Source organism: Theropithecus gelada, chromosome 13 (assembly GCF_003255815.1).
Source record: "Theropithecus gelada isolate Dixy chromosome 13, Tgel_1.0, whole genome shotgun sequence".
Taxonomy (NCBI): domain Eukaryota; kingdom Metazoa; phylum Chordata; class Mammalia; order Primates; family Cercopithecidae; genus Theropithecus; species Theropithecus gelada.
In genome coordinates, this window is record NC_037681.1 from 50,462,790 (window position 1) to 50,534,697 (window position 71,908).

The following is a 71,908-nucleotide window of genomic DNA, read 5'->3' on the forward strand; positions in this document are numbered from 1 at the left end:
ATTGAATATTAATTTGGTGATGGTTAGACAGTGCTTTCATGGGATGGCACCTCTGAGAAAACGATGCTGCCCTGGAGAATGAGTTAATGTTCCTGTAGGCTTGAGGAGGCAATATTGAGGCTTCTCAGAACCTGGACGGGTGCTCAGCTTCCCCTTTGAATCAAAGTATAAACCTACATGTAATACATAGAAGCAAGGTAACCAGTCACCTGAAAAAATAGAATGGCTCCTGAAACAGAGAAGCTAGTACTATCATTTGTTTTATTCCATAGCATATCTAAGAAAAGAATATAAATTGAAAAGGGAATATTCAGAAATAGGAACATAGAAAGGAGAGCCAGAGAGGTAAACTCATTCAACCAATGTTCATTAAGCACCTCTTATATGCTTGGCTGACTGCTAGATGCTAAAGTTACAGTCATGAGGATGAAAGTCAGGACCCCTTCCTTGAAGGGCCTTACAGCCAGAAAGGAAGACGGATAATCATTAAACTACACTTCGTTTAAAGCTGCCTGCCTCCTTACATATTTTAAGTTCAAACTAAAGGTCTCTCTGTACGTAGTGAACTGTAACCTAACTAGATGTGTCAATAGACTGTAACCTGCTCTTGTACCAATCACAGAGTTTTGGCCAATCACAGGTGGCCAACTGTTCAAACTGTATTCAAATAAGGCAAACGCTGAGCTGCAACTGATCCAGTTATTTCCGCACCTCACTTCCGTTTTCTGGACGTCACTTTTCTTTTTCTGTCCATAAATGGATCCAACTATGTGGTAGCCCCGGAGTGGTTCTGAGCCTATTCTGGTTCTGGGGACTGCCAAATTCTCGAATCATTATTTTCTAAACTAAACTCTGTTAAAGTTAATTTGCCTACAGTTTGCCTTTAACATAATTAAGCCAGCGACCATCATGAAGCAGGATGTGGACCATAATAGAGAAGCACAAGGAGCCCTGGGAGCCAGAAAGTGATGGGAGTTACCCAGGACAGGGCAGGGTGGGCTCGGGGGTGAGGTACAGAGTCTCAGTTCTGCAAGGTGAATACATCCACATCTGCTGTACAGATTGCTCCTACAGTCAACAACACTATATTCTACACTTAAAATTTTGTCAAGAGGGTAGACCTCTTGTTAAGTGTTCTTACCAAAATGAAAATAAATAAAACTGTAAGTATAAATATAAAAAGAAGAAGAGTATTCTAAGCAGAGAGACCAGTGTGTACTAACTTTCTGAGACTGAACACAACAGGGCCAGCAAATGGCCAGACAGGGAATTCAGCAAGACCAGAGCACAGACTGAGGGCAGAGAGACCACAGGGAAGAAAGGTGGAGATCTTGTGTGGCTTTGAAGTCTGCATTAACAAGTTTGGGTTTTGGAGTAACATAGTCAGACTTATTTATTTTATATTTTATTTTATTTATTTTATTATTCATTTTTGAGTTGGGGTCTTGCTCTGTCACCCAGGCTGGACTGCAGTGGCACAATCATAGCTTACTGCAACCTTGAACTCTTAGGCTCACATAATCCTCCTGCCTCAGCCTCCTGAGTAGCTGGGACCACAGGTGCCCACCACCCTACCTGGCTAATTTTTTTAAATATATATAGAGACAGGGTCTTGCTATGCTGCCCAGGCTGGTCTCAAATTTCTGTGCTCAAGCAATCCTCCCACCTCGGCCTCCAAAATTGTTAGGATTATAGGCATCAGTTGCCATCCCCAGCCCAGATTTACTTTTTAGAAAACAGTTCTCTGGCTGCAGAGACATTCTTATGCCTTTGCGTCCTCATAGCTTAGCTTCCACTTATGAGTGAGAACATGTGATGTTTGGTTTTCCATTCCTGAGTTACTTCACCTAAAATAATGGTCTCTAATTCCATCCAGGTTGCTGTGAGTGCTATTATTTCATTCCTTCTTATGGCTGAGTAGTATTCCATGGTGTGTGTGTGTGTATATATATTATATGTGTGTGTGTGTGTGTGTATATATATATATACCACAATTTCCTTATCCATCTGTTGATTGATGGGCATTTGAGCTGGTTCCATATTTTTGCAATTGTGAATTGTGCTGCTATAAGCATGCATGTTTTTTGTATAATGAGTTATTTTCCTCTGGGTAGATACCCAGTAGCGGGATTGCTGGATCAAAGAGTAGTTCTACCTTTAGTTGTTTAAGGAATCTCCACACTGTTTTCCATAGTGGTTGTACTAGTTTACATTTCTGCCAGCAGTGTAAAAGTGTTCCCTTTTCACCACATCCCTGCCAACATCTTTTTTTTTTTTTTTTTTTTTTTTTTTTATTATGGCCATTCTTGAGGGAGTAATGTGGTATTGCATTGCGGTTTTGATTTGCATTTCCCTGATCACTAGTGATGTTGAGCATTTTTCATAAGTTTGTTGGCCATTTGTGTATCTTCTTTTGAGAATTGTCTATTCATGTCCTTAGCCCACTTTTTGATGAGATTGTTTATTTTTTTCTTGCTAATTTGTTTGAGTTCCTTGTAGGTTCTGGTTATTAGTTCTTTGTCAGATATATAGATTGCAAAGATTTCCTCCCACTCCGTGGGTTGTCTGTTTACTCTGCTGATTGTTTCTGTGCAGAAGCTTTTTAGTTCAATTAGGCACCATCTATTTATCTTTGTTTTTGTTGCATTTGCTTTGGGGTTCTTGATCATAAAGTCTTTTCCTAAGCCAGTGCCTAGAAGGGTTTTTCCAATGTTATCTCCTAGAATTTTTATGGTTTCAGGTCTTAGATTTAAGTCTTTGATCCATCTTGAGTTGATTTTTGTATAAGGTGAGAGATGAGGATCCAGCTTCATTCTTTTACATGTGGTTGGCCAATTATTTCAGCACCATTTGTTGAATAGGGTGTCCTTTCCCCACTTTATGTTTTTGTTTGCTTTGTTAAAGATCAGTTGGCTGTAAGTATTTGGCTTTATTTCTGGGTTCTCTATTCTGTTCAATTGGTCTATGTGTCTATTTTTATACCAGCACCAAGCTGTTTTGATGACTATGGCCTTATAGTATACTTTGAAATCAGGTAATGTGATGCCTCCAGATTTGTTATTTTTGCTTAGTCTTGCTTTGGCTATGTGGGCTCTCTTTTGGTTCCATGTGAATTTTAGGATTGTTTTTTCTAGTTCTGTGAAGAGTGATGGTGGTATTCTGGTGGGAATTCCATTGAATCTGTAGATTGCTTTTGGCAGTATGGTCATCCCTCATGAATGGTTTGGTGCCATTCTTGCCTGGTAAGTGAGTTCTAGAGTTCCAGCTCAGATGAGACTGGATTCATTTCCTGGAGAGTGGGTTGTTATAAAGCCAGGATGTCCCTCGGGCTGCCTCTTCTTCACACTGTTTCCCCTTTGATCCTCTCCACCATATTATGATGCAGAACGTGGCCCTCATCAGAAGTTGAGCAGATGCCAGCACCATGCTTCTCATACTTACCAGCCTGCAGGACCATGAGCTAAATAAACCTCTTTTCTTTATAAATTACCCAGCCTCAGGTATCCTGTTATAGCAGCACTACACAGACTAAGACATCAGGTTTCTGTCTTGAGTGGGTAGGTAGGCAGTGGTGCCAGGTGCCAAACTGGGGAACCCAGGAGGAAAAGCAGGTTTGGGAGCAACTCAGGAGAGGGGAGTGAGCCCATTCAAGCACTGCCCTGAGGAGGAGGTCCCAGTTTAGGCAGGAACAAAATCTAATCTGCCAGGGTTAAAATTATGGTTGTCTTAGTCACCTCAAGTTGCCATAACAAATTACCAGAGCCTGCAGGGGGACTTAGACTCATGGTTCTACAGGCTGAAAGTCCAGGATCAGGGTGTCAGCATAGCTAGGCTCTGCTGAGGGCCCCCTTCCTGGCTTGTAAATTTCCACCTTCCTGCTATGTTCTCATGTGCTGGGGAAGAAAGGAGGTCTTCCTATTTTTATAAGATCACAGTCCTATAGGATTAGGACTCCACACTTAGGGCCTTATCTAATCTTAATGACCTCTTCATGACCCTATCTCCAGACACATTCACACTGGGAGCGGGGGCTTCAACATGTGAAGTGGGGTGGGTAAAGGTACACCACTCGGCCCTTAACACTGGTGGAATGGTTGGGCTGAGCTGTCCCCCAAGATAGAACACAGCCTAATGTCATCAAGTGTTCAGATGAGGTAGCTGGCTCTCTGTGTCTGGAGTCCACACTCTTCAAGCCACCTTCTGATCATCTTGCTCCCTGTGGTTGTTAAGGAAAGAATGCACTGATCTTGCCAACATGATTGCTAGCTATACTTGGAGTACATTTAGTGTTGTGGCTTAATTGGTGTGGGTCAGAATGGTCAAGTCTGAAGAACTCTGACCCACAGAAAGGCCAGTCTTTTACTGTGGCTTGAAGAGTATGGACTCCAGACACAAAGCCAGCTACTTCATCTGAATACTTAATGACATTAGGCTGTGTTCTATCCTGGGGGACAAACCATTTCACCACTGTTAAGGGCCGAATTGTGTACAAACTTGAGAGCCAGATTCTGGACCTTGGTGAACTCACTATAATACATTACCACTTACAAGGTTCCTAATGGCCAGCCAGTCTGTTCCGGGGAACTTTCCTCCACACTAACAGTTTCCATCTTGCCTGGCTCATTTAGAAGCGACAACAGCTTCACTTATGTAGGCAAAGTAATAAAAGGAAAAGAGAAAGGACTTTGGAGCAGACCATTGCATTCGCGTGAATGGAGACCCACTGGAATTGTGTAGTACACAACCCGCACTGCTGCACAGAGGCCTTGCTTGTAGTTAATAGTGGAAGGTCCAAAGGCCAGCACCTCTACAAACCCAACTCTACATAGGGGCCTTGGGCAACTCACTAACTTCTCTATTAGGTGGAAAAAAAGTATCTACCTTGGACGACTAGATTGAGTGCAACATGATGTGTTGAGTTTTTAAACAAGTACCTGGCATTTGGTGGGCAATCAAAAATGATGGTTATTTTTATTTTTAGTGGTGAAGAAAAAAAGGGATAATTAAAAGGCGTGAAAGAGGCATTGTACCTTTTGCATCAATGTATGACTTCCACTGTTGCCAACTAATATTAGGATGAAATGGTTAGTCAGAACCAACTCCCTAAACCCTGCAGGGCTGTGGGAGGAAAGGAAGATAGGACGGTGAATGGAACTGTTCATGAAATGGCATGGAGTCCATGTTTCTACCCAAAGGACATTAATTTTTTATTCTGATCACCACCACCCCCAATCAGGAAGACAGTCTTCCTGCAAAATGCAGCTAAAAATAACCCCTAACTGGCATGAGGAAACTTCCAGGGATAATGTAGATGTTTATAGTCTTGATTGTATGTGGTGATGGTCAGAAATATATGTCAAAACATATTGCAATCTATTGTACATTAATTAAACTTCAATAAAGTTGCTTTTGTTGTTTTTAATGTTCTCCAGTCATCACGACTGTTTGCCAAACACTGACTTAAGCAGAGAATGCCACACATAGGGCCGTGGGGATAGGATGCAGGACAAGATGAGCACAGGTTAGAAAGAGATTATCAGCATTTTGAAGCACATATCAAAAAAAAAAAAAAAAAGCCTCCTGGGAAAATGATCGATCAGGACTGCAGTTAAACCAGGAACCTTTACAAATGCAAATATAAGAATGATTTTCATATGATAGTAAAGACCCTAAAAAGCCAATTGCCAGCCCTGCTGTCCCCCCAGGATGGGACGCAGCAAAACCTCTAGGAAAGCAATTTCACAGACTCATGCCCTGACACATCTTGAATGCTGTTGTTGGAATAATTTTTCTCGGAGAATATCTCCATCCCGAGCTCCCATTCTCTAATCTCCCGTGGCCCACCATGGCTTACAAAGCCAAACCCAGTTCCCACCCGCCTGCTCTGCAGACTCCTCTACAATACAGTGTCACTGGCCTGCTGGCTGCCCATCCCCCTTTTAGACCCAGCTTCGTTTTACATCCTCTGCTAACCCTTTCTTGGCTTCACCACTAGATGACCATTTATCTTTCCTTTCATTAAAAACCTATCTATAGAGACTGTATTTCTGAACCCAAATTTGGAACATGTGGATACAGAGTTTCATGCTGTTGACAGATGTGAAAGACACTCTGGGAAATGTTGCTTGGATGCTCATAAATTGGGCTTTGGAGGATGTTTCGATAGTATGTGGGTCCAGGGAACAAGATATTTGAAATAGTGATCGTATAGGGTGTCCAGGGTGCGTGGCTGGATCTTTCGTTTGGTTTTTTGGCATGGGCTACCTACAGTGTATTACTAATTTTTTTTTTTTTTTTTTGAGACAAGATTTCGCACTTCTTGCCCAGGCTGGAGTGCGACGGCACAATCTTGGCTCACAGCAACCTCCACCTCCCGGGTTCAAGCAATTCTCTGCCTCAGCCTCCTGAGTAGCTGGTATTACAGGCATGCACCACCATGCCCAGCTTATTTTGTATTTTTAGTAGAGACTGGGTATATCCATGTTGGTCAGGCTGGTCTCAAACTCCCGACCTCAGGTTATCTGCCTGCTTCGGCCTCCCAAAGTGTTGGGATCACAGGCATGAGCCACCACACCCAGCCTATTAAATTATTTTAGTCGGCTGGGCGTGGTGGCTCACGCCTGTAATCCCAGCATTTTGGGAGGCTGAGGTGGGTTGATTACTTGAGGTTGGGAGTTTGAGACCAGCCTAGCCAACATGGTGAAACCTTGTCTCCACTAAAAAACAAAAATTAGCCAGCGATGGTGGTTGGCACCTGTAATCCTAGCTACTCAGGAGGCTGAGGCAGGACAATCACCTGAACCTGGGAGGCGGAGGTTGCAGTGAGCCAAGACCGAGCTACTGAACTCCAACCTGGGCGATAGAGTGAGACTCCATCTCAAAAAAAAAAAAAAAATTTAGTCACGTCTTTTTCCAAAACTAAAGTTTAATTACCTTAAGGACAGGAACTGTCACTATTTTGATATGCTCCCACCTGGGCAGGGCTCAGCATAGGCTATAGAGAAAATAAATGGCTATGAATGAACAATTTCAAACCCTTTATCTCGATGGGAAAATGACTTCCTTGCAGTGTCACCATCATCTACCTTCCTTTTCCACCCCTCTGAGTACAGCACCCCTTATCTGGAATGCAGCTCACAGGAATGACACAGTGGATGAGGCAGGCTCAGGAGCTGACTTTCAGGAACTTTGCACCGTCCTCTAACCAATTCTTTAAAGAGTGTGAGAAAAAGTGGGGCTCTGCTATATAAAAATCACCAGGCAAGCTTGCTGAGGTACAGATTCTGGCTAGGCACAGTGGTTCACACCTGTAATCTCACCACTTTGGGAGGCTGAAGCAGGTGGATTGCTTGAGCCCAGGAGTTCCAGAACAGCCTGGGAATCATAGTGAGATCCCTTTGTTAGTTTTTTTTTGTTTTTTGTTTTTTGTTTTTTGAGACAGAGTTTCACTCTTGTTGTCCAGGCTGGAGTGCAATGGTGCCATCTTGGCTCACCGTAACCACCACCTCCTGGGGTCAAGCGATTCTCCTGCCTTAGCCTCCCAAGTAGCTGGGATTACAGGAATGCGCCACCATGCCCAGCTAATTTTGTATTTTTAGGAGAGACAGGGTTTCTCCATGTTGGTCAGGCTGGTCTCGAACTCCCAACCTCAGGTGATCTGCCCACCTCAGCCTCCCAAAGTGCTGGGATTACAGGCGTGAGCCACTGCGCTCGGCCACTTTGTTAGGTTCTTTTAAAGGTAAGGAGAGGGTTAAAGAAAGACACAGAGAGAGAGAGGGTGGCTCTACAACAACACAGGTAGATTGCAAAAATCTGTAGAGGTGGCGGCACCACCTTAATGCCAGAGCCACCACCGCTTAACAGGCTGGGGAACGTATGTGCCTGAGCGGGAGGGGTCTGGGCAGTACAGCTTGCTGCTGGGAGAGACGTTGATAAGATGTTCCCACGATGAGGCAGTTTGACTCTTGTTCCTGCAGAATGTGATGTTCCTTGCATTTTTTCCCAGCAGAATATGATAGGGATGTTTCTTCAGTTGGCCCTTTGCTAGGCAGGGTATGATAAGGACGTTCCTGTGCCTTGTGGTCAGGTGGTTAGACAGGCTGTTTTTCACGGCCCGAACACCCGTGGAATGTTTCACTTTGACCAAGGTCTGTGAAATGGTAGGGTGGGGAGGCTTACAAAATGGTACAGTTTGGGCCAGGTGCAGTGGTTCATGCCTGTAATCCCAACACTTTGGGAGGCCGAGGCAGGTGGATCACCTGAGGTCGGGAGTTTGAGACCAGCCTAACCAACAGGGAGAAACCCCGTCTCTACTGAAAATACAAAAAATCAGCTGGGCATGGTGGCAGGTGCCTATAATCCCAGCTACTCGAGAGGCTGAGGCAGGAGAATTGCTCGAACCTGGGAGGCAGAGGTCATGGTGACCGGAGGTCGTGGTGAGCCAAGATTGCACCATTGCACTCCAGCCTGGGCAACAAGAGTGAAACTCCATCTCAAAAATACAACAACAACAATGAAAACAACAAAACAAAACAACAACAACAAAAAAACAAAGGTACAGTTTGGACTAACACCCTTCTTTACAAAAAATTTTAAAAAGTTAGCTAGGTGTGGTGGCACATGCCTGTGGCCCCGCCTACTTGGGCGGGTGAGGTGGGAGGATCACTTGAGCCTTGGGAGGTAGAGGCTGTAGTGAGCTATGATTGCACCACCGTGCTCCAGCCTAGGCAACAGAGCCTAGGTTGTTTTGTCCCAAAACAAACAAAAAGATACAGATTCCTGCTGGGCACAGTGGCTCATGCCTGTAATCCCAGCACTTTGGGAGGCCGAGGTGAGCAGATCACTTGAGGTCAGGAATTGGAAACCAGCCTGGCCAACATGGTGAAACCCCATCTCTACTAAAAATTAAAAAAAAAAAAAATTAGACAGGTGTGGTGGCAGGTGCCTGTAATCCCAGCTACTCAGGAAGCTGAGGCAGGAGAATTGCTTGAACCCGGGAGGCAGAGGTTGCAGTGAGCTGAGATTGCGTCATTGCACTCCAGCCTGGGCAACAGAGCGTGACTCCGTCTCAAAAAAAAAAAAAAAAGATACAGATTCTAGGGTCCCATCCCCACAGATTCTATAGGCTTGAGATGATGGTGCCTGGAATTTTGCTTTTCTCCCCGTAGAGGCTGATCATGCTACTCTTTGGACCCCACGTTGATGAGAACTGATGGACAGCACATTCTGAAGGAAACAAGCACCACAAAAACCTATTTGTGAACGTGGCAGCAGAAACCCAAATCAAACTACCTTAAGCAAGAAAATGGATTTGCTGGAAAAAAACTGGGGTAGGCAGCTCAGTGTGAGTGGAAAAGTTGCAGAAGGAAGAGAGGATCTGGGGACCTCAGAGACTGAACTTGGGAACTCGATTATCATTGGAATCACTTTTATTTCTGCTGTCTCTGCGTCCTCCCCTATTACCAATAAATTTTCTTTATATAATGGGGACATGCTGATGGAAATTCCAAATTCTTATTACCAAGTTCCATATTTTAGTTATTTATTACAAGCCACCCCAAAGTTAGTGGCTTCATACAACAATAATTTGTTTTGCTCATGAATCTATAATTTGGGCAGGGCTCTGAGGGGATATCTCATCCCTGCTCTGTGCGGCATCAGCTGGGGTTCAATGGCAAGAGGTGACTGGACAGCTGGGAGCTGGAATGCCTGAGGGGTCCTTGCCCACCTGTCTGAGGATTGATGTTAGCTGCTAGGGACCTCAGCTGGGGGTGTGGCCAGAGCACCTCGCTACGGCCAGTGCGGCTGCCTGGACTTCCTCATAGCATGGTTCCAGGGTTCCAAGAGCACTATCCCCAGAGGACCAGATGTAAACTGCATTATCTTTTAGAACACAGCCTTAGATGTCACAAAGCATTATTTTCACCTTGGTCCCACACTTACCCAGATTTAAGAAAAGGGAAAATCAACCCCACCTCTTTATAGGAGAAATGAAAAGGTCGCATCATATGCAGAGCTGTAGTCTCGAGGATGCTGTTGTAAGCATCTTTGAAAAATGCAACCTACTGCACTGCATCATCTGAGATGGCAGATTTTATGAGTTACTGTATCAAAAACCCCAGGGAAGAACTTGGATTGACGTGGCCTTGGTCAATGCTCACTCCACTGACCAATTATCGTGAGCAAGAAAGGGAAGCACAAAGACTAACCCAGCCTGACTCACATACTATTCTGTGACTGGCTGGAGGGAACAGCCAAAATTACCTACAACCACTATAAACTGGGACTTCCCAGGTTCTGAGCCTTCTGGATACCAGAGTCTTAGCTACAACAGTAAGAAGGGTTCACAGAGTCCAGACGCCTTTATGTAAAAACACCTAAAGGGCAATATTTTCAGAAATGTGTTAGCAGCAAGAAAGACCAACAGAGGAGGAGGAACTATGGCCAGGTGTAGGGTCAGTCAGAAGAGTTCAGGTGTGTCAGTCAACGTCCTGCAAGAGGATCCAGGATCTGAAAGAATCAAGGAAGACAGACGGCGACAGCCGTACTCCACAGGGACGGCAGGTGAAAGGGTAAGCCTGAAAAGTCAAGTCAGGGAGGTTGGTGGGATCTGGGGTGTGAGAGGGAGGCTCCAAGACAAGGGGGCACGTGCAGTGGGCTTCCACTTGCATTAGTCCTCACAGCAACTCTACCGTGTAGCTACCATTTCCACTTTCAAACTAGGAAATAGATGTTCAGAGAGATTAAGTTATTCTCCCCGGGCTCGGTGGCTCACGCCTGTAATCCCATAACTTTGGGAGGCCGAGGCGGGTGGATCACCTGAGGTCGGGAGTTTGACACCAGCCTGACCAACATGGAGAAACCCTGTCTCTACTAAAAATACAAAATTAGCTGAGTATGGTGGCACATGTCTGTAATTCCAGCTACTCATGAGGCTGAGGCAGGAGAATCACTTGAATCTGGGAGGTGGAGGTTGTGGTGAGCCGAGATCGTGCCATTGCACTCCAGCCTGGGCAAGAAGAGCAAAATTGCATCTCAAAAAAAAAGAGAAAAAAAATTAATTCTCTCCCAATCACCTAAGATGTGAGCCTCAAAGAAGAAATACAAGTTCTGAGAGTACATCAGAGGCCACCCCCATAAGCAGGGGACACAGATGTGTGCTTTCATCCCAGGGCAGCCCTGGACACTGCTCCACTCCAGCACTGCTCCCAGTGTGTGGCCCACAGACCCCCAGCACAGCCATCACCCGGGGACTGGCTAGAAATGCAAACCCATGGGCCGCACCCTAAACCCCCTGTTTTCAAATCTCTGGGGACAGGGCCTATGAAGTTTCTAATAAATCTTCCAAGTGATCCTGAACATGCTTAAGTTTGAGAACAACCGCTCTATTCCATTTTATTCCCATGGTTTACTCCAAACAGCCTGCAGCCACCAGTGTAAACTGTAACCGGCACGCGAGAGCCCTGCAGGAAACTGATTACACAAGGACAGGATGTTGGGATTATCCACTCCTCACCTTACACGGTTGCCATAAGGGTGACAGAAGATCCAATATATGGATGTATAGTTTGCTTTGCAAAAAGTCATTCTCACTCCATACCCCAGCCCCTACCCCCAGCTTGAAGTTACCACTCTCCTTACTCTAAATCCCTTAAAATACATAAAGTCTGAATCACCTCATTGTTTTTTTTTTACTGGCTGCCTTGTATGTCAGTGGTCTGCTCATGTTAATGTCTTACCTCCTAATTAGGTTGTAAGCTCTTCAAAGGCAGGCGCAGGCATGACCTCTAAGTGACTAGGACAGAAGCCCAAATAAAATTATCTTTTCTAAGTTAAAATTTGTAGGCCGTTGATAAGTATTTTGCTGAACGTTTTATGTGTGTAATGGATAGTGGTACCCCCTTACTCATGAGGGATACATTCCAAGACCCCCAGTGGATGCCTGAAACTGTAGATCATATCAAGCTCTCTATATGTTTTTGTTTGTTTCTTTGTTGTTTTTCAGGCAGGGTCTCCCTCTGTCACCCAAGCTGGAGTGCAGCGGCATAATCACAGCTCACTGTAGCTTCAAATTCCTGAACTCAAGCGATCCTCCCACCTCAGTCTCCCAAGTAGCTAGGACTATAGATGTATACCACCCACGCCTGGCCAACTTTTTAATGTTTTGTTGAGACAGGGTCTCACTAGTTGCCCAGGCTGGCCTTAAACACCTGGCCTCAAATGATCCCCCTACCTCCACCTCCCAAAGCACTGGGATTACAGGCATAAGCCACCAGGCCCGGCCCATTCTATGGTTTTGATCTGACAATCTAGACAGTAACTAAGTGACTAAGGGGTAGTGGGTATAGACGGTAGATGTGCTGCACACAGGGATGACTCATGCCCGGGCAGGATGGAGCAGGATGGTGTGAGATTTCATCATGACACTCAATTTAAACCATAAATTGTTTATTTCTGGAATGTTTTATTTAATATTTTTGGTGAAAGAAAACAGAACCATGGATAAGGGAGGACTGCTGTGTCTTGTTTAATCCACAGTAGCACAATCCTATAAGCTGGGGGTGACCTTAGGGGACTGAGACTTCAGAGGTGTCAAGCACCCCCTTCAGCATCACACCCATGAGGGAGCTGTTGCAGGCAGGTCCACATCCAAGCCTGCGTGATGCTCAGGTCCCGGCCCTTACCCAGCCTAATGCGGGGCTCCGGTGTGCACGTGTCAGGGTGTCACTGCTTCTCACAGGCACTTCCGTGAGAAGTGCCACCACAGAAGTTCCACTGCTGGTGGCAAAGTGCTTAACATCGTCAGTGCTCAAAAATGTGAGCTATTTTAAATACTTGACTTTCTATTTTAAAACACCTGGTCACCTTCATCATTTTACTTGTTTCTCAAAACGACCCTGGGCAATGGGTGGAGCCTCTATTACTATACCTAACGTTAGAGGTGAAGAAACCAGGACTCGGGAGTTAAGAAACCCAGGCTTGTTTTCCTCCCACTCAAGGCTCCCTCCCTCTACTCTTAGCGGTGGTGGTTATCCCTCTGCATCCGTAGCAACCTCAATTCTTGCCTCCACAGAAGAAAGAATTTGACTGAGGGGCATAAGGTAGAAGGAGAGATCAAGGTAAGTTTTGTTTTGGTTTTTGGTTTTTGGTTTTTTTGAGATAGAGTCTTGCTGTGTCAGCCAGGCTGGACTACAATGGCGCGATCTCGGCTCACTGCAACCTCCTCTTCCTGGGTTCAAGTGATTCTCCTGCCTCAGCCTCCTCAGTAGCTGGGATTACAGGTGCCCATCACCACGCCTGACTAATTTTTGTATTTTTAGTAGAGACAGTGTTTCACCATGTTGGCCGGGCTATTCTCGAACTCCTGACCTCAGGTGATCCACCCACCTTAGCCTCCTAAAGTGCTGGGATTACAGGCATGAGCCACCGCGCCTGGCAACCAAAGCAAATTTTAGGGCAGGAGTGAAAGTTTATTAAAAAGCTATAGAGCAGGCCAGGTGCGGTGGCTCACACCTGTAATCCCAGCATTTTGGGAGGCTAAGGCAGGCGGATTGCTTGAGGTCAGGAGTTCGAGACTAGCCTGGCCAACATAGTGAAACCTGTCTCTACTAAAAATACTAAAATTAGCAAGTTGTGATGGTGTGCACCTGTAATCCCAGCTACTCAGGAGGCTGAGACAGGAGAATCGCTTGAACCCAGGAGGTGGAGGCTGCAGTAAGCTGAGACTGCACAACTGCATTCCAGCCTGGGTGACAGAGCAAAACTCCATCTCAAAAAAAAAAAAAAAAAAAAGGTTCTACAGTAGTAATGAAAGGAAGGAAGAAAGGTACACTTGGAAGAAGGCCAAGAGGGCAACTGGAAAGACCAAGTGTGTGGCTTGAGCTCTTGACTTGGGGTTTTATGCAGTGGCATATGTGATGGTTAATATAGTGTCAGCTTGATTGCATTGAAGGATTCAAAGTATTGTTCCTGGGTGTGTCTGTAAGGATGTTGCCAAAGGAGATTAACATTTGAGTCAGTGGACTGGGAGAGGCAGACCCTCAATGGAAGGGTGCACCATCCAATCAGCTGCTGATGCCGCTAGAATAAACCAGGCAGAAGAAGGCAGGAGAAGCCAACTTGCTGAGTCTTCTGACCCTCATCTTTCTCCCATGCTGGATGCTTCCTGCCCTCGAACATCAGACAAAGTTCTTCGGCTTTGGACTCTTGGACTTACACCAGCGGTTTGCCTGGGGCTCTCAGGCCTTCGGCCACAGTCTGAAGGCTGTGCTGTTGGCTTCCTTGCTTTTAAGGTTTTGGGACTCAGACTGGCTTCCTTGCTCCTCAGCTTGGAGACGGCCTATTTTGGGGCTTCAGCTTGTGATCGTGTGAGTCAATACTCTTTAATAAACTCGTCTTCATATAGACACGTATCCTATTAGTTCTGTCCCGCTAGAGAACCCTAATACAACATACTTCTGGGGTCTTGTGTTACTTCTCCCCTCTCCTGAGATCTTATGGGGAAGCTGCTGATCACCAGTTTCAGATGTTTTCTATGTATTAGAAGACTGGAGACTGCCTTTCCCTGGTACTGCTGTGAACAATTATTACTTTAGAGAAACAGTTAACCACGACCTGACCCTCGCCTGATGGTCGCCCAACACTCCTGTTGTGTGGGGGGGAGCCCTCTTCTGCCCTGCTGATACCTGATTATCTGCCTACGGTCACACTACTACTCGCCACCACTCACATGGAGTCTCTATCCAGTCTGGATCATTCCTGCCAGCCCTGCAGTTCAGGGCTGTCCTCAGCTGGTGCCCTATCAGACTCCCACCTGCAGGGCAGATGCAAAAGTGAAAGCCTTCCTCTAGCCCCAGAGTCTAAGAAAAAAACAGATTTAAGGCCTCAAAGTCCCACTCTCTGAAGGACCAAGGCAACTGAGGTTCAGTGAGGTTCCATTGAAGCTCCGTGGTGAGGCCTCCTTCAAGCTTTCTCCTGCAAACCCCCTCATCTTCCACGCTGTGACTCCGCTCCAGGCCACTGCTTTAGAGACCTCTTCTAACCCACTCCAAGGACATGACATCAGGGCAGGAAAAGCATGCCTTATGACTGGGCTCTGCCTGGGCTTAGTCATCCTGCTGGACCAGCTCTAGGGGAAGGCTGTGGTTCTACTTCATCTCTCTGAGCTTGTAAAATTAACCAAACTTGTATTTTTAGTATGGGATTTCTTTTTCAAGCCCAGTTTTTCCAGAGTTCATAATAAAAGAGATAAAAAGTGGTAACAGCTTCTTTAGAAATCTTAAACATTCTACTTGCAGAATTAAATACATCTTTGTATAAGAAAACCCTGGGGTGAGTATGGAGAGCTAGCTCTCCCCAGCAGTTTGAAAAGCCTCTGGGCCACTGAGTGCCAGCCCAGCTCCACCATTCTTTGGGTTAATGAGTATGTCCTGTGAAGGGCAGGGTGTTAACCGTTAACTCAAGCTTTTGAAAGGGAGTTCAGCAGCATAACTTGTTAGTAACGAAGGGGCACAGGCAACTTCACCCCAAAATATGGCTCCTTGGCATAATGAGGATTTGGGGTTTAACTTTTTTTTTTTTTTTTTTGAGGCAGGGTCTCACTCTGTCACTCAGGCTGGAGTATAGCAACGTGATAGCTCAATGCAGCCTTGACCTCTTGGGCTCAAGAGATCCTCCTACCTCAGCCTCCTGAGTACCTGGGACTACAGGTATGAACCATCATGCCCAGCTAATTTTTTAAATTATTTTTGTAGAGATGGCAGCGGCGGGGAGGTGGAGGAGCGGGTTGGGGAATCTCACTATATTGCCCAGGCTAGTCTCGAACTCCTGGGCTCAAGCAATCCTCCCACCTTGGCCTCCCAAAGTGCTAGGATTACAGGCATAAGCCACCACGTCTGGCCTATAATGAGTCTTTTGAAGGCCCTTAGAGATCAACAGATGCTAGAAGAGACTTTTATCTTATCTGCATAAAGACCAGATCAACTCACCAAGGAAAGTAATTATTTTTCCTTCCTCTTCCTGTTATCTTATTATCTATTCAATGTAACCACGCCTGAAGAGACCCTTTCACAGGAAAACGTCTAGCTCTCAGGCTCATTCAATTTCCAGAGAGAATGATTTACAAGTTAATCTATGTTCCTGATCCATTCATTCTCCCTAGTAATCATTTCTTGCCTCTTAACAGAAGTACCTATATTCCCCATCTCCCCGCTTCCCTCTGAAATACGGCTATGTAAGTATCGGGGCCCCACCGGGACACGGGACAGTCATTCTGATTCAGCCTTGTGCATGCTAATAAATGTGTATGCCTTTTCTCTTACGAACCTGCCTTTTGTGAGTTGCTTTTTCAGCAAACCTTCAGAGAATGAAAGGGAAGATTATTCCCTTGACCTTGACAGCCTTTACTGGGGTTTAAGTGGAGGAGAGGGCAACACTTAAAGAAAAACTATAATTTCTCAGACACCACTTTCTCCAGGAAAAATCTTTCGGGCTCACTTACAAAGCCCTGAGAATGTGAATCCACTTCCACCCCCGAGCCCGCTCCAAGATGATGGCACTCTTCCTTCCCATCTCCTCCCTGTTCCCTCCTGACAGCTCCGGCGCCACAGTATTCTGTTCTCAGAATATAAATTTAGCTGCTCGAGGAGGATGAGCAAGGCTTATGGCAACTGTGTTCTCTGCAGGTGGCGTGAGTCACTCAGCCTCGGGAGGGGCCTCTCCGGGCTTCTCAGCATCTTCGGCCCTGGCTGGGCTGGCTAAGCACACCTGCAGCACCGGCTCTGGTATCGGGATATTTGCTTAGCCTGGGAGCCAAAGCTGTAACTAAACCCACCCAGAAAATGTTCCCTGCATCTAACCAACTTGTTAGTTTTTTTGTTTGTTTGTTTTCTCCTTTATACGATATATTCCCAGTGCACAAGTTATTCAGATCAGCTGGTGAAAGCAGATCCACTTCCTGGTGAAATAAACATGCCTTTCTTTCCACCCCAATGTCTAAATGCTTAAGGAATTTTAAGCCAAATCTGATATTTTTCCTTTTTAGCGCTTGCCATTGCACACTGGTCTGCTTCTTCCAGGCTGTCCCATAAGCATATATTTTTTCACTTCTCTCTGGCCCATGTTCTTCCCAAATGCCCAGCACTTCCTAAAGGCCGGTTCAGTGTCGCACTTTCTCTAAACAAGGGTGCGAGGCCACCATCTAGTGTCCAACAGCGGTAGTGCATGTATGCAACAAGTCCACTAGGTCAGACAAGTACACTGCACATGACCTGCCAATTTCTGGGAATGTTGGTGACGGTTTGTCACAAAATCGGACAGGCTGCATACATGAAGCAGCAAAAGAAACTGATGTATGGATGAGAATTAAAAAACATTTCTCTACCCTCTCCTGGTGTAGAGCAGTGACTAACCATTCTGGTTTTTACCTGGGACTGAGGGGGCTGCCTAGGACCAAGGACTTTCAGTCCTAAAAGCAGGAAAGTCCCCGGTAAAGAGGGAAAAGTTGATCATGCAATAAGGAGAAATAAAATGGCTCTGGGAGCAGAAACTTGTAAGAAATAAGAGACCTTGGGCTTGTGGTTGGGGGTGGAAGACAGCTTTAGAAGAAAATTTTTGTTTTTTATAGAAGAGATGGCACTTTATGGTTATCAGAGGAAGGAAGCTCAGTCAGACAGCAGAGAAATGACTTGGGGCATTAGCCCAAAATGTTCTGATCGAGAGGCTGGGCTGAGCTCAGAGGGTTCTCTGGTGGCCCCCAGACCAAGGAACCTCAGTTACAATTGTTCTCCTACTGGAACGAAGGCCAGTTCTGCATCTGCTCTTACAGGCATGCCTCTGCTGCTCTGAGCAGTGTGGTATGTATATATAAAATCTCTAAGACGTTGTCAGTGCTTTAAACGAACTCATCTGGGCTACACTCAGGAAGTGAACCGGAGCTTGCTGTCTCACTGACCATCTGGGAATGCCCCAGTGAACAAGGGGACTTTGCAGTTGCAACTCTGCCACTAGCTGTATGACACCGAGCAAGTGACTTTTCTGAAGCTCCCTTTCTTTGGTGGGCTGTTGTGCAGTTGGATGAAGCAGGCATATAAAGCCCTCTTAGCCCAGTGTCCGGCATTTGGCCAGCTCTGGGTGAAGCCTGTCTGTCTTTGACCAAGCAACCCAGACACAGTCCCTGGCCCTGAAGACAGAGTCCTGGGGCCTCCTCTGTTTCTTCCAGCAGACCTCCCAAATTGAGCCTGCTTCTTTCTTTTGGAACTCTAAACTTTTAGAGTTTCTACCACCTACTTCTTGCTTTTCTTCCGACCTGGTACTCATGCACCCTTCCCCTTACTCCCAGGACTGGCTGAAGAACGGAGATTATAACAGCAGTTGTGAGATTCACCAGGTAATTCATGCAAAGAGCCTAGAGCAGGGCCTGGCACTAGGCTCTAGGCTAGCGGGTCAGAGCTTGAAAACGCTCCTGTCATTGTGGTTCTCTCACCTTCACTTCCCAGTTACAGGTCCTGTTCTTTGCTGGAGCTTAAGAAACTGAAGTTCAAAAGATCCCCCAAATTTCACCCTGAAACCTAAGCAGTGCTAAAAAAGCTTCAAAGGCCTTCCTGGTTCACTTATTCATCCATGCAACCAAGTTTTATGGCTCCTATGCCAGACATTGTGTGAGGAAAGAAGAACACCTGTGGCCAGGCTCAGTGGCTCACATTTGTAATCTCAGCATTTTGAGAGGCCAAGGCAGAAGGATTGCTTGAGTCCAAGAGTTTGAGACCAGCCTGGGCAATATGGCAAAACCCCATCTTTACAAAACTTTTAAAAATTAGCTGGGTGTGGTAGTACAAATCTGTGGTCCCAGCTACTGGGGAGGCTGAGGTAGGAGGATCACTTGAGCCCAGGAGGTCAAGGCTGCAGTGAGCCATGGTTGCACCACTGCACTCCAGCCTGGGTGACACAGTGACATCCTGTCACCCTTTACCCAAAAAAAACCACCTGGGAACAGGAGAAATGCAGCCACTGTCCTCAGGGTCTTATAGCCAACAGGGAGGCCAGCCATTAAAGGCAAATTATGACAATATGCCAAAGATGGGGCTTGGGGGCTGAGGGAACGGGGAACAGAAAGCTGCTCTCCCCGGGGGTCCACAAGGCAGCCATATTTAAACGAGACATGAGGGATGAAAGTGGTAACGAGTTCACCTGCCAAAGAGTGAGGCAAGGGGAAAGGCACAGAGAATTCTCAACCATAGGGAAGAGGCAAGAATGGCCAATGCCAGGAACTAAGAGAGGCCAGAAGACAAAGTCAGAGAAACAGAACATGGAGTGGGGGTGCCCTGAGGGAGGCAGAAGCTAGAATTTGCAGGACTTAAAAGTGTAAGGACAGGAGACTTCTTTTTATTTGTATTTTTTTCAGAGGTAGTCTCTCTCTGTCGCCAGGCTGGAGTGCAGTGGCGCGATCCCGGCTCACTGCAACCTCTGACTCACCGGTTCAAGTGATTCTCCTGTCTCAGCCTCCCGAGTAGCTAGGATTACAGGCATACGCCACCACGTCCAGCTAATTTTTGTATTTTTAGTAGAGCCGGGATTTCACCATGTTGGCCAGGACGGTCTCCATCTCCTGACTTCGTGATCCTCCTGCCTCGGCCTCCCCAAGCGCTGGGATTACAGGTATGAGCCACCACGCCCAGTCAGGACAGGGAACGTCTTTCTGAGGGTGATAGGAGTACAGCCCAGCATGAAGCGGGGGAATACAGATCAGACTGGAATTTTGGAAAGCTTGCTCTTTTATCTCTAGGCGTGAAGCTGAGCAAACATCACCTACCCCTCCTGCAAGACTCCTTCCTTTCGCTGATTCTTCAGAGGAGGTGTAGTTAGTGGAGAGCCACAGGTGTGAAATATGGGCTGTTCAGATGGGTAAATCCCAGGCAAGATAGCATTATCCTCCCAGCAAGTCATCCCTGGGGGCAGGAAAGTACCGGAGAGTGGGTTCTGTCTCCAGGCCCAGATGGTGGGGGTGGCTGGGAGCTAGCAGCTGGCTACAGGGCCTACACAGGCCTCTATTTTTCTTTCTGTAGCTCATAAATATTAGTACCAGTTTTTACAACTGGCCGATAAATCCAGCTTATTCCAACCCCTGTGTATTTCTTAAATCCCTAGCTTGTATATCAGTTGATCTGCCATGACTGAACGAAAGTGGCCTGGATGCTTCTGGGTGTAGGTGTATGGATGGGTTGGGAGTGTGGAGAAGTTAGACAGAAAGGAGTGACCTCATTACAGTCTTCACAGAGCTTGTCATCTTGTGAGGAAGGGAAAAAATGAATTCAGTAGGAAGAGGACAGTGACAACCCTGTGCACTTCTTGGTAGGGAAATTGAAGCTGAGAATGCAGGGACCCATTTTCCTAAGATTGGGATGGAGTGAGAGCTAGGGCTGGAACCCACCAGACCACACTGGCTGTGGCTCACAGAAAGGGTCCTGGAGAAGAGGACTTCTTAAGGTAGGAAGTAAGTCACAGGCCACATTCCTAGCCAGGGTCCACTACCCTCCAAGGGCCCCCACTCTAGTCATGCAAACCTTCCTTTGCTTCCTCAAATAAGCCAAGTCCATTCCCACAGCCTCAGGCTGTCTTCTGTTATGGTTCCCTCTTACCAGAAGGCTCTGACCCCTCAATGGTTACTGGCTTCCTCCTTCAGGTACTGCGTCAGTGCCAGCTCTTCAGAAAGGCTCCCTGAAGACCCTTCCTGAAGTGGCCCCACACCCACACACCAACAAGTCTCTCTCTCCCCCAGCATTATGCTTTTCATCTTCATCATTCTCAACTCCCATTGGAAATGACGCTGCTCCTCTAGTTTCCTCTCCTACCCTCCAACTCCTGGCCTACAGACTAAAACTCAAGAGAGGAGGATCGAGTCTGCTTTGTTCACTGCTGCATCCCCAGGCAAGGGAGAAAGCCTGGCTTACACTAGTGCTCAGCAGCTTCAGAATGAATTAATGAAAGCAATGCCCTATAAACAAATCCACTTCAAGTAGACATGGAGATTATTATTTGTGAGATAACTCAATTCAAAGGCGTTATGGTAGAGAGAAGACCAAGTTGAGCAATCATAAGACTTACATTTCAGTCCTACATGGAGTTTTTCTTCTTGCTGTGGTGGTCAATACACAGAATATTCGGGAATCTCAGGCTGAGTTTATATCTGTAGAAAAAAGAAAGCAACGCCTTACACATTATTGTTGGGAGGATCAAACTAGAGAGTATACGTTCAATGCTTTGTAAACTGTAAGGTACAAATAGATGTATGATTATAACTTTAGGAGGGAATTACTACAATATTTATTTATATAAGCACTTTCCCTAGTCTATCCAAAATAGACTCTGACTTAGACAAAATGGATTTAGAATCTGCATTTCAGAGACATCTAGTATATAAATGCAATCATTTCAACAAATGAGGGCAGAGTCCACAAATCATGTCTATTCTCAGGCTCTGTTGCTTTTCTTTCACACCATGCCCACTGACAGCTGGCTTCATTTCTGAACAAATTTTGTTGTCTCACTATTTACTTTCCTTTTTAAAAGGTTTTTTTTTTTTTCCTATTTATATATGTAATACATGTTCTTGTAAAATTGTTAGAAAATGCTAAAGTTTTTTCAAAATCATCTGTAACCCTAACTAGTCTAGAGGTAACCAAAGTAAATATTTTGAAATATTTTCTTCCAAATTCTTTTTTAAAACCGAAGTTGCATGTGGCAGTCTCATTTTGCACAGCGGACAAAGTGAATGTGCTGTATTGCTACATGATAATGGCTCTGTTAAGCCAGCTGAGACCCTGCTGAACAGGATACAGACGGCACTAGAGGGTGGGAAAAGCACAAGAGTTTGGTTCTGATCCTGCTTCTTAGTAACTTGTAGGCTTTGGGCAAGTGATTTAACCTCTCTGAGCCTCCATTTTCTCATATGCAAAATGAGCAATAATAATTCCTACCACATAGAGTGGTTATGAGCACTCAATAAAATAAAATATGTAAATCGATTGAGACATAGTGATACTCAATCAAGTATAGTCATCTTATTAGTACTGTTAACAATAATGTCTTTAAAGGTGGCAGCTCTGTCTTGAAAAAAGAGGAGATTAAATTGAAGCCAAGGTGGCTGGAGTCAGACACGATGGAAGGGAACAGGGTAAGAACTCTGTACTCATTGCTGGGGACCAGCCTGTATAACCAGGGAAAGCATTCCATGTCCAGGGCTTACCCCTTCCTCAAGAACAGCATCAAGGACATAGACGATCAACAGGGAACCATCAGTCCCCAGTTCTGGCCACAGAGAAGCATTGTGATCAGAGCTCTCTGTCACTAGCTGAAGAAAGGAAAGCGTGGCAGGTCCGCGGCATGTCACAAGCACCCTTCAGAATGAAGGACTTATCCCCTGGCTGCTGCAAGGCCAGCCTCCGCCATCACCACCCCTGGGGATGACCTCAGTAAAGAAGGCTGTCTTGCCAAGGGTCACATCCCTTTTCGGGGTAACACACGCGCTTTGGCAATACAGGTGTACAAAGGCCTGACCTTCTCTTCCCAAGTTAGGACAGCTATGGAAGCTCATCCCATCTTCAGCTTGCCCTGGTAGGTTAGCGGTGGCTTCCATGGAGCCTTGGCATCTCCATCTACACAATCCTGCTTCCCTGCCTTCCCCTTCATTCTCCCCTTCCCCTTCCTCTCCTTTCCTCTTGCATTCCCTTCCATAGGTTTGATACCAAAAGCACTCCGTAATGGAGCTCCTACATGCTAACTCCATCTCTGAGTCTGCTTCCAGAAAAACCCAGCCTGTGACAGGAGCCCCACCTGCTCCCCCTCCTCACATCTTCTGGTGCAATCCCTGCTGTGGGCCCTGCAGGGCTTCTTGAGTAAACAGAGGGCTGAGCTGACATTAGATTCTATTCTTACAGTTTGCCCTTTTCTCAGTGTTACCCAAGGACTTCTGCTTCCAGGAAGAGGCATACTTTTCCCTATTTGTCCCTCTAAATACAAGTAAAAACCCTGGACATTATACATAAAACAAACAGGAGAATCTGAAGATGGAGGGAAGGAGGCAGACAGGCTAGGGGCCTTGGGTCACAGGGAATGATACAATGGTGAGTCCCTGGAGTTTTCTTTTTGTCTTGGAGCTAAAGGAGCTGGCAACTCAGAAATGGCAAAAGGCACACACAAAAACATCCCCAATGAAAGTCTGCTTTCTTTAGCAAAAGACCAGGAAAAGGGCAGCCTAGCAAAAGAGAAAACCTTTAGACAACAGCCACTTGACTCCAGCCAAATGCTACAGGAAACAACAACAGCAACGGTGGCCCCATACCCACCCTCACCAGCAAAGGCCAGTGGGGCACCTCAACCTCCACCCTCACCAGGCTGTAGCAAGGTGCCCCAAGCACCCTGCCAGGGTGGTGTCAGAGAAGGCCAAGTGTGGAGCCAGAGGTTTCATCTCTACCAGGTGGCAGCGACCCCTCCTACCTCCCACCATCCAGCCATGTGGTGGCAGTGGAGACCATGTGGGGAGCCTCAACTTCTGCCCCCATCCTGTGGTAATGAGACAACCCTCCCTCTCCCCACTAGGGAGGGGCTAGGGGCTTGGAGGAGGCCTGGTGGAGAGTTAAGACCTATACCACTGCCTAGTAAAAATCAAACCACCTCCTCCCATGGTGTCAGTGAAGCCATGTAGGGAGCAGTGGCACTCCTGTCCCTCCCAGCCAGGGTGTGTAAGCCCAGAGGGAATCAAGAACACCCACCTCCACCCAGCAGCACGGAGGAGCACTGCCTCATAAGTGTCAACGGAGGCAAAGTAGAGAATCTGGACTTCTGTCCCCACACCTGGCAAAATGGGCCGCACTTTCCCTTTCCCCCACTGAGCTCACACTAGATTTTATTCAACACCTGCTAGAGCCAACTAACATAGGTTTGAACAAGATTAAAAATCCTATAACATAAAACCCCAAATATACAAATTCTAATAGAAAAATATTCATCATACCAAGAGCCAGGAAGATCTAAAACCGAATGAAAAAGACAATCAATAGATACCACCACCACTAGGTGCTGTGGCTCACCCCTGCAACTCTAGCACTTTGGGAGGCCAAGGTGGGAGGATCACTGGATCTCAGGAATTCAAGACTAGCCTGGGTAGCACATGCAATTTTGTAGAGACCCCCTGTCTCTACAAAAAAATTAAATTAGCTGGGTATAGAAATATGTGCCTGCGGTCCCAGTTACTGGGGATACTGAGTTGGGAGGATCACTTGAGCTTGGGAGGTTGAGGCTGCAGTGACCCATGATCATGCCACTATGCTCCAGCCTGGGTGACAGAGTGAGAACCTGTCTCAAAATAATAAGATGCCACACCAAGATGACAAAGATGATTACTGACAAAATGTTTAAAGTGGCCATCATAAAAATCCTTCAGTGAGCAATTACAAACATGCTTGAAACAAATAAAAACACACAGTAAAGAAAGAGAAGACATAAAGAGGAAACAATGAAAATTTTACAACTGGGAATCATAATAACTGAAATTTTTATAAAATTTAATGGATGAGCTTATAGCAGAAGTCAGTGTAAAACCCCAGTGAACTTGAAGACAGAAATTACTCAATCTGAGCAGAAAATAATACAAACTGAAAACAAAACAAACAAACAAAAAAGAACAGAGCCTTAGGGATCTGTGGGACTAAAACAAAAAACCTAACACTGGTGTCATCAGAATCCTGGAAAAAGGGGAAAATAAGGGCCAGGCTGAAAAAGTCCTCCAAGATATAATAACTGAAAACGTCCCCAAATTGGCAAAAGATGCAAATCTACAGATTCAAGAAGCCAAGAAAACTCCAAACAATATCAACCCAAAGAAATCTATACTAAGTCATGTCACAGTCAAAATTCTGAAAACTAAAGACCAAAAAAAAAAGAATTCTAATAAAAAAGGACATCTTACGTGTAAGGGGAAAACAATCTGAATGACAACAGATTTCACAAAAGAGGCCATAGAGTTCAAAAGGAAAGTGGCACAACATTTTTCAAGTGTTGAAAAAAGACTTGTCAACCCAGAATTCTATATCTAGAGAAAATATCCTTTAGGAATGAAGGGGGAATAAAGACATTCTCAATGAAAGAAAACAAACCAAAGAAAGTTGTTGCTAGCTGACCTACACTGGAAGAATAGCTAAGAACATTCTCTAAAAAGAAAAATAAAATGGTTTTTAAAAAGAATATCGGAACAATAGGAAGAAAGAAAGAGAACATAAGCAAAAAAAATGGATGAGTACAATATTTCCTGCTCTTGAGTTTTTAAAATTAGTTGATCACTGAAGCAAAAATTATAATACTCTCTGATGCTATTCTCTGTAAAGAGGAAATATGTAAGACAATTACAAATGGAGATAGCAAAAAGAACTAAGGTTTCTACACTTCATCTGAACTGGTAAAATGTTGGCAATGGACAGTAATAAGTTATGTACATATAATGAAATACCTAGAGAAACAACTTAAAAAGCTAACAAAGACATGCATTCAAAAAAGTATAACTGAGGGCCAAGCACAGTGGCATGCACTTGTAATCCCAGCTACTTAAAAGGGCTGAGGTGCGAGGACTGCTTGAGCCCAGGAGTTTGAGACTATATTTAGACAACACAGCGAGACTCTGTCTTAAAACAAAAAAATCAAAATCAAACCAAAAGTACTTAGAGGAAACAAATTATTTTTAAATTTTTTCAAGTAACCCACAGGAATGGGAAAAAAAATAAAAACTAAAAAATAAAAATCACAGAAAACAAATACGGGGGAAAATAATAGCATATTTAAGTCCTAACATAGCAATAATTACACTAAATTCAAATTGTCTTAATAAACTAAGAGAGGTTGGCAGAGGGATTAAAACACATATCCAAGTCTATGTTGTCTACTAGACATTTAATTCAAATATAACAATATAGATTTTAAAAGTAAAAGAATGGAAAGCAATATACCATGAAAACATTAATCAAAAGAATATAAGAGTAGCTATACTACCATTAGATAAAGTAGACTTCAAAGCAAAAAAAAGTTACCAGGGACAGAGAGGAGCATTACATAATGATAAAAGAGTAAGTCCAGCCAAGAAGACACAGCAATCCTGTTTATGCACCAAACAGAGCTAAAATATGTGAAGCAAAAACTAATAGAATTAAAAAGAAAAATTGACAAATCTACAATTATGGTTGGAGACTTAAACCTCTCTCAAAAGTGTATAACAGAGAGAAACAAGACAGAAAAATCAGGACAGATATAGCACTCAACACCATCAACACTAAGATCTAACTGACATTTAGAGAGCACTTCATCCAATAACAGCAGAATACACATTCCTTTCAAGTGCCAATGGAACATACCAAGAAAAACTATATTCTGTGTCATTTAAAAAATAAAAACTTAATAAATTTAAAACAATTGAAGTCATACAGAGTATATTCTCTGATCACAATGGGATCAAACTAAAAATCAATAGTAGAAAAACAGAAAATCTCCAAACACTTGGAAACTAAACAACACACTTTCAAATATCTCCTGGGCCAAGAGAAAGTTTCTTTTTTTTTTTTTTTTTTTTTTTTTTTTTTTTTGAGACGGAGTCTCGCTCTGTCGCCCAGGCTGGAGTGCAGTGGCCGGATCTCAGCTCACTGCAAGCTCCGCCTCCCGGGTTTACGCCATTCTCCTGCCTCAGCCTCCTGAGTAGCTGGGACTACAGGCGCCCGCCACCTCGCCCGGCTAGTTTTTTTGTATTTTTAGTAGAGACAGGGTTTCACCATGTTAGCCAGGATGGTCTCGATCTCCTGACCTTGTGATCCGCCCGTCTCGGCCTCCCAAAGTGCTGGGATTACAGGTTTGAGCCACCGCGCCCGGCCGAGAAAGTTTCAAGGGAAATTGTAAAAATACACTGAACTGAACAAAAGTTAAAATACAACATACCAAAATTTGTGGGACACCACTAGAACACCACTGAAGAGACATTTTTTAGCACTAAATACTTCTAATAGAAAAGAGAAAAAGCCTGAAATCAATAATCTAGCTACACACCTAAGAACACTGAGAAAGAAGATAGAAAAACAAACACCAAAACAAGTAGAAGTAATACCATAATAAAGAGCAGAATTCAGTAAATTGAAAACAAAAAACAATAGGAAAAAACAGTAAAAGAGAAAGCTGGTTATTTGAAAAGATCAGTAAAATGGCCGAGTCTCTAGCAAGACTGACAAAGAAAACAGAAAAGATACAAATATCAAGAGTGAAAGAGGCAGTATCACTATAGACCATGCATATGTCAAAATGATAAGAGAATACGATAAGTAATTTTACATCCATAACTTTGGCAACTGAAATGAAAAGGATCAATTCTTCAAAAAAAATGCAAACTACCCCAACTCACCCAATATGGAATGTATGATGTGAATAGCCCTACAACTACTAAGTAAAAATTTAAAACTCCCAAAACAGAAATCTCCAGGCCCAGATGGCTTCACTGGAGAATTCTATGAAAAGTTTAAAAAATTAGCACCAATTCTATTCAATCTTTTCCAGAAATTGAAGATGAGGGAATACTTCCCAAATAATTTTATGAAGCTAGTATACCCTGATACCAAAACCAAACAATGACAGTACAAAAACAGAAAACAGCAGACCAATATCCCTCGTGAATATAGATGCACATAACATTACCAAAATATTAGCAAAAACAACTCAGCAATATAAAAAAAGAATTACGTGCCATGAACAAGTGAGGTTTATTCCAGGGATGCAAAGCTAGTTCCATGTTCAAAAATCAATACAGTCATTGTTAATACATCTACATACTAGCAATAAACGTGAAAAACTGAAATTTAAAAATAGAACACTGGCCAGGTGCAGTGGCTCACACCTGTAATCCCAGCATTTTGGGAAGCTGAGGCAGGTGGATCACCTGAGGTCAGGAGTGCGAGACCAGCCTGGCCAACATAGTGAAACCCCATCTCTACTAAAAATACAAAAAATTAGTCAGGCGTGGTGGTGGGTGCTGTAATCCCAGATACTCGGGAGGCTGAGGCAGAAGAATCGCTTGAACCCAGGAGGCGGAGGTTGTGGTGACCTAAGATCATGCCACTGCACTCTAGCCAGGGTGATAGAGTGAGACTCCATCTCAAAAAAAAAAAAAAAAAAATACTATTTACAATCATTCAAAAAATAAAATGCTTAAGGAGTGCAAATTTAACAAAACATAAGACTAGTATGCTGGAACTACAAAATACTGATGAAAGAAAGAAAGAAGATCTAAATTAATGGAGAGTCTTACCAGGTTTGCGGATTAGAAGACCACACACACAGCTACCGTATGACCCAGCAATTGCATAGGTGGGCATACATCCCACAGGGGTAGCAAAACATGTTCACAAAAAACACGTACATGAGTACTTAAAGCAGTTTTATTCATAAGAGACAAAAACTGGAAACAACACAGATGGCCATCAATGACAAATGATTGCACGTACTGTGATACATCCCTACCATGAAATACTATTCATCAACCAAAAGGAATGAACACGGTGGCCCACGCCTGTAATCCCAGCTACTTGGGAGGCTGAAATAGGAGAATCTTTTGAACCCAGGAGGCAGAGGTTGTAGTGAGTCAAGATGGCGCCACTGCACTCCAGCCTGGGCGACAGAGCGAGACCCTCTCAAAAAAAAAGAAAAAAAAAAAGGGAGGGAGGGAGGGAGGGAGGAAGGAAGGAAGGAAGGAAGGAAGGAAGGAAGGAAGGAAGGAGACAAAAAGGAATGAACTGATGATACATGAACAGCCTGGAGGAATAGCCAGAGAATTATGGTGAGTGGACAGAAAAGCGAATCCCCAAAAGGTTACATACTGTGTGTTTCCACTTATATAACATTTTTGAAATGGAGACCAGATCAGTAGTTACCAGGAATTAAAGCTGGAATAGGGTGAGAGGGAAGTGGGCGTGGCTATGTCAACATGAGTCATCCTTGTGGTTGTGGAAAAATGTTCTCTATCTTGACTATATCAATGTTCATAAACTGGTCGTGATTTTGTCCCATAATTTTTCAAGATGAATTTAATTTTTAAAAAATATTACATATATATTTGTTGAAAAATAAGCATTAAAGAAGTGTATAATATAAAAAGTTTCTTGTAAGATACCCAGACCATACTCATTCCCTTCACCCTCTTCCCATACCCCTCACCCATACACACACCACCTCTAGAGAAATGCTATTAATGGTTTGATATATTTTACTCTGATTCTGTTTTGGGGAGGATTTTTTGACAGGGTCTTGCTCTGTGGCCCAGGCTAGAGTGCAGTATCACGATTATAGCTCATTGCACCTTTGACCTCCCGAGCTCAAGCGATCCTCCCACCTCAGCCTCCCAAGTAGCTGGGACTACAGGCTCATGCCACCATGCCCAGTTAATTTTTGTTTTGTTTTGTTTGTTTTGCTTTTGTACAGATGGGATTTTCTCATGTTGCCCAAGCTGGCCTTGAACTCCTGGGCTCTAGCAATCTGCCCGCTTTGGCCTTCCAAAGTGCTGGGACTACAGGTGTGAGCCACTGCGCCTGGCCTACTCTGATTTTTTGCATAACCTAAATTATCTATCTACCTTTATATATAATTTACATTTTTAAAACCAAAAGTGGAATTATACTAAACATAGTCCTGCAACATACTTTTCTTATCCAATATATTTTGGGCATTTTTTCTATATCAGTATTTTATTGCTATCAATGGCTACACAGTATTCTACTGAATGGCTGTGTCACGATTTATCATTTCTTATAACGGTGGAAATATATATGTATTTTTCTTTCGACATTAAAAATGTTGCTGAAAACAACTATTTATTTGTGTTAATGTATTTCTAGTCTCATTTCCTAGAAGTAGAAAATGTGAGACCAGTTTTTGCCTATTTTAAAATGTAATAGATTTTGCCCATTGCTCTCCACAAATATTGTACCAATTTATATCATCATCAACAGAGTATGAGACTCTGCCTGTTTGCCCATACTCTCAACACAGACATTAGGCTTTAAAAATTCTAGAGTCATATTTGTGACAATAGTGAAAATGTGGAAAAGAATGTGTCCCCAGACATAGGAGTTTGTGTTCCAACACTACATACAAGGGTAAGACATTGAGCCAACAGTAGGCTTGAAGAAACAGAAAGGTAGAAACAGAGTGAAATAGAGACAGATGGACGGATGGGCATATATATGGATGGTGGGTACATTTGATTCGGCTGAACATTTTTAGAACAAGCACACAGCTTTGAACATGCCCTGAAGGCAAGTGCCATGAATATATTGGATGGTTTCAGTAGTGAGAAAAATACCATTATATATAAAAACAAAAAATGTGAAATTCTAAATTTGACTAGTTATATCAAGAACAAAAGTCTGGGCCAGGCACAGTGGATCACTCCTTCAATCTCAGCACTTTGGGAGGCCGAGGCAGGAGGATCACTTAAGCCTAGGAGTTGGAGACCACCCCGTGCAACAAAGTGAGACCCCCATCTCAAATTTTTAAAAATTTATTTTTAAAAAAGAAAGAACAAACAAAAGCCCTGAAAGCTGAGCAGAAGTTCTCCAGGAGCCATGCAAAGAATGGGTGCAAAACACAGGTCAGTGGGCAGCTCTGCGGAGTGGCCAGGAGTGTAACATGGTCACAGCATCAGGCACCTATAGAAAGGGGATAATAGGAACAGACCCACAGTGGAGGATGCAGCAGTGAGAAGATGGGTACAGGAAGTAGAGAGGGAGTGTGGTGGCCTCAGACCTCCCTCCAAAAGAACCAGCTGCAGGGAGCACAGCTTCCCGCACAGACCTGCCACAGAGCCACACTGTCCCTGGCACTCACACCCTCACACCCCATGCCTGAGCATGCACCGGGTGCGATTTCTGCCTGATGTGGGATTCTGCTCACAGGCTGCCTTCTTCTGGGGTTGCCCCATTGTCCGAAGCTCTTCCTACCCAGTCCTCCTTCCCTCCCTCTCTCCTTCCACAGGTGTCAGATCTACATCGCGGGCGGTTGGCTCTTTGGCCTACTGCGGTTCACGTCCCTCTTTCCTTCCCAGGGGCTTCCTCCATGTCGTCTTTGGTACATCTAATCCCATCTTGGCATCTGCTTCTTGAGGCGCCTGAGCTGACTGAGAGAGAGACGGGCATCTGACAAGTCACAAAGGGCAACCTGCTCCTTTAGACTTCACTGTCACCCTAGCATCACACCCGGGATTGCGACGATTAATCACTCCTCACAAAGCCATGGGTTCCTCGTCTGTAAAGTGAGAGAGATGGGCTACATTATTTCCAAGTCCTTTCGGTTCTGTGTTGCCACAAACTTAATTTGTTAAGATTTCAAATTTGAGGATGTGGTCTCTACTGCCAAAGAGAAAGGATTTCCTTTGACCCTATTAACCAATAAATGGGAATGAATCTTTCTTATGGACAGTGCAGTGATTAATCCCAGGGTATAGTGACGTACCAGGCACAGAAGGGGAGAAACAAAACGGACAAGGGAGGAAGGCTACCAAGAACTAGGGGTATAGGAAGGAGACCAGTGTCCTTGGGTTCCTGCTTGAAAACAGAGATGGTGCAGAGATTATAACCTGCCCTTACTTTATTGACTTCTTTTTGAAAACTACAAAGGGTTTACAGGCTTTTTAAAAAGTCAATCAGGCTGGGCACAGCGGCTCATGCCCGTAATCCCAGTACTTTGGGAGGCCAAGGTAGGAGGATCACTTGAGGTCAGGAGTTCGAGACCAGCCTGGTGAACATGGTGAAACCCTGGCTCTACTAAAAATACAAAAAAATTAGTTGGGCGTGGTGCTGACGCCTGTAGTCTCAGCTACTCCGCAGCCTGAGGCATGAGAATTCCTGGAACCTGGGCGGCGGGGGTGCGGGGGGAGTGGAGGTCGCAGTGAGCACTCCAATCTGGGTGACAGAGCAAGACTCCATCTCAAAAAATATATATTTTTTTAACAAAAATAAAAAGCCAATTGATACATAAGTGTATAAACTGCTTAAGGGTGCTCATTGCTCACAGTATGTTTCTTTCCAAAACTTCCTATTTTACACAAACCCATATACAAATTTTTTCTTTTGAACTTTAAAAATTATAAAAGAAACAGATGTTTATTGTAAAAAAAATAATGTTTTTTAGAAGAACCTGAAGCTTACGGAGGAAAAGGGTAAGTTTCACTTGACCTGTCTCCCATTCCAGTCAACTCCAGAGAGCTAACACATACATAGGAATACACAACCACCTCTAGGAAACCTCTCCTCCTATTCCAAACACACCGCTCAAATTCAACAAGTCCAAAATAGGACTCCTGACTCTCCTCACCCTACGCGCACTTGCCAAAGCCATTCCTTGAGGCCCCTGTGCTTCCCTCTCACTAAAGGGCTCCAATATTCATTTCATTACTCAGGCTAAAACCTAAGGGTCAGCTCTGATCCCTTTCTTTCCCTCACATCCCACGTCCGATGCATAAGTCCTGTCTACTAGAACATGTTATATACCCCATATGTCATCATTTCTCCCCATGCCCTTACACCGCGGCCCTGGTGTAAGCCCCATCTACTCTCACCTAGATCTCCGCATCCACTTCTGGACTGATCTCCATGCTTCTAGGAGAACCAGAGGGGCTGTTTTAAAACACAAAATGAAAATGAGCTTTGGCCTATGGGCATTGTCTTTCTATTACACTTGGAATAGAACTCGACCCCCTTAGTCCTACAAAATCTGGCATCTGCCCCACTTTCAATCTCCTTCCTTTCATTGCCTATGCCCCACAAGCCTTCCCAAGCCATGTGAGCTCCTTCCACTCAGGGACCTCCAATTTCCCATCCCCTCTGTCTGGGATGCTCTTTTCTACCATCTGCACACACTGTCCCTTCTCAAATATTCCTTCCCACGCAATCTCAAACAGCCACCCTACCCCAACTCCACTGCCTAGTTTTCTTCAAGGCATCTGCAATCATCTGCAAGTATTCAGTTATTTACTTTTTCAGTTTCTCTCTCACTACAGTCCACCACCCATGAGGGGCAAGGACTTGGTCTTAGCATGGCACCCCCAGTTTCTAAAGCAGTGCTTGGTACATAGGAAGTGCTCTAATAACAATTATTGAAAGAATAAAAACACAAGTGTGTTTTTTCTCCTCATATAACCAAGATTTTTATTTATTTTTTAATTTAATTTAATTTAATTTTTGAGACAAGGTCTTGTTCTGTCACCCACAGAGTGCAGTGACATGATCATGGCTCAACTTCTGGGCTGAAACGTTCCTCCCACCTCAGCCTTCCCAACAGCTGGGACCACAGGTACACACCACCATGCCCGGCTAATTTGTGTATTTTTTGCAGAGATGGGGTTTTACCATGTTGCTCAGGCTGGTCTTGAACTCCTGGGCTCAAGCGATCCACACACCTCAATCTCCCAAAGTGCTGGGATTACAGGTGTGAGCCACCTTGTCTGACCTTTTTTAAATAATGGCTTTAATTCTCCTTTTAACTTGCTCTTTTCTCTTTAAAAATATTACACAAACACCATTCTATGTTAGCACATATAAACACATCTTACAACACAAAATATCATAGTATATCTGTATTATAATTATTGAATCATTTACTTACTGATAGACATTTAGATCATTACCAGCTTTTTTGGTATTACAAAGAGGACTTTAATGAACTTTCCTTTGTATATATTTTTGTACCCTGGTATAAATGTTTCATACACTAAGTTTCAAGAAGTGGAATTGCTGGCTTAGAGTTTTGCTGCCCTTTAGGGAGATAACTGTGGACTAGGAGAATGATCATGTCTCCATTTGAGAATATTTGAGTTTGTATTTCATCCTTTCCATGTACTTGCTCTGTGAGATCTGCAGTCTCTGAGATTCAGCAAAAGTCCCCCTACTGTCTATACATCCATGTGAGATCATGGGAATGTTAAGTATTTCTAGAACATAAAGTTCTGTAGAAAAGGAAAAATTGTCAATCAAGTAGTATAGAGCAGTAGTCAAGAGGATGGGCTCTGGAGCCATCCTGTTTGAGTGTTAATATTAGGCACCACTGTTTACTGTGTGCCATGGACATGTAACCGAACCACAGGTTCAGTCACTTGCTGCTTGCCGAATTCAGTGAACAAGAGCAATGTCTGCTATAAAGAAAGTGACTTTTCATTCCAAAGTGAGCTTAGGGGAATAAGTACAGGCTCCTGCCTTTAAGGGTATTGCTTCGCGTTTGGGGCAGAAAGCAGGGGACTTGGGATGAGCAGCATGCAGGAGAGGAAGCGAGCAGGTGGGGTTCTGTGTGACTGGCATTTGTGCCTTCTATCTACCAAGAAGTCAAGCTGGTGCTATCGCAGGCAGAGTTAGGTTGTAAAGTGGCCATTGTCTGAGATACTGTCCGGGTACAGAGAGTTCTGTCTTGGGCATACTTTTAGGTTGTAAATGTAAACAGACTGTTGTCTCCTGAGACAATCTCCTAGTGGCAGAAGCTCTGGAGCTTCTAAGTAAGCACACACTCAGACAAGCTTGCTGTGTAGGGAGTGTCTAGTGAAGGGAAGGTAAAGGTGATAACTGCATTTCTAAACAGATAAGTAGGAAGCGGGGAACAGGGGAAAAGGAGGAAAGAAAAAAGAAGAAAATAATAATTTAAAAAATAACTAATTCCCTTTCTCTTTGAAAAATGGGGGTACTCAGTTATAGACAGATTATTCAACCCTTCTATTACTCAGATTTTTCATCTGTATCTAAGATGGGCTTAATAATAGATCCACTCCATACAGTTGTTGTGAGGATTACATAAATCAATGTGGGTAACAAATATTTAGAATACTGAGGAGCACATAATAAACACTATACCACTACTATCATTATTGTTATGATGCTGTTGTGATTTATTTGGGAGCATAAAGCATTACTTCATGAAGAACAGAGCTAACTAAATACTTCTTGATACTTTTTTTTTGCTTACAAAAAAGGTCCTCTTGTCTTCAGAAACTGTAAAAAGTTCTCCAACCACTTCCTTCCCTTTCCCTAAGCTTTCTTACCCTTTGTCTTCCTTTTCAGCTCGTTCACACAAAATACTTCACATACATCTATTCTATATTCAAGATATGTCATTCAAACTGGATTAAAAAAAAAAAAGAAAACCCTAATATTTCTCAATGTTTTCTAGGAAATAAACACAATGATAATAGCACTGCTCTGAGAAAATGCAAAGAAAAGAATAGAAATTAAACAAGGCTGCCAGTGTACTACACTACCATGTAGCATCGCCAAAAGCCACTGCTTGTTATTTGTTATTTGTGGTGTATTCATCTTGAAATTCAGATAGCCAGTTCACAAAAGACAAAACTCAGCCCTGCTTGAAGTCTTTCTGTAGAATTCTAACTGACCTAAGCTTTACTAGTGAAACAGAACTGTTACAGTGGACACAGTTAACCCTCTTTTCCTGGTACATGTTAGGTGACACGAGGCTTCCCAGGAACATGGTGGAACACAACAGCCATGGCGCCGGAGAAGGAGAAGCCTATTTAGAATTACATAAACAAACACTGATCTGTGATTCCATCCATCGTGTACTTATTATCTTTGTATCTTTGAAATTCTGTATCTCTTTCTCTCTCTCCCCAAGAAGCCATCCATTTGCTCATTCTCCAAAGTCCATTGGAGCCAGAGAACACACCCACAGAGATAAAAAATATGCTAGCCATGAGCCACTTCTCCGCTTACTGATACGATTACAACCTTCATCAAAACAAAGAGCTTCCTATGAACTCCGTAGGATAAAATCCCAGATCAAAGCTTATTGAGATGGTACCAGTTAAAATTCAGAATTACAGTAAGGATGTAAAGGTATCTTGATAGAACTCCTAATTCACTCAGTCTTATCACCAATATACGTTTAACAGACTCATTTAATTGACATTCAATAAAGATTTGCATATAGTATTCAATTTTCCAATAGTGAGCTTCTGATCCTGAAAACCCAGGTTTTGGAAAACTTGAAATTGAGGTTCTTAAGACTTTAACGTCTTTGTGTTAAAAAAAAAAAAAATAAAGTGTAATTAAACTTTAAAAGAAATGAATTAGTCTAGCTAAATTTCTTTGACTGACACTTCTCGCCTGTCTACTATCTGTTCTCAGCCTGGGCTTTCAACATTGTCCTATACAGATACTATTCTGTTGAACAGAGCTCCCAAGTCTTCCCATCTTCCCCAAGCACACTAACAGTTCCTGTCTCAGAGCCTTTGCTCAAGGGCAAGTTAATCACTGAGGAACTTTTATAACAGATGTTGCAAGGTATCCCTGCAAGCTGCATAATAACAACACAGCTCTGTCTGCCCAGAGTAGAGCCTTGCTTCGTTTGGGAAATGCCATTTCTCCAACTCCAGACCTATGGTACAAGGGAGGTATGGGGGCTGCCAACGAGAAGACCCCAAACACCTAACCTTGGCAATCAGTCCCTGATCCAGCCAAGCCAAACAGAATCCTTCTCTGGGACTCTGTCGACTTGAGCTTACAGGGATAAGACTTTCCAGTCAAGAAGTCACAAGGACATAAACATGGAGTACAAGGGGCCAACCTACAAAGAGAAAGAGAAGGAGCAACAGAGCCAGCCAGTCTTGGCTGCTTATAAGTTTCCTAAGGTCAGATCCAACCACCCTTCCTGTTCTTCAGTGATATGGGCCAATAAATTTCCGTTTTATGTTTCAGCTCCTTCAAGCTGGATTTCTGCTACTTACAACCTATTAGTGCCGACTGATACTGGTAGCTCTGCAGAAGATGCAAATTCTTCACATGATCTTTTTTTGTATCAATTCTCTGTAACAGCCAAGGACAAACTAAAATTAAAAATGTTTGTGGCAATACATTTATCTTTACCAGTTTTCTAATCGCTAATATTAAACATATCCATTGTAAAATATGTTTATGAAAACCAGGACAGTGCAGAAAGGCAATATTTCAGATGTCTGTACATATATAAATACATTTGATCTTATTTTACAAAAATTGGATCAGACCCTGTATAGAATTCTACACAGCTTGCATTTCCCAATTAATAACGTCTTTTGGACATCATAATATATTAGTTCATATAATCTGCTTGGTGCTTGGTGGGTTTTTTGTTTTTGTTTTAAATTTAAATTTTAAATTTTAATTTAAAAAAAAATTAAATTTTTTTTGTGTGTTTTTCTCTTCCAGTAACTTGCTGGTGTCTTAAATGTGTATGTTTAAAGTGTATCCTCCTAAATGACTATCATTGGTAATGGTGGTCACTGGGAGTGTATGCACAGTAATCCCCCCCATTCATGGGGGATACATTACAAGACCCCCAGTGGATGCCTGAAACCATAGATAGCACTGAACCCTATATACACCATGTGTTTTCCTGTACAGTAATGGGCAGGTAGTGTGTATAGCTTGGACAAAGGCTGATTCATGCCCCATGCAGGACAGGGCAGGACAGAGCCAGATTAGATCACACTACTCAGAACAGCACGCAGTTTAAAACTTATAAATCATACATCCATGTTATGTGTGGGGGAAAAACCTTGTAAATTGTTTATTTCTGGAATTATCCATTTAATATTCTTGGAACTTGAAACTGAAGGTCGGGGGAACTACTGTAATCTCATTGACAGGATTCTCGTTTAGAGCCCAGAGACCTTTCTACTGACCTTTTGTGTGCAGATAGGTGTGGAAAGAAGTCGAATGACTAGTTTTTCATTTCCATGACATAAATCAGGTCAGACTTTTGGCAATATTTCAAGTATTCTCTCCATTCGGAGTTGAACCACAAAAGAGAGCTATCAAGCATCGGCCTGGCAGTCTGTGAGGTGACCTTAACACTCTGTCACGTAGATGGTACACAGAAAACAGCAAAAGCTGCTTACCTTGAACTCAGCTTCATAATCAAGAATCACGGCAATCACAACAAGAACCAACACAGCAGCAGCTTTTATTGAGCATGTAATAGGTGCCAGGGACATTGACTACGCACTTAAAGTCAGCGTAGTCAATGCTCACAATCACCTAAGTTATGACTATTTTTTGGTAATTATGTGAAGCTCTCCCCACGGTCAGACAGTGTGTCTGTCAGTGCTGGGGTCTGACCTTGGGCTCACTAATTCTAAAGCTTGAGTTTCTCACCACCATTTTATTCTGCTAAGTGGCCCCACCTAACTGGGGACATTTATCACTCCTTATCCCAAGGCTCAGATTTTGAAACGCGAAGTGTTTATTGTCAGAAAAGTGTGTGAGTGTTTTACTACAGTTTTTGTTTTTAACATAATGTAGGGGAAATATTAGAATATCCTCTTGGTAGTTTTGACCTGATGCAGGTAGAGCTACGGGGTGAACTAATGCTCTGTTCCCTGACCACTTAAACATTATCTTGAGTCGGGTTTCTGGAAATACGGTACATTAGAAAGAACACAGTTATGTGTATTAACAAAATTAAAATGAATTGTATGCAGCACCAAGTAATTAAAACAAGAAAACATGAAATATGACTTTAGGAAAATAGGTGATATATTAGTTTCCTATCACCGCCATAACAAATTACTACAAATGCAGTGGCTTAAAACAACACAACTTTTTTTTTCTTTTTTTTGAGACGGAGTCTCGCTCTGTCACCCAGGTGGCAGTGCATTGGCATGGTCTCAGCTCACCGCAACCTCCGCCTCCCAGGTTCGAGCAATTCTCCTGCTTCAGCATCCCAAGTAGCTAGGACTACAGGTGTGCACCACCACACCCGGCTAATTGTTGTATTTTTAGTAGAGATGGGGTTTCACCATGTTGGCCAAGCTGGTCTCAATCTCCCAATCTCAAGTGATCCACCCACCTCTGCCTCCCAAAGTGCTGGGATTACAGGTGTGAGCCACTGTGCCCAGCCAAAACAACATGAATTTATTCTCTTACAGTTCTGGAGGTCAAAAGTCTAAAATGGATCTTATGAAATTAAAAAAGAGGCTAAAGTGGCAGAGCTGTCTCCATGCTGGAAGCTCTAGGAGAGACTGTTTTCTTGCCTATTTTAGCTTCTAGGGGCTGCCTCCATTCCTTGACCCCTGGCCCAAATCACTGTACTCTCTGCTTCCATGGTCACATCTCCTTCTCTGACTCTCTTAACTTCCTTTTCATTAGAAAAGCTAGTTTTTTAAAGTGTGGTAAAATACACATTAAATGTACCACCCCTGTTCAGCACGGTGATTCCTGACTGTAATCCCAGCGCTTTGGGAGCCCAAGGTGGGAGACTCATTTAAGGCCAGGAGCTCAAAACCAGCCTAGGCAAACTAGTGAGACCTTATCTCACTGTTTTATTATTTTACAAAAAATTAAAATTAAAATTAACCAGGCATGGTGGTGCATGCCTATAGTTTCAGCTACTTGGGAGGCTGAAGGAAGAGGATCACTTGAGTCAAGGAGTCCAAGGTTACATACAGTGAGCTTGATCATGCCACTGCACTCCAGTCTGGGCAACAGAGCAAGACCCTATCTCCAAAAAAAAAAAAAAAAGTACCACCTGAATCATTTCTAGGTGTACGGTTCAGTCGCATTAAGTATATTCACATTGTGTGCAACAGATCTCCAGAACTTTTTCATCTTTGTTACAGTGAACTAAATACGGCCTGAGAAGGACTCTGTACATCTATATTTGAGTCCCTGTGGACGAACTGCCACCTGGTTTAATAGTAGACAATACTGAAAACCTAATTTAGGAGTATGCACCTGTAACAACCGCTGAGTCTTGGCCAATCCCAGAGGCCGTACTTCAACCATGAATACACAGCTGAGTGTTAAAACTGTGCTCAAATAAGGCAAACACCAACCTGTAACCAATCCAGCTGTTCTGTACCTCACTTTTGATTTCTGTAGGTCATTTCCCTTTTTTAGTCTATAAATCTTCTTCCACCACGTGGCTGCACTGAAGACTCTTTGAATCTGCCCTGATTCTGGGGGCTGCTCCATTTGCGAATCACTCGTTGCTCAATTAAACTCCTTTAAATTTAATTTGGCTGAAGTTTTTCTTTTAACATCTTATAAAACGGAAACTCTATACCCATTAAACAATAACTCACTTCACCCAGCCCCTGGCAAACACCACTGTACTTTCTGTTTCTATGAATTTGACTACTTTATATACCTCATATAAGTGGAATCATACAGTATTTTTCTTTTTGCGACTGGCTTATTTCACTTAGCATAATGTTCTCGAGGTTCATTCATGTTATAACATGTATCAGAACCTTCTTCCTTTTTAAGACTGAATCATATCCATTGTATGGATATACCACATTTTGTTTATCCATCCACCCATCAATGGACATTTGGGTTGCTTTCACCTTTTGGCTTTTATGAATAATGCTGCTATAAACATGGGTATACAAATAGCTTTTCAAGACCTTGCTTTCAATCCTTTTGACTATATACCCAAAAGTCATATTGCTGGATCATATGGTAATTCTATGTTTAACTTTTTGCTGTACTGTTTTTCATAGCAGATGTACCATTTCACATTCCCACCAATAGTGCACAAGGCTCTCAATTTCTCCACACCCTAGTCAACATAACTTGGTGGTGTCTTAAATGTTTATGTTTAAAGTGTTATTTTCTGTTTTCCTCTGTAATAGCCTTCCTTATGAGGTGATATTTCATTGTGGCTTTGATTTGCATTTCCCTAATAATTAGCAATGTTGAGCATCTTGTTAGTCCCTTGCTCTGACTCTGACCCTCTTTTACAAGAATCTTTGTGACTATACAGGGCCCCACCTGGATAACATACAAATGTTAGAAAACCTAGTTTAGTTTTTAAATTGTGGTAAAATACAATAATCTCCCCATCTCAAGACCCTTAGTTTAATTCCACCTGTAAAGTCTCTTTTGCTATGTAAGGTAACATCTTCATAGGAGATGAGGGTATACACATCTTTGGGTGTACTATTATTCTGTCTTCCATAGGTGAGTACTATGCTTCCAGAGCCAAGAGAAGAAAAAGTTTGAGGCTGGGCGTGGTGGCTCAAGCCTGTAATCCCAGCACTTTGGGAGGCCGAGGTGGATGGATCACGAGGTCAGGAGATCGAGAGCATCCTGGCTAACACGGTGAAACCCCATCTCTTCTAAAAATACCAAAAATTAGCTCGGTGGGGTGACACGTACCTATAGCACCAGTTACTTGGGAGGCTGAGGCAAGAGAACTGCTTGAACCCGGGAGGCGGAGGTTGCAGTGAACGGAGATCGTGCCACTGCACTCCAGCCTGGGTGACAGAGCAAAACTCTGTCTCAAAACAAAACAAAACAAAGTTTGAAGAATTAATGTTTGGTTGATTATTTCAAATACTGTATAGAATTTGTGCAGGCTAAAATGATTGGCTAAGTTTTATGATCAGTGTCCTTTATGATAGCTTTTAGTAAATTGGCAGGGCCACGCACAGAATAAGGTGTTGATATTTTTTATCTTAACTACTTAACTTGTGATTATAATTACATATATTTATTTCCCCCTGATATGGACTGATTGCTCATTTCCCCATAAAATTTATAGTTTGAAGCCTAATCCCCAATATGATGATACTAGCAGGTAGTGCTTTGGGGAGGTAATCAGGTCATGAGGGTGGAGCCCTCACAAATGGGATGAGTGCCCTTATAAGAAGACACAAGAGCAAAATGATCTCTCCATCAGCTATGTGAAGATACAGCAAGAAGGCAACTGTCTATAAGCCAGGAAGCAGGCCCCCACCTGATGCCAGATCTGCCAGTGCCTGGATCTTGGACTTCCCAGCCTCCAAAATTATGAGAAATAAATTGTTAGTTAAGTCACCAGTATATGGCATTTTTGTTATAGCAGCCCAAACTGACTAAGACACTTCCTAAAGGAGCTATTCTATTTACATTACCCAGAGCGCTCATAAGCTCAGGTTAAAGTAAACACACACTCACTCACACACACAAAATCCAGCCTCAGGCTTATGACACCTGTACTCCACACGATGTTCAGGATCCAGGTTCCTCCCAGCTCACTGCTCCATTGTCCCCAGATGGCATCCTGGTCCCTGTGGTACTGGCATAATCCATGATCCAGGCAGCAAGATGGAGGGGAAACAATTAATAAGATCTCAATATAAAGCAAGGGGAAAGATAGAGGGAAGTTATTAAAAGGTTATTAGAACCGACCAGTAAGAAGTTACTGGGGTCTAAACTGGAGTGCTGGATATGAGGGCAGGTAACTTGTATGTAGAGCCCAGACAAGACAGAGATGATAAACACTTGCGGCCACTGAAGCAGGCAAGGTATTGTGGTCCATGAACAGACACAGGGAAGTGACGGTCCTAGGCCTAAAGGAATGTTTGTTGTTTGTCTTTGTGTTGAGAGGAGATATAGGATCCATTTAGGACAGAATGGGCTCCAGGATGCAGAGTGTTCTGGAATAGGTGTCCATCAGGCATTGAGAATTATCAGGAGAGACTACCTTTTATCCAAACCTGCAGAAAATACGTGATAGAGGAAGATATGCTGAGACAGAAAATGTAAGGCAGTTCATTTCCACCGGTCTTAATCTGACTCTAAATTATGAGGCAAGACTCTCCGCAGAGAGTAAGACAGGTGGGTGGAGGCCCAAATGTTCCAGGGCTTGAGGAACAAGGAGAAAATTTACCAGGCTGTGGGAAGTTCAGAGAGGCAATGGGAGACTCACTGCTGATTTCACCCACCTGAAGAGTGGTCTCACCTCTAAAGGAGCAGCTCCAAAAGCAGGAGAAAGAAAATCAGAGCAAAGGAGAGGTCCACGGAAGCACCATTAGAAGGGCACTTGGGCCAGGAACAGTGGCTCGTGCCTGTAATCCCAGCACTTTGGGAGGCAGAAGAGAGGGGATTACTTGAGCCCAGGAGTTCAAGACCAGCACCGGCAACATAGCAAGATCTCATCTCTACTAATAAATAAAAATAAGGGCATTCTGAAAGCCTGACTCAGGGTTTGTAGTTACTAAATAGAGTCATCAATTGGGGACACAGCATACAATTTCAGACAGAAAGTATAGTCAATAACTCAAAGCAGCAGGATATGTTGGTGTACATTGGTATACTCCTGTTTTTGATTTTATTCAAAGAATGTCAGTAATAGCACATGTCAAATGACAAAGGAGTTTTTAATCCCAGAAACACAAAGCTAGTTTAATGTTGGAGATGGGCTAATGTAATATATATAAAGAAATAGAATAAAGGGAAAAAAAAACATGGTCATCTCAATGGACACTAAAAAATATTTAATAAAATTGCATGCCCATTCTTTAAAAAAAGGAACATTACAAACTAGTAATAACTTTTATGAATTTGTCTGACAGAAATATTCACAGATATACTCAAAGATATACGAGCAAGAATTTAAAAAGAAATAAAAGGCCGGGTGCGGTGGCTCATGCCTGTAATCCTAGCATTTTGTAAGGCTGAGGCGAGTGGATCATGAGGTCAGGAGATCGAGACCATCCTGGCCAACATGGTGAAACCCCGTCTCTACTAAAAATACAAAAATTAGCCGGGCATGGTGGCATGTGCCTGTAGTCCCAGCTACTCAGGAGGCTGAGGCAGGAGAATCGCTTGAACCCAGGAGGTGGAGGTTGCAGTGAGCTGAGATCATACCACTGCACTCCAGCCTGGGCAACAGGGCAAGACTCTTGTCTCAAAAAAAAAAAAAAAGAAAAGAAAAGAAACAAAAGACAAAATGACTAGAAAGTAGGCAGCAAAACTGTGATCATTTACAGACAAAAACATTTTTCCATCCAGAAAATCCAGGAAAATAAACTACAAAATCATCATGTTTCCTACAAAACAAATAACTGGTTAGAGATGTAATATATAATATGGGAAGTTCCCATTCACAGTAGCCACCTGCATTAGTTTGCTAGGGCTTTCACCACAGAACACCACGGAGTGGGTGGCTTAAACAGAAATGTGTTTTTTCACAATTCTGGAGGCTAGAAGTCTAAGATCAAAGTGTTGGCAAGTTTGGCTTCTTCTGAGGCCCTTTTCCTTGCATTGCAGATGGTATCTTCTCAATGCATTTTCAGAAGGCCTTTTCTCTGAGTGCAGGCATCCCTGGTTTCTCCATGTGGCCTAATCTCCTCTTCTCATAAAGACACCAGTCAGACTGGATTAGGGCCCACCCTAATGACCTCATTTTAATTTAATCACCTTTTAAAGTTCCTACCTCCAAATACAGTCACATTTTGAGGTACTGGGGATTAGGATTTCAATGCATGAATTTCAGTGGGACAAACACAGTTTAGCCCATAACATTCCCAGAAAATATACAATACCTAAATACAATCCTAAAATGTTATATAAAAAACCTAGAGGAAGGCAGCTACACCATAAAATTTTACTGAAAGACATAAATGAACATTTGAATAAATGGAAAAAAAATGCACCATGCTCTTGGTGGGAAAGTCTTAGTATTATAAAGTTTCAATAAAGTATCAATTTATTCCAATTACTTTACTGGTAAAACACAATTCTAACCGAAAGCCCAACAAGATTTTCTTCAAACCTCTCACCCTTTCTTTTTCGTTTCTCTTACGTATTTCTCAAATCACCTTTAATTGTATACTCTTTATTTCTAATGAGTGTCCCACTATCAGCTCAGACCCAGCCTTTCACCCCAAATCAACCTTCTCAACCACCCTATATCTGGCAATGGGAAACCATCACCCTATCAGTCACCTAGGATAAAACCTCTGATCTTGAAAATTCTGTCCTTAGCCCAAGTAGAAAGTCAGTCCTGTGTAGCCCTTCCTGCTAAAGTTAAACCTGCACACCTTAGCTCCATTCTGTCTGCCTTCCTTACCTCTGCACATCATCATCATCTAGATTCATCTTTCTAAAATACGATTTTCATTGTTATTTTTCAAGTTTACAAATACTGTAGTCGGTAAGTCTACTGGGTGACCTTGGACAAGTTAGTTAATCACTGTACCTCAGTTTAGTCATCTATAAAATGGGGATAACAGTACTTATCTCATAGAGTTGTTATGAAAATTAAAAGTTATAATTTTAAGGCACTTACAACAGGAAAAATTTTATATGTATTGTTAAATCAATAAACATTGTCCCCACTGTTTTACCTGATATCTAAAGTGTTCATTTCTGCGGGTTTAAGCATTGTGCTCTCTTTCCAAGTGATTATATTCAGAAATACTTGAATATTTTATCCATGTACACAGTTGTCAATTACATCATGATTTTTAACTGAAGGCAACCCACATGTCTATCAGCAGAAAAATGTTTATAAAAGATGGTGAAAGCCGGGTGCATTGGCTCACACCTGTAATCCCAGCACTTTGGGAGGCCAGTGCGGGGGGATCACCTGAGGTCAGGAGTTTGAGAACAGCCTGGTCAACATGGTGAAACCCCATCTCTACTAAAAATACAAAAATTAGCCGGGCATGGTGGTGGGCGCCTGTAGTCCCAGCTACTCGGGAGGCAGGAGAATTCCTTGAACCTGGGAAGTGGAGGTTGCAGTGAGCTGAGTTCATTCCACTGCACTCCAGCCTGGGCGACATAGCAAGACTCTGTGTGGAAAAAAAAAAAAAAAGATGGTGAAGTCATACTATGGAAAACTATGGAGAGAAAGGTAAATTTGTAGATAAAAGACACATCTGACATGAAAGGATAGCTATATAGCACATTGTTAAGTGAAAAACAAAAGCAGGTTAAAAACAAGAAGTACAATATGCTTCTATGTATAATACATTCAGTTTGGGAAGAATAGAAGGATACATATGAAGCTTTTAGAAGACAGAAGTCTCTTATCAAATGAGGCAGTATGACCTTCCTACAATAAACGTGTAACTTTTATATTAAATAATTAATATTAATTGAAAATAAAGAAATATAAAGGAAAAGAAACTAAAATACTGTATGTTTAAAACTTCTGGCCGGGTATGGTGGCTCACGCCTTAATCCCAGCACTCTGGAAGGCCACAGCGGGCGGATCACGAGGTCAGGGTTCCAGACCAACCTGGCCAATATGGTGAAACCCCGTCTCTACTAAAAATACAAAAATTAGCCGGGCATGGTGGTGTGCGCCTGTAATTCCAGCTACTCAGGAAGCTGAGGCAGGAGAACTGCTTAAACCTTGGAGGCGGAGGTTGCAGTGAGCCAAGATCACGCCACTGCACTCGAGCCTGGGTGACGGAGTGAGACTCCGTCTGAAACAAACAAAAACAAAACAAAAAAACTTCCTTATCTCCTGGAAAACTCACTTGTCAAAAGATAACTAGTCCTTTTGCCTTTGATGCTCAGGTTAACTTCAGACGAACTAAATGAAGATACTTGTGGATTTGGGCATGAGCGGGAGTCAAGTGCTAGAATTTGCTTCGGAACTTCTCTTCCACCAAGAATGACTTTAAACTTCTTGCAAACTAGCCCCAAATGTTAACCTACATTTTTTATCTGAGAGGTATGCGTCATCAAATATTTTGGTTTTATCCCGAAAGTCAGCTAACAGAGATGTAATTACCTGAGCAACTCTAATGGAATGAGAAACAAAACCTTCCATCTTAAGCACTGATGAGGGTTAAGGAACAGCTGCCCTTTACAATAAACAAATCTCACTCTCTGAAGCAGAAATTCTCCATATAAAACACTGAATTTCTTCATCTTTTTGATAATCATTTCCACTATCCAGAAAAAAAAAATTCAAACGAGTTGTAAATAAAGTCAAGCGCAGTTGAAAAATCCTTTATACACAGATGTTTTTTAGTAGGGCCTATGTGCTCAGACTCGAGGGCTAGGGGTTTGAAAGCAAAAGGCAGCGCTCTACCAAGCGTGGTCAGGGGAAAAGGCCTCCAAGAAACGAATTACACGGTGCACTTTAGTTACCTAGGCAGCTGTTTGTCTAGGAAACAGCTCATTGTTTTCATTTGTCATCCCTGGGCCTCACTAGGTATCCGGAAGCTCGGCCTCAGCCGCCACCTGGTGACGCTAATGACGCGCGATGTCTCCCAGCTGCCGCAATCAGAAAGGCTGAGCCTTCTCCTTTAAGAAGCTGACTCACGTGGATGCTGTGTTGTGTGCTCTCAGCTGAAAGGGGGATGTGGTCCCCGGACTCACGGCATTGGCCGCCTCGAGAGAGGGGGCAGAGTTAGCCTCCTTGATTGGCTGTACGAGTCCGGGGTGCTGGGTCAGGGGCGGGGCGAGTTGTCGCGAGCCTGCCCTGGGTCTGCGGCTTCTGGGAGGGGTGGGCCGCGAAGCGGAGGGGTGCAGGAGTGGGGGAGGGTGAGCCAGAGAAGGGGCGGGACTCCGCGGAAAACGCAGGGAGCCGAGGAGAGGGGCGGGGCCTAGAAACGAAGGGTGTTCTGGGCCAACCGGGAGAGTTGACAGCGGGAGGGGCGGAGCACGCCGGGTGACTGACGTTGAGGCCCAACCAGGGAGAGGCGGGGCCAAGGCCAGGGCCTGACTAAACCTGGAGACTCGGGCGGCCGAGGGGCTTTAGACCAGCTGAAGAGCGAGGAGCCAGTGGCAGTCGCGGATCTCACCGCCGCTCAGGGTGAGTCCCGCGGGAGGGGCTGGGCTAGAGGCCGGTGGGGACTGAGGCGCCCGTTCGGGTCGGGCGGCTTCGAGGCACTCGGGGATCGGCCAAGGGTGGGGGGCCCAGGCAGGAAGTGCCTCTTCCTCGCCGCACGAATCCCGGGGTCTCAGAGCGGCCGCCTTCAACCCCTCAGGGCGGGCCCCGGCGCCAGGACCGCGGGCGGACGCGCGGAGCTGTTTGCTCTTTGTGAGGCCTGGCGCGGCGACTGTCGTCGGCCCGCCCCCGCCGCGCAGCCGGGCGACCAGTGCGACAACAGCCGCGACCCCTCCGCGCAGCGCCCGCGCCTCCGCCCCGCTTCCCCGCCGCGCCCTCAGCGGTCAGCCGCCGAGGCCCACGTTCCCCCCTGGGCGGACGGTTTGGCCGCGACCTCCCACTCGCCGCGCCGCGCCGCGGCCGCCCCGCCCCCACCCGCCGCAGCGTCGGGGGCGCGCCCGGTCTCCGCCCCGAAGCCAAGTCGGAACTTGGCCGAGTTGTTTGGGCAGTGATGACCGCACGGAGTGAACCGTCCTGAGCAGGGCCCACGCCCGGCCCAAGCGGCCCAGCCCCCGGGAGGGGGCGGTGTCTCCCTTTGCCCCCCGTATTGAACGTCCACCTCCCCCGCCCCCCTGCCCGGAGGACCCGGGGCTGACAGCGCGGGGTGACGCTTGTGCAGCCCGCCGGGTGTCGGGACCAAGAGAGCCCGCCGGCCACCCGCTCAGCTGTTTCCTGCCCATGTTTGTTGTGCCGGGGGCGGCCCCGCCGCTGGCGCCGCGCTCCGCCGCCCCAGGCCCTCCCGATTGGCCGGCGGGCGTCACGTGGCCGCCATCAGCTGGGCCAGCGGGGGCGCTCGCGGGTGCCACTGCGGCTGCCGGCCGAGCCCACCCCGGGGTTGCCCGGGCCGGCCCAGCTCTGCCAGCTTCGGTACTCCGCTTGCTCTCCGCTCGCTGTTGGGAGGGTGGGCGTGCCCTTGCAACCCCTTTCCTGTACCCTCCTCTGCAGGTAGATGGGACAAACGAGTGTCCGGATCAGCGGGAGTGGGAAATTGAAATACTACAAAGATCTGTTTAATCCTGACACCAACTAATCTCCCTTTCCAGGGAGAGTCTGGGAAGCTGTTCAGCTCATTTATTTTTAAACTTTTTCTGTTTACAGAGATCTGTTGGTAATCTGAGGATTTTTATTCCACGTCTTCTTGACAGATGGAAAACCTGAAGTAACCTCGGGCTAACCTTGTATTTTTGGAAAATTAGTACACTTGGTGGTGAAGAAACTAGGAGGAATAGGATATTAGCTAACTTTGCATAGCCACATATACAGCGTTGCAGCTGCATTCCACCAGAGAGGAACCAAAAGGCATATGGTGTTCCCAGGGCACATATTCATCCCAGAAGTGAAATGCCTTGGTGGATTCGTTTCCTGAAAGTTTATCGCATACTTGTACTGGGTTAGGTAAGAAGTAAAGTGCAAAGAATTTAGAATAGTTTCTCTAGAAGCTTATAACTTAATCAAAAGTCGTAGACAAATGCAATCGAGCAATAATATGAAAAATAGTAAGTATGAGACGTTAGTAAAATATATGTGACTTGGAAAATGTTACCTGGTTGGATCATGGCGAACTTTTCTCTAGTTTCCCTTTTCTGTTCTCTATTTAAGTAATGAGAAAAATAAAAGGTTTAGAAAAAATAAAAGCGAAAGGAAATAAGATCAAAAATTATGAAATGAAGAAATTAAAGCAGCTACTACCCTCTGAAATTCAAACAGTCCATGAGACATGAAGGCAGTCCTAGGTATACTTGTGCCCAAAATATCATTTTAGGTTTAATAGTGAATGCCTATAGAGATCAGTGTCAGTTTTAAGGTATTCCTGGTGTAGTAATGTCAGTGTAATGCAGGAACTGAACCTTAGCTAGACCTGAACTTGCTACTTGACACTTGGGTAGGGAAGCCAGACAGATTACACGTCAGTCCACCTAGTTCGAGGCTTTTGGTAATGCATCACAAGAAACGAGATCATGAAATTGTCTTACTAGGGTTTGGGGGGATATGACCAACTCAGATTGTGCACTAACACACACGGCTTCCTGAGTTAAGTGACTAGTCTGATTTTCTGATATTTAAACAAATATAAGTGTTATTGAAATATAGTGAACTTGAAAATCATCTAACAAAACAGGAAAAAATAAGGCATTGTTGAGGGGGGAGAACAAAAATATATCCTTAAAACTTACTGCAAATGAAGACCTGATTCCACAACCAGGACATCATTTGACACAGCAAACTGGTCGCGTACTGCAAGAGGATAGCAGAGCTTGCTTGTGTCACTGAAAACTTACCTTGTTACATATTTTGCACAAAAATTGGAAAGTTGGTTGTATGGATCAAACTGTTTACCCATGTAGATTTTTTTAATAGCGTTTAGTCACAACTCAGTATAAAAAGTTGATGAAGTTACAATAGCCATAAGTGCTAATTATTATAGTAATCAACCCAGCACTCTTAAAAGTTTTTTGGGTTTTTATCCTTTGTTTTGGCGAGGGAGGGAAGAGATTAAAAACGAGATACGAAAGCTGGCTTCCACCGGATTCCATTTTAGCAGAATCATTGCAAAACAAAACGACCTCTGCAAGGGGCAGATTCCTTTAACCCTTTCTGCGCTAGATGCCTGCATACTCAGTTCCCTGCAGCAGAGTCTTTGTACCTTGCCTTTGTCCCATCTTCTGGTGCAATGGAAAACCCACTGCCGTCTGTCTGACACTGGGGATCTGGTGGAGTGTGTATTCTATGGAAATGCCCTGAGGCGATGGTTTCATTTACTAAGGAAAAGTTTATCTGTGAACTGGGTGTTTTTCCATCCATCAGAAGGTCCTATGAGATGCAATACCTACCCTCCCTGGTATTTTTAGGGCTGGGAAGTGGTGCCTCCCTTGACTAATTCCACTTGCCAGGGTTGAAACCAAACTGGATTATTAATTATAGGGACAACAAGTACCTCTTTCAAGACCTAGAACTGTGACATGCTTCAGAAAGTTTCTAACTTTCCTCCAGCTTCTAATTTCTATCACCTGGTCGCTTAGCTTTAGCATAATTAACAGGAAGTGAAGCCAGTTAATTGTTACTGTTTCATATCCTTTCTGGGCCATGCTTTTCTCATCTGTCATAGGGCGAGTTGGGATGGGGAATGTTGAAGAATAGATAATCTAGTTTTACTGACCTTTATTGAGCATTCACTGTGTGCTAGGCACCATTCTCAGAATAGAGTATCTCCTTTTAATTTCTCATAACTCAGAGATGGCTGCTACTCTCGCCATTTTACAGATGAAACAGGAGAGGAGAACTCACACAGTGTTTCCAAAGCTATTAAGGGGAAGAGCTGAGATTCGAATCTAGGAATCTCCAGAGTTCCAGTATCTCAGCTCCACAGTTTAAGACCTGGGGGTGGAGAGAGAGACAGCAGCTGGTAGATATTTTCTATTTTTATAATCTTTATTAGAGTTGATCTTCAACATGCTGAACTGGTTACAGAAAGTTTAGGATTTTAGCCAAAAAATCAGTAAAGAAAAGGGGAATGGGATTAAACTGATCTTTTCAAATACTCCTATCTAGCCTTAATCCCAAATACCAACCAAGTTTCCATTTTTTTCTGGGAAAGACTGCTTTCTAAATGCAAAGCTCTTTCACTATCAGAATGTGTTTTTAAGCAGGGAAAACTTTTTTTTGGTAAAAGACCAGGTAAAAAATATTTTAAACTTTGCAAGCCAGAAGGTGTCTGTAGCAGCTCCTCATACCTCTCCATTGTAAAGTGGAAGGAGTTAAGTGTAAACAAATGGGCGTGGCTGTGTTCCTGAAAACTTTGACACTGAAGTGTGAATGTCATATAATCATGTGTCAGAAAATATTCTCCCCTCCCCCCAACCATTTAAAAGTATAAAATTCATTCTCAGCTTGTGGGCAGTACAGAAACAGGTGGCGAGCTGAATTGACCACAGCCTTCCCTGCTTTTAAGGAAAACAGTTAGCAATGAGCCAGACAAGTGAACAAGACACCGTATTTCGTTTGATAGTGTATGCGTATGATAAACCAATAGTCTTTTTAGAAAATTGTTTTATTGATGTGGAAGCAACTAGGAAATTATATAGTCCATCATATCCATCATGCATTTTAAAATAATGCATTCCTGGAGACTCTTTGGCAGATTTCTGAAGAGAATCACCCTTTTTTCCCCTCTTAACAGATTCTGTAGTTAAAAAAAAAAATTCTGTAACAAGGCAGAGATCCGAAAATGTTTTTTATATTTCACCAGAGTCTTCTGATAAAAGAGAAATTGGAAGTTCTAGATAGCTAAATATGCTATTGGTGGGAGAGGGAGGAAATTGAAAATAATGCTAAAATACGATCTGTGAAATTATCTATAAATTTCACTTATATTTTCATTCCAGCCCCTCACTATTTCAGGTAATTTCAAGTAAACTAAGAATAGGCTTCCAGTTAAACAGTCAAGCTTGGTACTTTTCTTATTCAACCTTTTTAGGGTTTTTATAACCTGGACCTACCAGAAGATAGTACCAAAGAGGCCTTATGCATGACATTATAAGGTAGGGAACATCTTAAAGAAAACTTAAGCTTTATGATGAATTTAGCTCTCATTTCAGCTATAAACTTGAACTTCAGCACTGACATATACCAAAGTCTGCGTGTTGCTACTAAAGGACACAGTAAGCTGCCCCCAGAATCAACACCAAACATTAGCTGTCTGTGAAAGCAGCTCAGTCTTAAGATGTTTTAGCAATACGTGGCTGAAGAGATCTGGGATTACTCTAAGTCCAACCAGGGTGATTAGCATACTTGGGGAATATTTTGAATGTAAAAGCAATCAGACAGGAAGCAGATCAGTGGTTGCCAGTGGCCAGGAGTTGGAGAAGGTATTGGCTGCAGGCTGGTGTGGGAATTTTTGAGGGACTGATGGAAGCATTCTAAAGCCAGTTGGTGGTGATAGTGGCACAATTTTATAAATTGACTAGAAGTCATTGAATTGTACACTTATAGTGAGTAAACTTTGTCATTTAGAGTATTCCTTAATAAAACTGGTTTTTTTTGTTTTTAAAAAAACCAGCAATTTTCTATTCTGTCAGAAAAGTTTCAAAGTTTATAAGGGAGCAACCTCTATGAGCTTTTAGAAAGGGGCGGCACATGCCTTTGACCGTATTTTTGTAGCTGTGTGTAGCAGAAATGAAGTGGTATATATGAATGTATGTTGGGTTTAACAGTTCCCACTCCCTGACCCTGAAAGTTTTATCCAGATGTGAGGAGAGTTTGAATCTAATACAGTGATGAAGGGGAGGGAGGAAAACTTCCAAAAGTGATTTAGGAAGTCTTGTTAATTTTGCAGTTTCTTAAATGACTTACTAGGGTTTCTAGTTTAGGAGAGTTTGTGATTGCAGTTGACACCAACCAAGATAGGGAATACAGGAGGAACAGCATGGAAGCAGGAGGGGCTGATGGTACACCCTGAGGGAGAGAGTAAATCTGACAGCCCTCTAATCGCTAGGGAGAGAATAGAATGCAGTGGCTTGGCCACTTCTGGAAAGTCACAGTCTCTTTAATTCGTCTATGAAAGTGAGGTGATAAATACCTACTTTAAAAATTGTCAAAATTAAATGTGGTATGTAAGTACCAAGTACAGTGTCCCATACAGTGTAGATGCTAAGTAATTATTAGGTCTAAGGCAGAGTTCAATATGTTGTTCAGGTCCAGAGAAGCCTGATTCAAGTGTTATATCTTAGCTTTTTAATGACTGTCCTCCTTAAATAATGAAGTGGCTGTCTTAGTTCATTCTGACTGCTCTAACAGGATACTGTAGACTGGATGGCTTATAAACAACAAATGTGTTTCTCCCAGTTCTGGAGGCCAGGAAGTCCAAGATAAGATTCAGTGTCTGTTGATGGTACCTTTTAGCTTCATCCTCACATGATGGAAAGGAGCAAGGCAGCTCTCTGGGACCCTTTTATAAGGACAGTAATCCCATTTTTGAGGACTCTGCTCGTGACCTAATCACCTGCTAATGCCACATATGAATTAGTGGGGTGGGGTACACAAGCATTGAGACCATAGCAGTGGCATTTTAATGGGTGTCAGCCTCTTGAGAGTTTGAATAGTGTCAGTGTTAGGTTGAGTTTCTAACCCTGCAAAGGCCAGGGCTACCTTTGGAGCCTAAGGACCCTACAGAGGTTTTTCTACTTCCTAAAGACCTTTGACAGCAAGTGATGTTTTGCTTGCTTCTGCTAGATCCTGTGACATTCTCTTATCTTTCTTAGCAAACAAAAACCACATTCTACAGTTCTATATATATATATTCTCTATAAATGGCAACCACAACTAGGAATAGTGTAACATAAGGTTTTGCTCAGATATTTTTGGTCTTGGTAATGAATCATATAATTGAATCCAGTAAAAATACTTGGGTAAAGAGAAAAAATAGATGGACTTGGAATCAGGGAAAAAAGTCATGTTAAGTCTATTTACCCTCAGTAGGAAATGATCACAGTAGCTTTTAGCCAAGGATAAAATGATGTGAGCAGAAGGTATAAGGGAAGTTCACTTTGAAGTCCAGCATATTTACCACAACAGCATGGTGTCACAGTGATCAATGTAGAAACAGCTAGTTACTCTCCATTATGGTTGAAATAAATTACAACATGAATATTGTATTTAAAAGTCTTAAGGGAAATTGGCTTTAAAATAATGAGTCCCAGAAGCCCTAGCTGGAGGTTACAAATGACTGTACAAATACTAGTCTTCAAAGACATGGAATCTGAGGCCTATACCTCAACGGCGGAGACTCTCAAACCTTGCCATTGATTCCCTTCTGTTAATGATCAAGATTCAGAAACATGACCAAACTTAGCTGCTCACAGGCTTGTTGAATGTTTTATTTATATCAGGAGTCATAAATTCAAATATTGGTACAAGGACCAAACAGGTGAAGTAATTGTGTGAAGCAAAGTGGAGACCAAGCAAATAAAATGGCCTGGTGAGGGTTAGGGGCTGCAGTTCAGTTGTAGTCAGTTGTTGCTATAGGAGAATATGTGCCCTCCCCATTGTTAAAAATAAATCCAAACTACAGGCTCTTTAATGAGATCTTCCAAATTTTAAATGTCACCTCAGCTTTCTAAAATGAAGATTAAAAACTGACCCAAATAAAACACACATGTCCACATATGTTTTTCAGGGAAGGGTTTTTGTATCTGTTCACTGCTGTATTCCTAGGCTACCAAATGAATTCAGCCTGTAGGCCTCAAATTTGCAACTTCTGACTTATATGTAAATAAATAATAAATGTATTCTTTTTTCTGTTTTGAGACGGAGTCTCACTCTGTCACCTAGGCTGGAATGCAGTGGCGTGATCTTGGCTCACTGCAACCTGTGCTTCCTGGGTTCAAGCCATCCTCCTGCCTCACCCTCCCGAGTAGCTGGGACCACCGGCGTGCGCCACCACATCTAATTTTCATATTTTTAAGAGAGACAGGGTTTCACCATGTTAACCAGGCTGGTCTTGAACTCCTGACCCCAGGTGATCTGCCCACCTCAGTCTCCCAAAGTGCTGGGATTACAGGCGTGAGCCACCTCACCTGGCCAAGTGTTGTATTCTTAGTCATCTGGAAAAAAATAATGTGGTAATCTTAAAGGCTGAAATAAGGCAATAAGTGTTTCCTTTTGCTGTCATTTTGTAGAAATGTAATTAGAAAGTTAAATATTATAGCTTAAGAGTCTGTGTTTTAGTTCAAGGTTCATTGTGACTCTTGTTAATATGCTGGTTTTCCATTTACTAGCTGCACATTGTCATTATATTCACCATTTGTTTTTTATTCCCTATTAAACTTTCATGATGTTTAAGGGGTGTCATAATGATTTTTGTGATAACATTTCCAGTGACATTAGGACCGCCTAATGGCTGGGGAAGTTCATAGACTAGAAGGAATGGAATTTCTTTTTAAATTTGTAATGGAATTCCCCCAATCTTAAGACAACAGTAGATTCTCATTACAAACATGCATTCTGGAGTTTTTTGGTGTTTTTTTTTCCACGGTGGCAGTTATATTAGCTCTGCATGCCTTTGGAAAGATGTATAATAAATATTTAAAACACAGGAGCTGATAACTATACCCAAGAATAAATTATGTTTTAAACTAAAACTGTGGTATATTCTTGTCTATATCTAGATCTTTAAGAATACTGTTTACGAGAATTAGTTGTAATGAATTTAAGAAGTTACATATAGTAACTTCCCTAACTTTTGAATGTTAAAGTGTTAGCCTAGTTTCAGACATATGTTTCAAACTTACATCTTTTCAGTGTTTCGGCCCTTCTGTGATTTATTGAATCAGTAAGATTTCTTAAAGATAATCAAGTTATGTATGGGAAAGCTTATCTTTCCCTTACTCTGTTCTCATTGCTTTAGCCTTATGCCAGCCTGGACCATTTTGGAGGCACTGTAGGATCATGGAAGAACTTTGAATTAGGTGAATTGCATTCTGTACTTTTCTGTAGTTAACAGTTTTGTAACCTTTGACCGGTTAATAACCTTTTTAGACTTGACTTGGGTGATCTATGAAGTGGTGGTAACAACCTCACAGAGTTGTGACAATTTTGAAGTAAGTACCTAGTAACGGTGCTCCCTAGACATTGGCTTAAAGTTACTCATCAGCTCTATACAGTTGTGAGTGCACCTGGTGATCACAGACCTACTCACCCCATGTTCTCAAACCAGACTACTCTTCTTGTTTTCTAATTGCCCCTTTTTCTGCTTGTATCCCCCTGGAACCTCACAATTCTTTTCTGAAATTATACATGCTCAGAACATATACTTAACATTTATGCTAAACCCCTTTTCTCACCTCTTTGCCAGTGCTTTACATCATTCATTTTCTGAAATTCCACTTTCCATTTTCTCTTTCCACACCAGCCATGAGAGAAGTGACACCATTCTTTAGCCTTGGCTAATAGGTTTACTTCCTTGGCTCACTGCTTTAAAATCTTACCTTAGGCATGCCTGTTTGTTTGTTCAGTGTGTGAACTTTGGATCTTTTTGTTCAGGATCAGCTATTTCACATATCGAGTACTACAAAGCAGAGATTACATAAATAATGTATATAAATGGTTCTCTATGACACCCCCCAAGTAGGTGATAACATGATTATTATAATGCATTTGTTATCCTTTTCTCTTTGCTCCTAGGTTTTTAGAACTTCAGCCATAAAAATGGGCAGAATTTTCCTTGATCATATCGGTGGTACCCGTCTATTTTCTTGTGCAAACTGTGATACGATCCTGACCAACCGCTCAGAACTCATCTCCACTCGTTTCACAGGCGCCACTGGCAGAGCGTTTCTTTTTAACAAGGTTAGTGAGAAAAAGTTTGAATCCTAAGTGGGCTCATTGGCTGTATTTGACAGCAACACCAGAATACCCCCTCAGAGTTTAGAGATACCAGGAAGAGTCAGAATGAGAGCTTGAAATCTACAGAAATGATTGGCCACTAGCTCGTCTTTGATGGGACCTTAGGAAGGTGTTACTAGGATGTGATTTTAACCTTGGAAGTTTGAAGAAGTAGGCCGGGCACAGTGGCTTATGCCTGTAATCCCAGCACTTTGGGAGGCTAAGGTGGGCGGATCACGAGGTCAGGAGTTCGAGACCAGCCTGGCCAACATGGTGAAACACCGTTTCTACTAAAAATACAAAAATTAGCTGGGTGTGGTGTTGCGCACCTGTAGTCCCAGCTACTTGGGAGGCTGAGGCAGGAGAATCGCGTGAACCTGGGAGGCAGAGGTTGTGGTGAGCCAAGATAGCTGTACTACACTCCAGCCTAGGCAAGAGAGAGAGACTCAGTCTCAAAAAAAAAAAATGTATAAAGAAGCGTATACTTTTCCTGTTGCCTCAGGAAATGTTCAGTGTAAGAATTTGGTAGTGACTTCAGCGCAGACTATGGAAGGAACAGGTCAAGACACCCACCTCCCTTTCTCCACATGCCACTGGTTTATCCATATAGGGAGATAGTGGCATTAAACTATTATAACTTGACAGCAAATAAGGATCATCTAACCAACTTTTCATGCTCTTAATTCATGCTCACCAATCATCCTTCCAATTCTATTTGGTTTATTACATGGATTTGCTGACAGGAAGAGTGTTTCTAATTTGCAAGTGTGTACCCAGTCTGCCTGTCTCTAATTTCTGGCTTGCATTCAAGTTGGATGCTGTGATTCTGCCTCCTGGAATCTAGTGTATAATAGAAAAGTTGAATTTCCAAGTATTTTAGGCCAAGGAACGTAGCTAGTCTAGGGTACTGTTCTTAGAAGATCAGATGAACTTCCCCAGTGGGTACTCCTCTGTTCCATGTAGAAAGAAGCTTTTCTCAGAATTGATGGAGCATACTCTTTGACATTTATTTCGGTACAGAGGAGGGCACACTGCAGCAGGACAGCTGCCTGTTTTTGTAAATGTAGTGGAACACAGCTCTGCTTGTGCATTACGTATTGTCTACAGCTTCTTTCATGCTACAGTGCCAGAGTTAAAAAAGTTGCAACAAAGACCACATAGCCCTCAAAGCCAGAAATATGTACTATCTGGCCCTTTACAGAAAAGGAAAGGGTAGAAGATTGTTGGGTATCCAGAATCAGTGGAAATTCGCCACAGGTTGTCTCAGACCCACTTCATTGTGTTCATTGTCTTTGAACTCACTTTAAAACTATGCATTGCAGATATATGGTCTGTAGTTGGCTTAATCTGTCCCAGTCTATATATAAAGTATATTTTCAGAAACAGACCGTTTCATGGAATAACGATGGGGCATTAGGTTCTTTTACATTGATTGTATTACTTGCACTCATCATTGAATAATGATGAATTACTACAGTTGGACCGAAACCTACATTTTATGGCTCCAATTCCAGGACTCTTTCTTACCTGCAACACAGAAATGTAGTATGTTTTAATAGTGTGACTTAGGCTAGTACAGTAGTGCATGATTGCATTAGATGTCTAGTGTTGTGCAATTTCCAGATGTCTGCCTGCCCCAGCAGCTTCTGTAAATAAGTCTCGGGTATTATAGGTTTGACTAAAGTAACAACTTTTTTCTCCTTTTCTGAAGTTGCTGTTGCATTAACCATAATATTTTGTACATACTTGGCAATATAACTCACATGCCTTCGCAATTTTGTTTTTCCTTGTCCCTTCTTAGGTAGTTAACCTGCAGTACAGTGAAGTTCAAGATCGGGTCATGCTCACTGGCCGCCACATGGTTCGAGATGTGAGCTGCAAAAACTGCAATAGCAAACTGGGATGGATCTATGAGTTTGCCACTGAAGACAGCCAGCGATATAAGGAAGGCCGCGTGATCCTGGAACGTGCTCTAGTTCGAGAGAGTGAGGGCTTTGAGGAGCATGTACCATCTGATAACTCTTGAAGATACAGAGAGAAATCCATCTTTTCCCAGGTCTCCTTCACTGAAAACAAAAATCTACTTACATACACTGTCACCTTAGCATCAGAGTCGGATTAATGAACTGCGGAACAAGAGGTTGTGAGAATCTAAGATGGAACCTTTCTTTCTTTTTTTTTTTTTTTTAATTTTGTATTTTCCATCCAACAGCAGTGTGTAGAGAGAATATTATGCAGATGCCGTTAATTTTTTACCCTATGTTTACATCTTGAGGCAGAAGAGTCTGCAGCTATGTGGTGAGCTATGTAAGGAAAAAAATCTGGGCTGTTAGAGTGAAAAAGTGTGTTTTATGTAAATTTTGAAAGGAAGATGTTAGGAGTATGGTTTTTAAACTTGGGCTTCATTGTAAACTTTTTCTTTTAAACCCAGTTATCTCACTTGATTTGCTAGCTCCAGAGAAGAGATCCGAATCTGTGCCCAGCGCTAAAGGCTCAGTGTTAGCATGGCTTGTGCTGGCCGGTGTGCCATATTCTTGTTGGAGATGAACCGTAGCACCAGAGCCCATTCTTCCTTGTCAGTCTTGACCCAAAGATGTCACCATTCCTAGTTATTTGTCACCACATAATTGGTGTTGATTGGAAACTTCTGAGATGGGACAGAACTGCTGGGTTGTCTTTTTCCATGTAACTTAAGCATAGTAATATAAATAAAGTAATAGTTGGATGCTTTTGGTCCTGTGTTGCTTTTAAAAACACCTTATAAAAGAGGAGAGGATTTGATAAGCAATTTTCATAGTAGTAAAGTTTCTTTTCATCTCTTAAACTAAATTGACCATGCATATAACGTTCTTTGTTTAAATGAAAGCATACTGTTTAAACCGGCAGTATTGCATTTAGAGAACAGTTGAACAGAATGTCAATGTGCATTCATGCAAAAACCATTTAATCTGCATCTGTTTTAGAAAAGGGGGAAATGAAGCAACTTATCTAAAAATACTGCTTTACACAGCATTTCAGCCTCTTCCTCTCAGTTTTGCATTGATTTTTGACAAGTCTGTAGAGCCTAATAGTTTTCATCAAAGGCCTAGATCTCTTAAGAGCATTTTTTTCAGCTCTTCCCTCAGAAGTTCAGCTATTGAAACCAAAACTGTACTTTGTACCCTCAAATAGAAAGGGATCAAATTTGAACTGGTGTTATTTTAGCCCCAAATTTATGACATTACAAAGTATTAAAATGTAAATGTTTCTTTATCCAAACTACTTCTAGGTATTTTAGTATTTGTTTCTGGTGGAATTAAATGATGGTAAAATTGGCTAATTATTTGAATGAATGAATGGATGGATGGATGTTTTGCATGCTCAATTTCTAGGTCCTTTGTCTAGAAAGGAAATTTGCCTCAGTTGAATTAGTGAAATATTTCTGTCGTTGATACTGAAAGTGACTTCTGAGTACAGTTAAGTTCCTCTTATTTGCCACTGGGCTGTTGGTTAGAAGCATAGGTAACTGATTAAGTAGGTATGATACTGCATTTGAAATAAGTGAACACAAACTACCCTTTCTCCACCATGGACTCAATCTGAGAACAGCATTCATTTCCATTCATTTCCATACTGGCTTTTGATTATATGCAGATTCCTAGTAGCATGCCTTACCTACAGCACTATGTGCATTTGCTGTCACAATAAAGTATATTTTGTCTTGCATTGGTGCAGTACTGCTACTTATTTTCCACTGATCTTGTCTAGTGATCATCTTAATTTTTATCTCTGAACACATACTTGGTATCTTTGAGTACCTGTAGCTTTCTTCAGTTGGCAGTGATAGTGACGTTCTGACATGGTTAACTGCCTAATTCACACGTGAAGACATTGACTTTGCCAGTATTAACTTCTCTGAGATCATTTTGCCTTAGCTACTGGTAACTATAGTTCAGTATATATAAACAGAAAAATTTCATATTACTGGGTAAACTTTTAGGTGACTGTCAGGTACCAGCAACAAGCTCCTCTGTGCCTTTTAAAAACTTCATTTGCAAAAAAAAAAAAAAAATATATATATATATATATATATATATATATATGAATGAAGGTCTACTTTGGATTATTTACAGAAACCATTGTTCTTTTGGGATGGGGATACTAATTAATAGGAATGAGTTTTGCTTTGGGATACGAGAGTTAAACAAGTACAGGTGAACTTAACTAAGTAGGTTACTGAGGAATATACAGATTTAAGCTTTTATTCCCCTGACCGAAGAGGAAGATTTTTGCCCTTAGTTTTAGGTGGCCGTATAACTGTAAGTTGTTTTGATCTTAAAGTGCTTTTATTTAGACTCTCAAGTGAACATTCCTGGTTAAAAATAATTTTAGTAATTATGTGAAGATTTAAGTTACAGTTAGGAGTTGTTACTTTGGGATTGGAGGGGAAAAATATCAGTACCATCTGTTTCCTAAATTTACCTATCCATAAAGTCATGTTTAAATCAGAGGCTGGGCCCAAGCCCAGGCTTAAATCAGTCAACAGGTAATTTTTGGTGGGGCAGAATTAAACTACCAGTTGTAAAATATTCAGACATGTTTATGATGATTCATTCCTAAACATCAGTTATAAAAAAATCTCAGTTTAAACAGATCCACTAATCGTTCATCTGTTTAACACCTGTTTCCTACCAGGAGCCATATAAATTTACTTCTAATCTATGTGAATTGGGAATAAAGCAAGATTAAACTGAAGGACTCTTATCAGGCTAGCACGTTGCACTGATAAGATATCTATTATAGGAAGAAAGCAGAACTAAGCAGAAATTAGGGTGGATACACTTAAGTTGGGTGTTAATTGCATGGCTTATTTTAAAATATTGGGCTTCTCAAACTGAAATTTCTGTGGTAAAGCATAAGATACACATTCCAAAGCATCGGTAAAGGTTGTATAATCCTAAGCATCACTTTGCATATTTGGGTTTTAAAAATCATCTGCATCCAGCCTGGGCGACACAGCAAGACTCCATCTCAAAAAAAACAAAAAAAACCCATCTGCAGCATGAGCACCTGGAAGCCTTGTTAAACATGTCGATTATGTCCTCATTCCCCTCCCCAGTACTGAATGGGTCTCAGGTGGAGCCAAAACTCCAGTTTTTTTTTTTTTTGGCCAAACTCCAAAAGTAACATGTTTCTTTGATGCTGTGAAATATGTATTTGGTCGTCTGGTCTTCGTCCGCATTTCCTAGCAATACAATCCCTAAAATCCTTGGAATTTTCAAAAGATTTTCTTTGTGTGTGCTAATAGAGACTGATAGCCAGGGTAGAGCTGGTCATGGGAAAGATACAGGCATGATTAGAGGTAAGGTGCTTCCAGCCTCACAGAGCAACCTCCCGGGAGGGGAAAAGGGTTGCAGGTCAAGTTGATTACCAATTGCCGTCAGAGAGATGGGATTTGCTAGAAGGGCCCTGGCTCAGAAAGGTGGACAAGAAAAATGATGAAAGGGTGATGGTCAGAAACCTTTGATTCCTGGGTGGCCACATGGCCACCCATGGTATACAGCTGCAACTGCACTCAATTACTACCAGTGAAATTTAGAGATGGATCCAACTCGTAGAGAGGTGATTCACTGGATGCATAAGGAAATGCAAGCTAATAAGAAAAAAGTGAACTGTACAAGCCCTTGGTTATTATCTATAATAGCTAAAATGAAACCAGAGAGTGCTGGGTCCAACTTTGATGCTGCACCAAGCTTAGGTTTCAGGCCGAGCTTCAGCCACTAGCCTCAGAGCCACCCACAAGGGCAAAGTTATGCAGCAACAACAAAATCTCAGATCTATGGTTACCAAGAAGGTAGTCAATGTCAGGGAAAAGCAAAACCAAGTAACTTGAAACCAGAGGGTATAGTGTACAAGGATTTGTTGCATTTCGTAGATCAATATCATTAGCTTCCTGAAGAACCTTTACTAAAATGGACTATGAGAATAATTTAGGGGCAGTATCTTTAGTTTCACATGCTGCAGAATGGAAGAAATGTTTGGGTTGATGGAGGACCCACAGTTCACTATTGAAAGATTGCAGATGGCTAAACATGATCCAGACACACAGGTTATTCCTGAAGAATAGCTAGTCTGGTGGACTGGATTTTAAAAGCCCCTGTAAGATCTGTTTACCCTGAGAATGGGAACTGTCCAACTTCCCCTATAAATGCGAGGCAGAACACTCAAGATAAAGCAGCTAATATACTTGATGTGCAAGCCATGTGGGACTGCCTTTATGATGACCGGGATAGTCACCCCCCATGTATGCCCATTACCCATGTCATGGCCAGTGCTATAGCTAAGAGAGCTCCATTTTCATGGGCACCTCATACAACCTTGCTGCTACAAAACATCTGCTAATACATGACAATCATTATTCAAAGGGTTATTGAAAATATAGTTGTGGTATGCTACCATCTGATAAAAGCCTATGACACAAGAGGCTGATAGCCTAAGAAGTATGGGTAAGAAAAAAAAACACATTAATATGGCTTTCCATCTGCTTTAAAAAGTGTCTTAAAATGGATTAATACACCAATTTGATAAACTGACTTTAGGGAGTGGAAGAGTCCCTGGGAAAGAGGCACCTAGTTTCTGGGAAGACTGCTACATGTAAAATCGCCGGGCGCTGTGGCTCACGCCTATAATCCCAGCATTTTGGGAGGCCGAGGCGGACAGATCACAAGGTCAGGCGTTCAAGACCAGCCTGGCCAACTTGGTGAAACCCCGTCTACTAAAAATACAAAAAATTAGCTGGGCGTGGTAGCGGGCACCCAGCTACTCGGGAGGCTGAGACAGGAGAATCACTTGAACCCAGGAGGCAGAGGTTGCAGTGAGCCGAGATTATACCACTGAACTCCAGCCCGGGTGACGGTGTGAGACTCCGTCTCAAAAAAAAAAAAATAATAGTAATAAAGAAGACATATCTGCAATGCTGACTAACTTTAGCTGTGTGACTTTGGGAAGTCAGTTAACCTCTGAACCTTAGTTCTCTCAAGTATGAATTGTAAAAACAAGCCCCGTCTTAAATCTTGTCAGAACATAGTGAAATATAGATCATAAAAACCTGTTGATAAGCAGTATGCGTGTAACTGGAGTAACTACTTTTTTCAGTAATCCTGAACAACTCTTCACAATTTAACCTAATTTGTTCTAAATTATAGAATGACCAGAATGCTTTCAAAGTTCTTTAAATCCTTTCTGGACTTAACTTGTACTGCTAAACCTTTCAGCAAATGAAGATTTGAAATCTGCAGTTTATTAAATGTTACCATCTTGACTTTTCATTATAAGGAATTTTTCATAATGTGCTGTAATAGAATTTTACATTGCTTTCAAAAGTCTTCAAAGCTGCTATTTTCCTCCTGCCATGGAGCAGAAGAGAAAAAGGTGAAAAGCTCATTGAATATAATATCAATGGTAATTAAAAGGCCATCATTTCCCCCCGCAGACAAGCGAACTTTGAGAACCTGCCAGAGCTTTCACTAATAGCAACTGACTCATTTTCTCCTGTGTTGGTGTCAGCCTATTGCATACTACTGCTATAATGACATTCGTCCAGTTTTTAAAGAATCCTAAGGTTGTGAGATAAATGGCTTATATACCTCTTCTGATGTGCCCTACAGATGAACAAGTTATCTCTTCCACCTGGATTTAAAGCAAAATACAAAGACAAATCCCATGTAGTAATTTTTAAAACCTGTATCCAAAGAAAATTTGAAAACCCAGCTTTGCAGGTGATATTTGTGTCCTTGAGGATAGGCCAGAGGTTTTCAGGGACTGGAGCAGTTTGAGAAATCCCCTGATGTGCCCCTGATCCAGGAGAGGAGAAAGCCACTCCTCAGAATTCACTCAGAATTTCCCTCTTCTTCCGCAGTTGAACTGCCACAGGGGGAGCTGGCCACCACCTTCTCAACTATCCCACTCTACCTGGAGCCCTCCCAGGAAATACTGGGCAAAGTGGAGACATTACTATGAACTCCAGAAGATTCCATGAGTGTAATCTCTTCCCAGCTAACCCATCTCCCTTGTTCCCAGCCCAATGCAAGGTGCTCAGAGGCGTTTCTGAAGCTTGTCAACAGGCCAAAAGGAATGAAATATTTCAGTCCCTTTCAAGTGAGTCAGATTCTGTGTTAGAGAAGGCTTCTTAGGGCAACAACAGGAAGCGAGTTTCAAAGTTTGAGGGGGCGGTATTTTTAAAGAACTGGGCTAATGAGTAAAACATTCAAATGATCCTGCTAAAGTTTACACTGAAAAAAAATGTTTTTAATTTAAAAAAAAAAAATCGGCTGGAACCTTTGCTACAAGAAAAGTACCAGTAGGTGGCATGAGTGTGCAAGAAATTCCATTCTTAACCACCAGTCTGACCTATCTTGGAAAAGAGAAACGTTGCGGCAGTCACTTCTTGTTGCTGTTCGTCCACTAGGGTGCAGTACCCGGTGCTGATGCAAGGGACCGTCTTACTACAATGGCACGACGTCACTGGGCAACATCGAATTATGGAGAAAATGCTTTGCAAACTATCAAGTGCGATGCAATAGTACTGTTTCCTCTTTACGATACATGATTTTTTTTTCTGCAATGTTTGTTTTAGTATCTAAAGCTTTAGCTTATACAACTTCAAAAATGTTTTTTGTCAAAAACTATGTTTTAATATTGGCCTTAATTTGGTAACAGTAACCTGAGGTCTCAGAAAATTGAATGTCACAGTGTGACTTTGAAGTTAACCTCTAGAAGCTTCATTTCCTTGACTTTCAAATAGGGAAAATAATTTCTAGAGAACATGTGTGAGGACTTTATAAGCCGTATGGAATTCTAAAAATGATATATATTCCTATAACTTGAATGAGGTTCAGTGTTACTTAACTGGTAGTGTAGGCTCCAGTTGCTTTAAAGAATTTGCCCATTCCTTTCTCCAGTCAGCAGTGCTTGAGTGCCTGTTATGTGTGTCAGGCAGTATAGTAATACAACAACACCTGGCACCTGTTTCCCGGCGGCCAGATGAAGGATATTTGCAAAGCCAGTAAAAATACTGAATGCATTCCTGCCGCAGGAAATGAAAGGTATTCAGTGTAGGGGTGCATGAACTCATGAAGCTGGATAAAAGTTCTTTCCTCTTCCAGCAATTGCTTAATGTCTGCATTAGAAACGAGGAAGCCTTTCAGATTAAGTGAAAATAAATCTATTTCCATGTGTAGGAGATTCTGAAATTGGCTTAACTGTACACCCTAAAACAAGCTTTATCTATTTTCCCTTGCAGAAACAAATATAAATCAGCGATTTTGGGGCATACGCCAGTAGGAACACTGACACCTCTGGCAGCCAGGCCAAGTAGAGGAATTCTGTGACAGTGAGAGGCAAGGAGCCAAGGCTCAGAGCTGCCTTTGCACAAGAAACATCCCAGGTAAAGTATGAAGATGGATTGCAGGGAGGGGAGGAAGAGAGGTGAAATTGAAAGAATAGTAAATCCGTAGGACCTCAGGTTTAGCCATTGGCTGTGATCAGTGTCAGTGATCTCCAACTTAAATGCCTCCAGGTGCCAGGTCACTCAAGAAGTGGGCCTGTGGTAGACAGCTGAAATCAGGGCTTACGGGGTGAGCAGGGGAGAGCATGTACCCCTTAAAGATGGTCACTTTCAATTTAAGAGAAAATTCTGGCCAAATACAGTTTATTCTTTGGGCCTTAGGAACTTCAGTTTATATCCTTTAATTTAGTCTAACCTCCCATTTTAAACATTTGGAACCTAAGGCCAAGAGAAGTGAAGTGACTAAGCCAAGTTCTCACTGTGAGAAGCAGAAAGACATGACTGTCCATGATGAGACATTTCATCTTAACAAAGCACAACAGAGTGTGCTAAACGTCTTACAAATGTAGTAATATTTTCAAAACCTGGTGAGGCATACTGGCAAAGAGTGGCGACCCTGTAGCCGGAGTGCCTGTTCCTGAATCCCAGCTTTCACACATGATCACTATGCCCTGAGGCAAGTTTCTTCACCTTTCTGTACCTCTGTTCCCTCATCTCTAAAACAGGGATGATAATAGTACTACCTTCATAGGGTTGTTGTGAGGCTAAAATGAGGTAATAGATGTAAAGTGCTTAGACCAATGACTGGCCCATAACTATTATCACTCCCATTTATAGATGAAAATGGATGCTCAGAGGTTAAGGTCACACAGTTTTACTTAGAGGTCAAGTGTGTGTGTGTGCGCACAGACAGCTGATGTGGAACTCCCTTTTAGATGTCTGATTTCCAAGCCTGACCACCTAAGCCCCACATCTGCAATGACCAGACTTGGAAAGGAAAACAAAAGGAGGGACTGGTACAGAGCCCAGAGCGAGGTGCCAGTTGTTTCTTTCCACTGTTCAAGAGTAGCTAGGCTTCTAGAAAAGCAAGCAAGGATGAAGTAGTTGACATATATCAGTGTTTCTCCAATTTGAGCGTGCATAGGAATCACCCGCAGGGTGTGTTAGAACAGCCTGCTGGCTGCACTCTCAGATATTCTGATTCCTCAGGGCTGGGTGGGGCCTGAGAACCTGCATTTCTAACTAGCAGATGATGCTGGTGCTGCCAGTCCAGAGAACACACTTTCAGAACCACTGACATACCTCTTTTTCTAATCCTCAAAATAAGCTTATGGGCTTGGCATCATCTCCATTTCCTTACAGAGAAAACCAAGTTCGGAGCATGTGGCTGACTCATCCAACAGCACACTATTTGTAAGGAATGGAATTGATCTTAAGTCCAGTGGTCTGCCTTTGAAGCTCTTTTTCCTGTGCTTTTCCTACCTCACCATGCGAGATGAGGCATGAGCATTTATGGTCTGCCAGGCACAGAGCTGTGGGTCGGAGGAACAAAGATGCACAGGATGTCTGTCGTGAGCAGGAGTGTGTGGGTGGAGAAAATGTGAGGACGGCTTCTCTGGAGAAGGGAAGGCCTAACCACCAGTTTCTACCATCTTCCTTCCTAGTCCACCAGCTGCCTTACCTCCTCTACTTCACAGCTACTGAGTTGGACCCGTCACAGCCCTGACACCTGCTTTCACTGGCTCTTCCCTCCTTGCCCTGCAAGGCCCCATCTGCCTCCATAGGTTCATTGCCCCCAAAGCTTCAGTCACGCTAAGTCCTCATTCATCCCAGAAATGGCACGCTCTCTCCAGCTTGCTCTGCTGCATTCGGTCTTTCTTCTGACTTGGATGTCTACTCCCTGCTTTCCCTGGAATTCTCCTACTTGTCCTTGAAGACTCAACTCCTCCGGCCACCCCCATCAGTGTGGGTTATGTGTTCTTCCTGTCCCTTCCCGAGAAACTCTGGCTTACCCCTTTCATAGCACTTGTGTACATGGTTGTACAATTATTTACTGGTCTCTTTCTCCTTCTAGGCTAAATTTCTAGTCTCAACCAATCTTTATCTCTTAAGTCTTCAAGAATTTCAATACTTGTCTACACATTAGAATCACCTGGGTATCTTTAAAAAATTCCAAAGCCCAGGCCACTTCAGGCTAATTAAGTCACAATCTTTGAAGGTGGAACAGGCCATCAGTATTTTTCAAACCTCACCAGGTGAGTCCAGTGTGCAGGCAAGCTTGGTAAGCACTGAAACAGAGTTTTAATAAGTGCAGGATGAGTTGCGTGGGTGGTTGGATGAATGGATAGTTAGATGGCTGATGGATGGATGGAGGGATGGATACATGGATGATCAAGCTGAGGGTTGAAACAGAGTACCAAGCAGAAGGAGAGTGGTTTCAGTAAGAGCTAACAGCATAAGAAAAAGCCCAGAGTAACAAGGTACACAGGAACTGATAGAAGACAAAACTAACAAGGTAGTGAGGGGGCACACTGCAAAGGACCTGACCTGCCATACTCAGGAATTTGAATTCGATGCTATTGGTAGATGGAAGCCATAGAAGGATTATACGTAGAAGAGTGAAATGGTCAAATATATATTTTATGAAAGCCAATTGGCAATTGTGAGACCTTGGAACAGGGAAAGACGGGAGGCAGGAAAAAAATGATTTTTCTGCTCAACCCTCCTGCTAGAGACTGGCCTCTGGGAGGCTGGTCAGCTTTCAGGAGCAGCAGCCCACTGAAGGCTGATCATGAGACCACTGGAAGCCATGGGGTGGCTGTGGTGTTCCTGATCTTCAGCTGCTGGCAGAACTAGGACTCAAATCCAGGTCTTCCGGCCTCCAAGTCTCACAACTCTTTATACTTACTTCAAATTAGCAGCTCCTCCAGATGGTTTCTCTCACTCAATACCCTCAAGGGAAAAGTGAGAATTGACTAATTCATACACAAGGGCAAACAGACATTGATTCATCAGTGGCCAGTGATAATCAACATTAACCCTGCCAATGAAGTCATTTGCTTTGGGAACCAAACTGCAAAGAGAAGCAAAGTGGTGAAGCCATTAATAATGCTTTCCTATTTAGTCTCCTTTTTAGTTTTTTTATAGAGATACAGGTCTGTCTATGTTGCCCAGGCTGGTCTTGAAATCCTGGACTCAAGTGATCCTCCTGCCTTGGCCTCCCAAAGCACTGGGATTACAGGTGTGAGCCACCTAACCCAGCCAATTTTGTCTTCTATTTAATCAATTAATCAATCAGCTCTCTGATACTCTAGCAATTATCCTCTGAATTGGATTTCCCTGTGTTATCCAGGAGGCCGCTCACCTTGCTGCCACCCCATTTTCTCTGAAGCTACGTTTTTCTTCTGGCCAGATACATGCTGGAGTGTCTTTTCTTCTCCCTAATTCCCCAGACTAGTGACCCAGAAAGGGAAAGGCAAGGGGAACAATATGTAAGCTGGAGTCAGAGGAGGCTTCAAGCTCTCCACTGGGTCTCCTGCTCCCCCAACCTGGTGGGCTCCCTTGCCACACATGGAGAAGGCCCCAAGCCTACACCTGGGAGGGCCAATCAGACCCCATGTGCTTGCTCTGTTTTTGTTTTGTTTCCTTCCTTCCTTCCTTCCTTCCTTCCTTCCTTCCTTCCTTCCTTCCTTCCTTCCTNTTCCTTCCTTCCTTCCTTCCTTCCTTCCTTCCTTCCTTCCTTCCTTCCTTCCTTTTTTTTTTTTTTTTAACTTTTGCAGAGATAGGGTCTCCCTATGTTGCCCAGGCTGGTCTCAAACTCCTGGGCTCAAGTGATCCTCCAGCCTTGGCCTCCTCCTAAAGTGCTGGGATTACAGGCGTGAGCCACCACATCCGGCCTTCTGTTGTTGTTGTTGTTTGTCCTTTCTTTTCCCTTCTTTCCTCATCTGGTTATTTATTTTTCCTTCTCCCTTCTCTTTTATTTCTGTTTATTTTTCTCTCTTCTTTCTTCTGCAAGCATCCTCCTTTGCTTATGCCTACTTCTTTCCCACTTGTCTCCTGTGACCTTCCCCAGGGCTGTCACACTCAGATTTTGCCCTGACCAGGAGTGCCTGGCCAAGGAAGAGAGTGGGGATTGAGCTCGCCACGCCAAGCACCTAGCCACCCTGAAGGGGACGCCTTTTCTAACAAGCAAGAGGTGCTACAATGACTGGCTACCTGGTTCTTTTGCACTCTCTCCTTTCTATGTCTGTCTCCTCTGTTCTGGAGCAATGTGATGGAGTGGACAGAGCATGAGCTCTGGAGTCAGGCCTCTGTTCAAATCCTGGCTCTGCCATTTACTGATTTTGTGACCTCGACCACGTTTTTGACCTCCCTGAGCTTCAGTGTCCTCATCTGTGTACACCTCCTGGATTGTTAAACCTAAATGCCAAGGGAGGCATTCGAGCACAGTGAACACAGAGCACAGTCTTAGGAGTGTGAATGCTGACCCAACCTCTTACTGGCTATGTGACTGCAGTACCTAACCTCTCTAAGTCCCAATTGTCTTTCTTTCTTTCTTTCTTTCTTTTTTTTTTTTTTTGAGATGGAATCTTGCTCTGTTGCCAGGCTGGAGCGCAGTGGCACAGTCTCAGCTCACTGCAACCTCTGCCTCCTGGGTTCAAGCGATTCTCCTGCCTCAGCCTCCCAAGTAGCTGGGATTACAGGCACGTGCCACCACGCCCAAATAATTTTTTTTTTTTTTATTGTTTGATTCTTCTATATCTTTTTTTTTTTTTTTTTTTTTTTTTTTTTTTTTTTTTTTTTTTTTTTTGAGACGGAGTCTCGCGCTGTCGCCCAGGCTGGAGTGCAGTGGCGCGATCTCGGCTCACTGCAAGCTCCGCCTCCCGGGTTCACGCCATTCTCCTGCCTCAGCCTCCTGAGTAGCTGGGACTACAGGCGCCCACCACCGCGCCCGGCTAATTTTTTGTATTTTTAGTAGAGACGGGGTTTCACTGTGGTCTCGATCTCCTGACCTTGTGATCCGCCCGCCTCGGCCTCCCAAAGTGCTGGGATTACAGGCGTGAGCCACCGCGCCCGGCCTTTTTTTTTAAATTTATTTATTATTATTATACTTTAAGTTGTAGGGTACATGTGCATAACGTGCAGGTTTGTTACATATGTATACTTGTGCCATGTTGGTCTACTGCACCCATCAACTCGTCATTTACATCAGGTATAACTCCCAATGCAATCCCTCCCCCCTCCCCCCTCCCCATGATAGGCCCCGGTGTGTGATGTTCCCCTTCCTGAGTCCAAGTGATCTCATTGTTCAGTTCCCACCTATGAGTGAGAACATGCGGTGTTTGGTTTTCTGTTCTTGTGATAGTTTGCTAAGAATGATGGTTTCCAGCTGCATCCATGTCCCTACAAAGGACGCAAACTCATCCTTTTTTATGGCTGCATAGTATTCCATGGTGTATATGTGCCACATTTTCTTAATCCAATCTGTCACTGATGGACATTTGGGTTGATTCCAAGTCTTTGCTATTGTGAATAGTGCTGCTA

At 43.1% G+C, this 71,908-nt stretch overlaps 1 protein-coding gene across 9 annotated transcripts; it reads left to right on the plus strand.

Moving 5' to 3' along the window:
* The first annotated feature begins 47,087 nt into the window (after positions 1-47,087).
* YPEL5 (yippee like 5) lies at positions 47,088-60,744 on the plus strand. 9 transcript variants are annotated; one of them, XM_025405760.1, is made up of 5 exons: positions 47,088-47,586; positions 48,760-49,056; positions 56,063-56,123; positions 56,839-57,003; positions 58,841-60,744. In XM_025405760.1, exons 4-5 carry the CDS (start codon positions 56,863-56,865, stop codon positions 59,063-59,065), a joined length of 366 nt encoding a protein of 121 aa, XP_025261545.1. In that variant the 5' UTR covers positions 47,088-47,586; positions 48,760-49,056; positions 56,063-56,123; positions 56,839-56,862; the 3' UTR covers positions 59,066-60,744. The 9 variants fall into 9 exon arrangements, with proteins under 9 accessions (XP_025261545.1, XP_025261543.1, XP_025261548.1 ...); XM_025405758.1 differs by lacking the exon at positions 56,063-56,123; XM_025405763.1 differs by lacking the exon at positions 56,063-56,123 and having other exon boundaries at positions 48,760-48,978.
* The last annotated feature ends 11,164 nt before the right edge of the window (positions 60,745-71,908 follow it).

Excerpts from the sequence above, each read along its gene's own strand:
- YPEL5 (XM_025405756.1), top strand. The coding sequence starts at position 48,340 with ATGTTTGTTGTGCCGGGGGCGGCCCCGCCGCTGGCGCCGCGCTCCGCC. Across the intron at positions 48,607-56,838 it reads TCCTGTACCCTCCTCTGCAG|GTTTTTAGAACTTCAGCCAT; the intron begins GTAGATGGGACA and ends CTTTGCTCCTAG. Across the intron at positions 57,004-58,840 it reads GAGCGTTTCTTTTTAACAAG|GTAGTTAACCTGCAGTACAG; the intron begins GTTAGTGAGAAA and ends GTCCCTTCTTAG.